This window comes from Botryllus schlosseri, chromosome 10 (genome assembly GCF_051294905.1).
Source record: "Botryllus schlosseri isolate E-star chromosome 10, Bs_hap1, whole genome shotgun sequence".
NCBI classification, from domain to species: Eukaryota; Metazoa; Chordata; class Ascidiacea; order Stolidobranchia; family Styelidae; genus Botryllus; species Botryllus schlosseri.
In genome coordinates this window covers 350,299-422,387 of record NC_137245.1, presented here as the reverse complement: position 1 = coordinate 422,387, position 72,089 = coordinate 350,299, and the positions used below count along the sequence as shown (strand labels likewise).

Here is a 72,089-nt window from a genome sequence, read left to right as displayed (position 1 = left end):
TATAGTAAACAATTTATAAAGACGACAACTAGTTCAACCTACGATATATAATATCTTGTATAAACTCAGTGCACACAGAGCTTTCGTCCCAGTTCTGCCCAACTTTATCAGTTGCCACTATATTGGGAAACTCAGCGCTAATCAATTAAAAATATCAGATACTCACCATTTCCAGTAGGAAATTCCCAGCAGAATGAACCTAGACGACTCTCTGTAGGAAGGGCTGCTTGCTGAGACAACGTATCTGAACAGATAAATAACAGTCAGTGGCACCTCAAACACGCAACAACGGGCATGGGTTGATTAAACGCAGTCAAATAATGGTAATCTTATAGCTGGCGAACAGAGCGCAAAATTTAATAAAACAGGTCTCAATATAAAGCTACTTTCGCACTGATTCAGAAAATATAAATTAAAATCTGGTCCGGGCACTAAAACCCCCCGAAAATTGCCTTTGAAATCCGAAATCGGCATTGTTTCTAACAAAGGTAGCGGCAGTAGACAATGACAAATCAAATGTCTAGAACTGATTGTGACATCATTGAGCGCCTTGGCGAAGTCGTGCTGAATATATATTACAATGAAATTCATGAACCGCTGTGCCCAATGGAACAAACTGTTTTGTAGATCGGCCTGTTGCGTACCAAGAAATACGCGTTGATAGTAAATTCTACGATATGGTATATGTTCAGGCTTTTGTGCTATAATTTATATTTATCCAAATTTTTGAATGCGCGACGACGCATAAAATACACAAACTATTCACATTACGACTTATTCGCGCTACAGCGATTGATACGACGCGTTATACTCTGAGTCTGAGAATCACGGGGAACACGGCAAGCGACTTTGCCAAGGCGCCCAATGATGTCACAATCAGTACGAGACATTGAACGGTCATTGCCTACCGACGTTACCATTGATAGAAACAATACCGACTTTGACCCTTCGAGGGCGATTTCCGGGTCGTTCCAGTGCCCGGACCAGATTTTAATTTCATTTTTCGGAGTCAGTGCGAAAGTAGCTTTCGATTGAGACCCGTGTAATTAAATTGTTCGTTCTGGTCGCCTGCTCTAACATTAATGTTGAGTTATCAAATTGGAAGTTTCTACAGTCATCATTGCATGAGCTGAGCATAAAAAATTTCAAATAATTCATAACTTACATACGGTACCCAGCTCAGCTTTCTAGACTATATATAAGAGTTAAATAATTTTTTACAAATCAAACGGTCATAACTGCAGATTTCTTGCTGTTTTGATACCACATGGAGGAATTAAGCTCTAACCTGCATTTCGTAAATTGGTGATGCACTGTCCGTAAAATCACGACATTACTGGCAGATTTCTTCCTTCATTTTTCTTCAAGATGCTGAGATTTCTTTTCGAACTGTTTCGCCTGAGCTTCAGCAAGATCAGTATCACTGGTATCAGTGGAACATGCGCGTTTTCTTTAAATCTTCTCGTGACCACCTGAATCAGACCTTGAATCGGAATCATATTTGGTAGATCTTCGTATCCGTCGTCTTTTCCCCGCATCCGATGCCGAGCTATCCAAGTTAGTATTGCAATATAGTACTCAAACCATATATATATATAGGGCTGGGTAGAATTGAATATCGGTACTTCAATAATACAATTTGGAAGCCAAGCATTAATATCATGATTGAAATACCAGCAACCACGACTCTTGAGTAGGGATGTCTATCATTCAATTTGGGTTACGGGTCTAATTCAAAAATTCTGATAGCTTGCGCCTTGCGGTCAGTCAAATGTTTCCGTACCTTCCAATCCATTTCCAGTCATAAATCACAAAACAGTAACTCTTACCTTATGTTGATCAAGAAATCAGGTTTGGTTACAATAAAAGGACGTACTTTAACAGTATCAACTCTAAACCTACCTGTACCGAACATCCGTCATAATATAGCTCTTTAATACTATATAGGGATTCAATAACCAAGCGCATTTTCGTTGTGCACATACGCCACTTCTGACTATAACCGTATCATTATCATTGACTGACTACACTGCTACAACCAGTGGTTATGGTTAAGTAATCACCGAGCTAAGTGGCACACAGCAAATGTCGAAAATGCTTCTCGCCGCAGACAGCAATTCATTTCAAAGAATCACGGTTCAAACTTCCCAGACGAAAATTTGAATCACGTGAACTGGGCTCGAGGTAATTATACAACGACCCTTGTAGTGACTCTACAAAGTGACACGGAATATCTAAACAATGACAAGGAATTGAGTCTAATTTTTGATTAAACCAATTCATAATGTCAGAACGTAGTTTTCTACAGCTTTTCTAATGTACAAAGTTAGCCTAACGAAAACACAACACAATTTTTTTTTTTTTTTTTTTAGCCACCAAACATACTAGGCAATTGAAGTCTAGCAAAACACGAGACTAACCCAATATCGAAACAATAGTAAAGGCATCACGCCTAAAAATCTTTTTGTTTACTTAAGTGGCGTTGCACTAGTAAGGTTTTTATTACTGACTTTCAATTATACAAGTCAACCTAAATGAATACACAGCACCATCTAACACTAACAATACTAAATAATTCTAGCCTAACAAAAAATGCTAGAATACCACAATACAATACATCCCAGTAGGCTCAATATCAAGTGTGTTACATCTGCCAAGTCTGGGAGGCTATCCAACTTCAAAAACAAGTCCGTGGCCACCAAAGATACAATGTGGCCGTTACATAAAACTGATTATACTTCGATCAGTATAATTAAGACTGGGTATAATCGACGTATACCTCAGTCCATCTCGCGCGCGGTGCACATCTGCTACTCATAGCTGAGGGATATATCTGCCTGCTGTAGCACAAAGCAGGTTTCAAATGGGGTCTGGCTCTTCTTTTCGGTGTGGAAACAGCGTAATATATGTTTGAATTCCCGACTGGTCTGTCTTGAACAGACTTCAGGGGATCGGCTCTCGCAGTACCATAACTGCATATTTCGTACGTGGCGACAAAATCGGTCGATTGATGTAGAGAGCGGTATTACGTCGGTAATCTGCTGTGGCCATGTGGTCAACCGTCAGCATCATTTTGGCGCAGTTGGTAGTGTACTGCCGGCGTCTACCGTTTTCCCGATTTCTCGTTTCGTTGCGAATCGGTACCTTTGATTTCGTAACACGAAATAATGCCAGAATTGTTCCCCCAAGTCGATCGAAAACGTTCGATGTCCCTTCCACTATGAGAGCTTGATGCACCGGAAGCGATTGCGCGGTATCGTGCGGTATTGTGCGAGCAATCTGAAACAGCACACGACAGCCAGCATCACTTTGAAAAGGACTTAACAACTAGGCTTAGCACGAATACGACACAAGATAAACAACTAACAATAAAATAAAATGAAATAAATGTCTCCAAAGCCCTGTACCTACAAGCCATATGGAGGGTAACTACTTGACGTGCTGAGGTGTAAAAAGTAGTCGAGAAAGCTACTCAAGTAGAATTAGAAGTAGAGACGCAACATCATCATAAGTACTAGTAGTTTTGAAAACAGTCTCAATTCGTTTGCATGGACTGTCAATCTTTGCGCGAGTATTTAGGCCAGCGTTAATCGAAATATGTTGGATCGTAAATTTTACCATATAGTGTATCCTTATTCCGGAAAATGGGGAATTACTATACCGGTACTTGCATGTATACTTCAACATGTGTGTTCTGTAGACAAAAGAACTGAAGTATTTAAAACCAAAGTATGATTCTCGGAATTGAAAGAGAAACATAATACCACGTTTTAAAGCGGAAAATATATTCCATGTAATTTATCCAGAAAGTTTCCAAGGTGGTCTGCTAAAACAGGTGCAGCTTAAAAATAACAACACTGGAGTTCACTTATCTTATTAGCACATGTCCAGGGCTGCTAGATTACGATACAAAGGGTAATTGCCCGATTGCAAAACGGTAGTTTCTAGCGTTTTATGGCCGTAGTTAATGTGATGGAATTTGATATGGCGACAGTGCCGTATGAGTGGAACAACACAATACGGAACCTAATTTATATTCACCGACATTTCGTGGAAAACGTATTTGTCAATTTACAACGACTGTGCGCGAAGCGAAAAAAATCCTGGCTTCACTTGACTTTGATGAAATTTTAATGTCGGCACTCCGTGAAACAGCTCTGAAATTCCTCAGGCTATCTTCCTTATTGGAGGATCACACTACTTTTACTTGACAAACTGAATAGTGAAAAGTAATTAAGTAGATCACAAAATATTACGAAGTAGAAGTAAAAGTAGAGAAAATCATATCTAGAAGTACTTCGTGACGGGTCACCTATGTTGACGTGACGTAAGGCAGGTAATTCGGTAATTACAATTGAAATAACAAAGGCTGCACCTAACAGCATTTAAGGCCGTGACGGTGTAATAACGATTGGCGATATGAGAAGCATACAACTCACGCAATTACTGAATTAAAAACAAGCGGAGAGACAAGTGTGATAAAATGCTATCATAAACCTTCCAGGCTAAGGATCCACCTTACTGGACAATCTAAGAACGTCTAAGTAAGCAACGTGGCGCGTCGATTCAACTATATACTTTACAATCATGTAATGGGATTGGAATTTGAGTTACAGACGCGTTCTGCGAAATGAGAATGCCATATTATTGAACATTTTCCGTGGGATACGGATATTTAGAAAATTTGGACCGAATGAGCTGTCCCGTTATCTAATAGGGTAGCTGTTCGTGATAAGTTTTGCCCGAAACGCACTATTGTTTAGCAGATAATCTCCCGTCCGGCAAGAACAACTTTCCTGTACTACAACAGTCTGTCTAAAACATTGTTCAGCCTGAATTACATCGCTAGCTTGACGAAACCGTGGTCGACCTTTGGTTGGTGTCAAGTATAATGCGGCGTTCGTATTTTAGTGGGAGCAGTGATTTTTGAATAGCATGTTCAGCGTTACATTCAAATGCGTTCAATTGGGACACAAGACTACGGTACCTAAAATCAGATTGATCTTGTATCGTTGCTAGTAGAAAACGTATGCTCGGAGTGGTACGATTGAAACTTGCTGCAGGCTGTTCAATCGACAACCGTCGCTTCTCTCCTACTTTACAACGCTGCCAGTGACGGCATCTCAATTCAAGTAGCATATGGATACGCTGTCCATAATGGATTACAACTTGGCTATTTTTATCATCACAGTTAGGTAACGGTATCTAGATAATGCACCATAGTCCCAATTTACCATAGCTAATTTGTTTCGGCAATGTCCTTTGAATGGAGACATATTTTGACATATCACTCTGGTCGGATCGTAAAGCTAAGGTCAGGGTGTCATAACGATATCTAAGTCATGATCAATCAATTACGCAGAAACCCTATATGTCCACTGGGCGCTCAAGGCCAATCCAGTGTCGTATGAAATCGAATATGGCGCGTTACTGAGCCAACTTCTCTATAACTACCCAAGCGAACGCACTGCACGCTCTAGGGTACCTCAAAAATAAACGAAGTTTAGCAAAAAATTCATAATTCGCATTAACGCGAGAACACGCTAACATGAGAGGTGAAAGCAAATTCAAAACCACATCCTGTATCGAGGCGCGTGAACATGTACGCCTGTAGAAGCAGTTAAAAATGGACGGCGTGCAATTCTAATTACAACGTCCTGAGTCTGCGATAAGCGCTGTATCGCTGAGAAATGTGAAAGGCAAAACCAATTTAATAAGTTTGCCTGAATGTCAAAATTTAGCTCGAACAATTTACTATGTCACGCCTGTAAGAGGATCTGAGACAATTCAGTATATTAAAAAAATGAGCACGTTTAAATTTGAATTCATTGCGAGAGCTGAATCTCGCGAAGTATATCCTGTTTGCGACACTAATACGTCCTGTTCTATATCGCGGGAAACAGGAACAGGTTTCATGTAACTCGAATTTGAGTGGGAGCAATCATGTTCTGAAACGAAAATTGCGGTCGTTTGGCTGAAAAAAATAAGAATTTTCCCGCGGTCTGTAAATTGCGACATGTATGGAAAACGTGTCTCTGACGTATAACGTCCACGTGGTATCGACTGCACCACGCCCATGGCTGAATCGGTGAAATAAAACATGGCGCTTTTAAGGCCAAAAGGAAATCATGTTCACGAAACAGTCTCATGTAAAATGGACCCTGTAAATCCAAAGATAGAAAAAATATAACACGGTCAATTCCGAAGCGGGCAGAGCCAGATGCTGCAACAGATTCTACCACAACTAAAAATCCTGAACCTGCACTGATTCTGTCAATTTTTTTACAAAAATCAATCCAGTGCCAAGAGCGAACATCATTACATTGGCGTGCCTTTTTATCGTAATTCGTGTGACGCCAGCACATAATGTGCCTTCTCGCTGCAAATTTAAGCGAGTTTTTGATTGAATGAAAAAGCTGTAATTCTTTCCGAATTCTACTGAGAGCCAATTTGAAAGGCATGAATCGCACGGTTTGCGCACAAGCGTCCAAGCCCGCCACATTACTCTGCTGAGCACTATCTAACATTTGAGCAGAAATAAATTGGGCCATAGTTAGCAGCGCGTAAACTAGACGCAAGCGTAATCTAGTCGATACATCAAGTTGTGCGGCGCGCGCGTTTGTATTCAACTGCGATTTCTCGTCAAAAAGAAAACTGTCCTTGACGACGTTGGTGGCAATTTGTGAATTAACATTTAAAATTAAACTATCCAACCAACGTTCAACGTTAGCGTGAGTATCAACTACTTCGTCACGCAAAGCGGAAATAACTAATTTATGATCCTCAATATCACTTATATTAGACACGCTCTGTGAAGCTGAATCAAATATAACCACAGGAAAGATCAAATCTGAGAAGTTATCGCTGTTAGACACATCGTCATTCATTCCGTTAATCTTACCTGGTAAAGCTCTTACGCTTAACAATGTTAGGGATATCAACGTTAGAATCAACGACTGTAGGTAGGTGTAGTTACTAGCCAAGGAGACATAATAACATGCGCACAATATATAATAATATATAACATGTAAGACACGAATTGGCTAGGGAATTATAGGCTGTCGCGATACTTATTTCAGAATGCAATAGAAGCACGTACCGTATATTGAATAATGTCCGGAAAATTGATAGTTCGATAGTTCGATGGCAACGTCGAAAGTCCTCGTACTCAACGTAGTAGCGTTTAAGATTTCACTTGGGGCGCCATGCAACAATACTTGAGTAGATGTCCTGGTGAGTAGAAGTATAGCTAACCAAAGTATTATAGGTTTAGCTGGCTGACTACTTAACCTGGAGTCCTGTACTGTTTCCTGGTGAGATCTTCTTAAGACGCCGATATACGCAAGACATACGAATATATTTCAGACGTTGTTACAAGTAGGTTTAGCAAATGAGTCTCCTGATCCGAGAGAATCAGTAGTTTTATACTAGAGGCAAATTACTCTAGAACAGGATGTCTCTCGGTTACGAGATATATACATTTCATGGTTGAACGACAACAGGGCTCTGTTACAGCACATACGCCACTTCTGACTATAACCGTATCATTATCATTGACTGACTACACTGCTACAACCAGTGGTTATGGTTAAGTAATCACCGAGCTAAGTGGCACACAGCAAATGTCGAAAATGCTTCTCGCCGCAGACAGCAATTCATTTCAAAGAATCACGGTTCAAACTTCCCAGACGAAAATTTGAATCACGTGAACTGGGCTCGCTGCGCAATGCGCCACTGCGCATATGGATGAAAAAGGCTAATGATCTCATTCACTTCACGCATGGCGCGACGCACGAGGAAAGCTCGTCAATCGTTGAGTGGTATTCAGTGGGGTAACATCACTTAGCTATATAACATCGGTAAAACATTATGAGGTACAAAAATTGTAATTGTCAAATTGTAAAGTTTATTACATGCTCGAAATAAAAGTACGAAAGAGAATGTACCATTATCGAAGTCGATAATAGAGTATACCATTAACTATTCAATATACCAGAATATAATCCCTGTAAATTATATGGCGATCAAGTCAGAATCACTGTGCGCAGTCGCCATTTCTGCCGACCCATTGAACTCATTCAAGTGAGAAACGCTAAACATCTCACGGCATGACGCACCACAGACATGATGTCCAAACACGCCCCAGATACGATGCCCGGGTATCAACACAGGCCGAACACGCCCCAGACACGATGTCCGAGTGTCAACTCAGATCCGAAAACAACCCAGACACCATGCTTGAATGGCCGAACATGCCCCAGACACGATGTCCGATTGGCAGCACATGCCGAACACACCACAGACATGATGTCCGATTGGCAGCACAGGCCGAACACGCCCCAGACATGATGTCCGATTGGCAGCACAGGCCGAACACGCCCGAGACATGATGTCCGAACTCGTCGCAGACACGATGTTCGGGTATCAACACAGGCCGAACATGCCCAAGACACCATGTCCGAATTGCAACACCGGCCGAACGCACCCCAGACATGATGTCCAAACACGCGCCAGACACGATATACGGGTGTCAATACAGGCCTAACACGCCCAAGACACCATGTATGAATGGCAACACAGACCGAACACGCCGCAGACACGATGTCCGATTGAGAGCACAGGCCGAACACGCCCCAGACATGATGTCCGAACTCGCCGCAGACACGATGTCTGAGTGTCAACTCAGGCCGACACGCCCCAGATGTAATGTCTGAATGGCATCATAGGCCGAACACGCCCCAATAACTTCGCTATCTCGTGTCGCAAATTTATAAGGTTGAACTTACTTAATACAGCCATAATGCACATTTTACCTCATTTTGACGTGTCGCAAGCAATAAAGCACAAGTATGTTTTGGAATGTAATCAAATGTATTGCAAACAAGAATATTCATGAATGCTAGCTAGGCGAAATCTCAAGATCATGCGTTGTCATGCAAATATTTCTGTAGTCTGTAGGAGTCGACACCATGCGAGTGCGTTCAACGCTTCCATTTGAAGTATTTCATCAAATTCAGCTCCATCTTCCTCGTCTGAATTGATAGATTGTGAAGGCAGAGGCAGGCTATTGTCACAATTATATTCTGAGGTTCTTCCTTGAATATAGGCAATGCGCGAGATATTTTTTCAACACCCAAAGCACTGTGCTCTATGCCAGAAAGGGTAACATTATGTATGAAAACAATAGTGACATTTTTCGGTCAATGTTCTTGGCCATAATAGTGGCGTGAATAAGTAAGTCCTCAGTGGATGGTCAGCATCTCCAAAAGCATAATCTTCATCATTTAATATTAATATGCCAAAATGCTGGACAGTTGTGTCTTCAAAAATCGGAATCACAGTCGCACTCTTTCTTCTAATACTTTGCGATAACGTACTGAACATCTGCCAGATACTTCCTCGGGGTTCTATTCTGATCACCCGTACGTAGCCTAAATTTCAACAACTATAGCAATTTCATATTCCTTCACTGCATCGCTTTACTATACAGCATCAGCAAGCAACTAAAAACAATAACTATCTGGCCACAAATATCCTGCGTTGTAAACCAGGGCTGTCAAACTCAAAATTACGTCGCGGGCCGGATTCAAACATTCGAAATGCTCGCGGGCCACCGGCTTTGCTTTTCACTTGAACATATTGTTACCAAGCTAGCAAGAATAAGTAGAGCAACACTTTGATCGCGAACAATGAAATTGACGATGATGATTGGTTGGTTGAATGCACTTATGAGCCGCTGCTAAAACAGTCGCGGTAACGACGATACAAGTTCACTTATTTCTATGCTCCATTTACTTGAGTCGTAATATATCGTTAACCGTATGTATGCGTTGTGAGGATTGATGAATTCCAGAGATTCAACTGTAAACGCGGACTTTTGAATTTGTTGTATTTTATTTGTATTATTAAATCACGATTCAGGTTTCTCTACATTACGGGGACCTTTTGAGTCAGAAATGATACAGCACCGCGACCATGCACTGATATTTGTGTAAGAGTCGTATGTATTGATTTTATCATTGGATTGAAGCTGAAATCGCAGATACTTTGCTGTATAGTACCCCATTCACCAATGTATTGTTCGAAGCTGGTCCAGAATGATCATTATTCCACACAACAGTGGAACTAAAGTCCCAATTACACAGTGGATGCCGGGATCTGATCATCGTGTTTCGCGATGCGAATGGAGCAGCGGGCGATCAGAATAATATTCAGGACTTCTAGCCTATGATCTACGAGGGCGGTAACTGCCACACCGAAACCCCCAATTGGGAGCTCGAAGGGGTCCAATATTATTTTGTTGGTCGTTTGTTAGTGGATATTTATTCAACTTGGAAAATTCTGTCACGCTTCGCGCGATTTCATGCCCCATTATGCCTAGATTTTAATATCATCACTCATCAGTAAAGAAATATGCGCATATTTTAGAGAAATATGCATATCGGCGCTGTCGATTACCACGCAATCAACAGGATTATGACTCTAAGATAAGAGGTGGGCCACAACACATTTTCAAACCGGAAAAGGCCTACGACCAAGAATAGGCTGAGAGCACCTGGGCTTTACCTGTCGGGTAGAACCTAAGCTATATCCTAGCCGCTATAGACTATACATTGGGTTCGATCTGATAGGTATGGCCCCTACCCTGCGCTCGGAATATCAACCTTGATTTTATCCCGAAAATAGTACATACAATTATTAGTTCGATAAATAGTTGAGTGGTCATTGGGCGCGATTCATGAGCGAAATAATTCCAATTAGGTCAAGTCAAAACCCGGCATGAGCGACCATACTTCGACCTTTACCGCATCGTCTTTAGTACAATGCTTAAATATGGAAGCGGCAACCATGAATGTCTGAGAGGAGACGGCGGTGGAAAAAAGGTTGAGAATCACTGGAATATACCGAAGAAGCTAGAGAACATTGATGCCATCGGGTATATAGAACTATAGCACTAAAACAGTGCCATTCAACACACATGTATTTGTATTATATTTTATAAGAGCCAGGGCACCAGAACCCTCAAAATCGCCAAGGAACTAGAAATCGGATTCCCCACATACTAGGGATGGGATGAATCTCTAAAAGGTTCAGGTTCGTGTGAACTTGAACCTTTTTGAAATAAAATCAATTTTATGGGATGATCATGACTTCGGAAATGTGTTATTTCCAGTAACGTTCGTAGCTTTGTACGATGCCTCTTATGCTGCGACACGGCCAATCAAGGTTTCCTCAATGGAAAATAGTATCAAAACTTTAATTCTCGTTAGTAAATTAATTTTCAGTTGCGAGGAGCGTATAATTTCAGTACTCGAAAAAATATTCTTTTACTACTCGACTCGAATCATTAAAATTAATACTCGATTCAGATTCGAGTACTCGAATCATTGTGCCCAGCCCTAATTATAAGGCCCGTAGTTTAGTCGAAGAGTAATACGGAGAAGTTATATGGAATACGGTGTAAACACTTTGCGCAATTAGTAAACGTTAATAAAAAATATGGTGGATCGTAAAAATCCCATATTGTGTAGCTTTATTTCCGGAAATTAAAGGCATTACTACACTTGCTTTTATACTTCAACATGTAATATGTTATCCGGACAAAAGAACTGATATTAATTATAATTCAAAGTATATGATACTGGGAATTAAAAATGAAATATAAATACTACTTCTAGAAGTTGAACATGTATTTCATGCCTTTAGTCCAGAAGGTTTCAAAGGTGGTATGATACCCGGACAACGTATCTGGGGCGTGTTCGGACATCATGTCTGGGGGGGTTCGGCCTGTACTGCCATTCACACATGATGTCTAGGGCGTGTTCGGCCTGTGTTCACACTCGGACACTGTGTCTGAGGCGTGTTCGGACATCATTTCAGGGGTGTGTTCGGCCTGTGTTGATACTCGGACATCGCGTCTGGGGCGTGTTCGGACATCATGTCTGGGTTGTGTTCGGACTGGGTTGGCACTGTGAACCCGTACCTGGTACTACAACTGACCTCATTATGACATCGTGTCTGGGGCGTGTTTGGTCCGCGCTGCCATTCGGACATGGTGTCTTTGGCGTGTTTGAACATCATGTCTGGGGTGTGTTCGGCCTGTGCTGCCATTCGGACATGGTGTCTTGGGTGTGTTCGGCCGTGTTGATACCCGGACAACGTATCTGGGGCGTGTTCGGACATCATGTCTGGGGGGGGGGGGGTGTTCGGCCTGTACTGCCATTCACACATGATGTCTAGGGCGTGTTCGGCCTGTGTTGATACCCGGACATCGTATCTGGGGCGTGTTTGGACATCATGTCTGTGGTGTGTTCGGCCTATGCTGCCAATCGGACATCGTGTCTGGGGCATGTTCGGCCATTCAAGCATGGTGTCTGGGTTGTTTTCGGATCTGAGTTGACACTCGGACATCGTGTCTGGGGCGTGTTCGGTCCGTGTTGCCATTCGGACATGGTGTCTTTTGGGCGTGTTCGACCCGTGTTGCCATTCGGACATGGTGTCTTTTGGGCGTGTTCGGCCCGTGTTGATACCCGGACATCGTATCTGGGGCGTGTTCAGACATCATGTCTGGGGTGTTTTCGGCCTGTGTTGCCATTCGGACATGGTGTCTTGGGCGTGTTCGGCCTGTGTTGATACCCGGACATCGTGTCTGGGGCGTGTTTGGACATCATGTCTGGGGTGTGTTCGGACTGGGTTAGCAGCACTAGAAAGTCGTGCCTGGTACTGTAACTGACTTTATAGTGAATATAGCGACTATCCTTATTTCTGACATGACTATCCTCATTTCTGACATGACTATCCTCATTCCAAACATGAGACTATCCTTATTTCAAACATGACTATCCCTATATCAAACATGGCTATCCTTATTTCTAACATGGATATCCTTATTTCAAACACTAGACTGACCTTATTTCAAACACGACCAACCTTATTAACATCGTGTCTGGGGGGTGTTGGGACTGTGTTGCCAATAGCACATCGTGTCTGGGGCGTTCCGACACCATGTATGGGTTGTGTTCGGCCTGTGCTGCCAATCGGACATCGTGTCTGGGGCGTGTTCGGTCCGTGTTGCCATTCGAACATGGTGTCTTGGGCGTGTTCGGCCTGTGTTGATACTTGGACATCGTGTCTGGGGTGTGTTCGGCCTGTGTTGCCATTCGGACATGGTGTCTTGGGCGTGTTCGGCCCGTGTTGATACCCGGACTTCGTATCTGGGGCGTATTCGGACATCATGTCTGGGGTGTTATCGGCCTGTGTTGCCATTCGGACATGGTGTCTTGGGCGTGTTCGGCCTGTGTTGATACCCGGGCATCGTATCCGGGGCGTGTTTGGACATCATGTCTGGGGTGTGTTCGGCCTGTGCTGCCAATCGGACATCGTGTCTGGGGCATGTTCGGCCATTCAAACATGGTGTCTCGGCTGTGTTCGGACATTGTGTCTGCGGCGACTTCGGACATCATGTCTGGGATGTGGTCGGCCTATGATGCCATTCACACAATATGTCTGGGGTGTGTTCGGCCTGTGCTGCCATTCGGACATGGTGTCTTGGGTGTGTTCGGCCGTGTTGATACCCGGACAACGTATCTGGGGCGTGTTCGGACATCATGTCTGGGGGGGGGGTGCTCGGCCTGTACTGCCATTCACACATGATGTCTAGGGCGTGTTCGGCCTGTGTTGATACCCGGACATCGTATCTGGGGCGTGTTTGGACATCATGTCTGTGGTGTGTTCGGCCTGTGCTGCCAATCGGACATCGGGTCTGGGGCATGTTCGGCCATTCAAGCATGGTGTCTGGGTTGTTTTCGGATCTGAGTTGACACTCGGACATCGTGTCTGGGGCGTGTTCGGTCCGTGTTGCCATTCGGACATGGTGTCTTTTGGGCGTGTTCGGCCCGTGTTGATACCCGGACATCGTATCTGGGGCGTGTTCAGACATCATGTCTGGGGTGTTTTCGGCCTGTGTTGCCATTCGGACATGGTGTCTTTTGGGCGTGTTCGGCCTGTGTTGATACCCGGACATCGTGTCTGGGGCGTGTTTGGACATCATGTCTGGGGTGTGTTCGGACTGGGTTAGCAGCACTAGAATGTCGTGCCTGGTACTGTAACTGACTTTATAGTGAATATAGCGACTATCCTTATTTCTGACATGACTATCCTCATTTCTGACATGACTATCCTCATTTCTAACATGAGACTCACCTCATTTCAAACATATTTGTCCTTATTTCAAACCAATCGAACCAACCTTCCTCTTCAGTTTCGCGCTCGTTGCCTGCTTTGTATCAGTTGCTAATATTTCGACTATCAATCTTATTCAATCGTATTTACCTCGCAATTTTTATAGATCCTAAAATAATTATTATGAATGGTCTGATTCGAAATTTGTAACTGTCCTCAAGGAAACACCGTCAAGTAAGTATATATTGATTTATTCGGTACTAAACAATTTGTGTTAATTTGCTGTGTATTAATGCTTTTAGAAAACCGTTTTTCGTTTGTGTAAAATAAAATCCAACGAAGCAGGCAGAAACGCGTCATCTTGGGGTGTTGGATAGGACAGTTATATATCCATTGTGTATACGTGGAAGATTCCACCCCTCTTTCGCGGTTACATAAAGTTTTTTGACGAATCCATTCAACAAGTGCACCAATCAACAAAGAAAAACTCAACTGTCATTGTCATGGATATCAACAACCAAACCAAAGATCCTGATCTGGATGTTACACAGAGATGCGAAGAAGACAACAAAGTCACCAAAACAAAAGACAAACCAAAGTCTTCAAGGTCTCATGGTGCCAGATCAAAATCATCAGTTCAAACGAGATCCATGTCAAAGGCTTTAGAGCACAAATACTTAAAAGCAAAAAGTTCAAGCAAATCAAGTTCAAGTCATCGGTCATCAACAGGTACCGGTACTTCTACATCAAAACATTCAACTAAATCTCGCTATAGTGGAATGAATGTTGAAAATGTCGTAAATTATCATCGGAAACTGCAAGAAATAAGCTCTGCACGAGCAAAACAGGATATTGAAGATATTCAGGCTTCATTGAACACTGAAATAAAATCAATTCAAAATCAAACTGCTTTGGCCCGAGCCAATCTGCAAGAACAAAAAAGGAAGTTGCAAGAAGATCTACGAAAGAAATTGGAGGAAGAAAGGAGGAAGTTGGAGGAAGAGCAGAGGAAGTTGGAGGAAGAAGAACAAGAACTACAAAGACGGCAAAATCAACAATGTGAAATGATTAAACAAAGGATGCAACAAAATGCTGACGAAGCAGCTCGCCGTGTAAGACGAGAGCATTTGCAAAATACATGTGAACTAGAACTAGAACTCACTAGACGGGGTGTATCAACGCAAAGTTCACCTCAACTGACAGCGACAGAACTGCAGCCATCTGAGAACAGGAGCCTGGCTCCTCAAATAACCATTTGTTCCAGAACAACTGCAGCAAGCAAGTGCAACTATTCAACCTACGAACAATGTAATAACTTCAATTGCTGAAGCGTCTGCAAGTGTTGCTCCAAATGCAACTCCATCGATATCTTCGAATACTTCATACGCAGGTGTGGCTATTCCTTTTAATAGCATGTCTCACAGTTCTCGCCAAATGTCTAATGTTGTAGGCCTATGTGAGAATGTATGTGTGCGTGAAAGATCTGATAGTAATTGTGTGACTGCTCGTTCGGACGCATGCATTGCACCCAAAAATCAATCGCATGTAATTGATGCCGAAAATAGTCGCCTTGTTGTGGCACCTCCCATGATTGATACACAAATAACTACTAATTTGCCTAGTTCTTTTGCATCTGGTAGCGTACAACCATTTGTGCCAGCTAATTCAAATCAAGCAGACACAGCAGGCTGCACAGTTCTGACAACTGCAAACTCTGATCTCGATGTAAAGCCTAACCAACCGCCTAATTTGATTCATTGTGAGAATCCGTATGTCATTCACCAGGTTAAACCCAGTGATCAAATTGTTCCATTAAAGTTGGAACCAAAATGTTTTAGTGGTGACCCGATTGAATTTGATACATTCAAGGAAATGATAAATGCTACTTTGAATCGTCAACCATGGACGCAAAAGCAGAAGTTGATGCATCTTTTGCAATACACCCGAGGTATTGCCAATACTTTTGTTAAAGCTTGTGAAGATATGGAAAACTAGTGTATCCAACTTCAGATGTTGTATCTGTAGCTTCCTCGGGAGTAAACTGCAATATCAGGAACTGGCTCATTCGTTTTTGTAGCAAAATTGTGCAAACATATTGTTGCATTGATTGCCAGGAGGATGGTGTTTTCGATTTGCATTTGCATAGGATTTAGCAACATCTGGAAACGCTGGTTCATTCAATCGCTAGACGTCGTCGAGTACGGTCGTCTCTTGATTAGCTCTTGTCAGCTCTATCAAAGCACCGAGTCGTTCAGACAGAGGCGCTTTGTCATTTCATTATCTAACCGTATCAGTTAATCACCAATAGATACACTAGTCAGAGTAGTCTAGTCAGTAGTTCTCCAATTCCTCTTGTAGGAAATGGAGAACATGGACGCAGAAAGGTCTAGTCGTATGAAGCGCAAGAAGTGTAGCGTTAAGGAAGCTGAGAGTGACTCCGATGAAAATGGAAATGGCGCTAAGGTTATAGCTAGAGACTATGCAACTACGCCTAACAATCCAGATCCTTGTCCTAAAGTAACATCTCCTTCGCAAGTATCTTCTGCCGTACCGTCTTCCATCCCTGTCTCGGGAAATCTCAAGGTTTTGCTCAGTGGAGAGGGTAGACTAATGAAATCGTATCATCCAGACTTGGTTAATAAGGCACTTTATGCGTCAATAGGCAGCTATGCTGATATCAAGGTTCTTCGCTCGGGTGACATCCTTATCACTTGTAACAACGAAAAGCAAGCAAAGCAGCTCCTTGATTGCACCATTTTGAAGTCCGCATCGACAACCATTAAAATTAAGACATCAATCTTTCAACCCAGACCATACGCAAGTCGCGCAGTTATCCCTGGAGTACCTGTCGAAATATCGGAACAGGAGCTCTTAGAGAGTTTTCGCAGCATGAATGTAATTCATGTTAAAAGGCTCACCAAAAAAACGAAAGATGGCACTGTTAGTACAACTGCAGTTCTGCTGTCTTTCAGCACGGTCACGATTCCACCGCACGTGATGTTCCACTATCTTCGTTTTAAAACGAGACAATATAATCCACCGCCAACGAGATGCTTCCAATGCAATCGCTTTGGGCATGTAGCCAAGCACTGCCGCGGAAAACGTTGCTGCTCCAAATGCGGTGGCCGTGATCACACGTATGAGGACTGTTCAAACAACAAAAAATGTGTAAATTGCAACGAGGAACACAGCGCTGCATATGGTGGTTGCATCATATACAAGGAAGAAGCCAAATTTAATGCTCTTAGAGAGGGATATCATATGTCCCTCACACAACCACAACCACAACCCAAGGAAACTCCCGAGACCATGTCTGAGTACCACGAGTCGGTAATCGTAGACGATCCTGCCCCCAACAGACTTGACGTACACAGGATATCAAAGCCATACCCGCAGCGGCTTAGTTATAAGAATGTACTAACCCGTGGTCGGAGTTACCACCCCACAGCCAAACGACGGTGACCTGCGCCACTGGCGACAACCACCACCTGCTCGAACTGCTGCCAACCCCACAGTCGAAACCGCATCAAGCGGGCTTGCTTCTATTGACCCCGTAGTCCTCCTCGCGCTCATTGCTGAAATCGTTAAGATAACTGTAAATGCTTGCAAATCTAGCGACAGTGGTACCGTTCTACATACTATTGTAGCCAAAGCTGCCAGCAAATATTTGGGATTTTCTGTTGACCCAGTCTCTCTGAAAAATGTCACAAAAAGCTTTGGTGAGACCGAAGACACTCCCTCCCAGACGTCAAATGGCACTTTAAATGGATAATCACAACTCTTTAGTCATTTTACAGTGGAACTGCAGGGGCATCTATCGCAAGCTACACGAATTTAAGCACTACTTGTCAACCTTAACCATTCAACCAGACGTTATTCTTATTCAAGAATCCCATCTTGTCCAAAAGTACACACCAAAACTAGGGGGTTACCAACTATTCCGCCGTGATAAGACGGTGCACTCTGGTGGCATTGCCACTTTTGTTCGAGCATCGCTCAATGCGTCTCTTTCGAACAATGTCTCGTCAGCCGTTTTTGAGGTACTATGTGTGCGAGTAGGGAACTTGAACATATGCAACGTTTACATACCCCCGGACTGTGAAACTACAGCTAGTGATTTTAGGATATTCGGCTCTTTGTCATCACGCTCCATTATATGCGGCGACTTCAATGCGCACCATTCTTCATGGAGCCACTCGACAAATGCACGTGGCAACCAACTCTGCGAAATAATGGATAGAAACGACCTTGTCCTGTTGAATTCATCGTCACCCACTCGTATGAATATTGCGTGTGATGCCGTCCATCGCTGGTCACTTCTTGATCTGTCGATGTCGTCTCGGGACATTGCGGCGAGATGTGCCACAACAGTAACCGACCAGCTCATCGGTAGTGATCACGTTGTAGTCCAGACCACATACAATAATAGGGCGTCGTGCAATTCATCAAAACGTAGATGGGATTACAGTAAGGCGAACTGGTCAGCCTTCTCGGCTGCTGCGGATTTCCACCTCCAATCCAACTTCGTTCCTATGGGGGAAACTGAAGACCTTCACCGCCATTTCACAAATAGCCTACTTTTAGCGGCGGGAGAGTCGATCCCACGACCGAAAATATCAACGAAAATAGCCGTACCTTGGTGGAACGTGGGATGTACCCGTGCTGTGCGCAGGAAAAGGGCTGCTTACTTGAAAATGAAACGTACGTTTCACATTCGAGACGTGATCGCCTTCAAACGCATGAGAGCCGAATGTCGAAAGACCATCCTTTCTGCTAAACGCAAATGTTGGGAGGATTTTTGTGGTACATTGGACTCCCGTACGCAGATGGCGAAAGTCTGGCACGTTATGAAATCTATGTCGGGAGTGCATACGTTCAATTCCATACCAACGCTGAAGTCGAACGGGTCTATTTCTCAAAATAACAGAACCAAAGCTAATACACTGGCTTCACACTTCGCAAAAACGAGCAGCTCCGACAACTACCCAGCAGGATTTCGTATAACGAAGGCTAACTTTGAAAACACGGTTCATCTTACCGCTGACAACGAACCAGATCGGCACAGGAATTCGATCATAAACATCGAATTCACTCTTGCCGAACTGAATCAAGCTTTGCGTAGCCGAAAATCAACTTCACCCGGGGAGGACTCCATAGGGTATTCGATGTTAAAAAATCTATCATCCTCCGGTCGCACCGATCTTTTGAAACTATACAATGCATCCTGGGAGACGGGGAAATTGCCAGTCTCGTGGAAACATGCCATAGTCTGCCCAATTGCCAAAAAGGGCAAAGATCCTACCTCTGTGGAATCGTACCGTCCTATATCTCTCACGAGTCACATTTGTAAAGTCATGGAAGTAATGGTCACCAATCGATTAAGATGGGATTTGGAGTCAAAAAATCTGATACATCCCTCACAGTCCGGCTTCCGGCGTGGTCGAAGCACCCTGGACCACATACTGCGTCTCCACGACACGATTTACAAGAATATCCATCACCAGCGATCGGTGGTAGCGGTCTTCTTAGACATAAGTCGAGCCTACGATATGGTGTGGCGCCACGCACTTCTGTACAAACTATACCAGCTCGGTATACGCGGACACATGCACAGATGGATTACAAATTTCCTTTCTGACAGAACTTTCCAGGTGACCGTAGGAAACACTCTTTCCGACAGTTATGTACTGCAGAACGGTATACCACAGGGAAGCGTTCTCAGCCCCTTGCTGTTTGCGGTAATGATCAATGATTTACCGAGCTCGTTAGGTCATCGGTCTGAACATGCGGTGTTCGCAGATGACTGCGCTGTTTGGGATAGCGGTCTTCTTATCCAGCCCCTCTTGTCTTCCATTCAATCATCACTCGATGTAATAAGCGACTGGTGTTCCAGATGGGGGTTTACCATCAGCAAGGCAAAGACCGTAGGCATGCTGTTCACGAAGAAAAGGAAAATTCCTCCACTTATCTTGAAAACTGGTGACCATGAACTTGAATTTGTCGACACCTACAAATATTTGGGTATCACGTTTGACAAATTGCTTAACTATAAGCAACATATCGATACGATTTCCAAAAAGTGCTCCAACAGACTGAATCTAATCAGAGTCGTGACTGGTACCACATGGGGAGCGAGTAAAAGACCATTGCTGCAACTTTTCAGGGCGCTGATACGATCACTGATTGACTATGGGTTACCAGCATATTACTTCGCCCCAAAAAAGTATCTGGACAAGTTACGCACCATACGAAATCAAGCTCTCCGCCTCTGCTGTGGAGCAATGCGCAGCACCCCCATTTGTGCACTTGAAGCATCATGTGACGAGCTTCCTCTCCATCTGCGCCACAAACAGCTTAGCCTTAACTATCGCTGTCACCTTAGAGGTTACCAGGCTCACGAACATCCAACATTAGGAGTGCTTGAAGACTCTTGGCAGGAGATATATAGCCTCATGAACCCAAAATTCATTACCTTCAACATCGCCACCAATGTCGAGTCTCTGAATAACCTTGTCTTGGAAAGAAAAAGTCTTCCAAATCTGCCTCCATGGCTGATTCAATCACCTAATATTGATTTAGACCTTGCAAAAATCATTAAAAAAGATATCGCACCTCTGTCGCATAAACCCATAGTCCTGGACTTCATATTCGAACGATATAGGGATGCCACTGAAATATACACTGACGGCTCCAAATTAGCAGAGGGAGCCGGTTTTGCCTTTACCATCCCGTCGCTGATGATAAACTTTTCCCAGTCGTGTTCCACTCTTAAGTCAATCTTCTCCATAGAAGCACAAGCCATTCTCCACGCTCTAAAATGGATCTGCCAGAATGGCTCATACCAACAAACATATCTGATTTTATCGGACAGTCTGAGCGTGCTATCCGCTATGACCAACCTGCAGGCACCGCAAACGCAGAATGTTATATTTGAATGTGGTCGCTTGCTGAATCAAGTGGTTCAGAAAGGCGCCATTGTTGTCCTGGCCTGGGTACCGGGGCATGCTGATATCGGTGGTAATGAATTAGCTGATAAATTGGCTTGGCAAGCTGCCAGGACCAATATCGAAAATACCCCTTCTCAGACGCTTCCAGAAAAAATTAGCCACGCTGAGGCGAAAGCCGAAGTACGTCAATACTGTAGAGCGACCTGGAACGCCGAATATCAACGAAATGAGCGTGGAGGTCACTATCGAAATTTCCATAGATCATTGACTGATGGCCACTTTCCATCGATGCATCGACATAGGCTTTACGAACGAATAATATTTCGGCTTCGTTCAGGCCATTGCCGCCTGAAAGCGCATTTATACAAAATTGGATGTAGCGACACCGACCTATGCGACCATTGTACAGTACCTGATACAGTCGAGCATTTTTTGCTGCACTGCAATCGATATGATTTTCATCGGAACTTTTTAATCGACAGGGCGCGCGAGCTCAAAATCACTGCAACACTCGAAAATCTACTGATCATCCCCGAAATGTTATCCCATGTTGCAGAATTTGTTATATCTTGTGGTACTTACTTGTAAATCGGTTATTGACCATATTTTGGTAAATCGCTCATTCTAGTCCGTGACGCACCTGGCCTTACAGGCGAAAAGCGTCACTCATCTTTTCATCAATAATAATAATAGGAAACGCTGGTTGAGAACCCAAAGCATTGCTAGATCAGCATGCGTGTCTTTGAGTGCATATAGCTGTATTTTTTTTCTTGTGCAGCCTGTGGATTTGTTAATGGAGGCATCAGGTACATTTTTATTGTTAACCGTTTGGCGCCGGCGTGGGTATTTTTACCCATTGCCGGTACGAGGGAAGCGTGCTGCAATAGAACCGCTATATATCCCGTTCTGATCGTACTAGGTCGTTGCTGTTTATTTCTGCGGATATATATTGTTTGTGCAACTTCATTGATACCATAATAATTGATATATATTATATCTAAGACATCGAAATCGGATACCAAAGATCGTAGATAAATATGTTGCAAAATACACTGTTTCGGCAACGCGCGCGTCATTGACCACTCTCACATAACTTGCTGTATGTTTCGTTCTGGCCGTCTTAGAGCATAGTTGTTTCTTTCTATGAAAAGCTAGTGTCGATACAAGTCCACACATATCTTCATATCTGATATTAGTTACATATAACGTGTTCAAAATCTATGTGATAGGCCGCGTGACAAAAATATCCGCCGACCGCATCATTTCGCGCTCACGCGCGTTCCCGATATACCCGTCATATAAACTGTCGTATATTTGGTTTTATTCACCATAGCCTGTTGTAGTTTGTTTCTATGAATAGCGCTTGTCAGCTTCTATTTTTCTTGCTAAAACAAACATAGTATACTAGTTATGTCTGCACCGCTCAAGGTTGCATATGAAAATCGGGAACAAATTCTCGCAGCCTACCGTACCAGCTTCAAGCAGATGGATGATTACTGGTCACATAACGGGATATATATCGAGTTCTAATAGTGATATACCTTCACGTCCTTCATAGATTGTGTCTGTGAATAGTTGTTTCTTATACGTTTCTAAATAATGGCTAATAGTCAAGTATAATTCGTAATAAATACAATATTACTCAGCGCAAAAGTGTGCATCTGGATATACAAAGAGCTGTCGTATAACGATATATATATCTTACGTTGTAGTAATGATAGGCATTCACGGATTGTCTCTTTCAATAGAACTAGCCAATATCCACCTTCAAGGCCAAAATAAACAACATTAGTTTGCCTAGGCCACCCCAAGGTCGCTTCTGAAAATCGCGAAGAGAATTCCTGCAGCCTACCACGGTAGTGTAAAACGCAGGGACGAATATCCATAACATAAAGTGATATGTCCTGAATTCTATTGGTAATAGACATTCATAGATTGTTTTTGTGAAGAGTACATGCCCATAGGATTATATCTACATCAGACAACAGTTATTAGTCATGTATATATGGTAATAACTGCAATATTACTCCGTGTGCATTACGTGCAAGAGGTGTGTATATATATGAAGGAAGTGCTACCAAATAACGTCATAAACTTTACGTTGCAGTAATGATAAGCATTTGCAGTATATCATTGTGGTAAGGACTGTATAATATACGTCTAGGAATACTAAAATTACTGCTTTAGGTTCTACAACAGTTTCAGTTATAAGCCTTCGAAGTTACCATACGCGCGTATCAACGCCATGACTCACTCTCTCGGCGGCCTGCCGCGAGTTGACTAAAACGGTCGGTATTGTTTTGATTAGAAATTATCGCCTGTTAGGCGTGGAGGGTCGACTCAGGGCTCTCTAGAACGATGAATACTGTGTCTATACAATACATAGGACTCTATCGTCACCGGATACCTATACTAAGGTTCATAAGACCCGCAATTTAGCATTTCTGTTTCCAACCAACGTTTTCTCGGCTTGCTCTCGATATACGTATCCAGACACAGAGCTCGAAATGATTTGAGTGGCGCAATCGGATCCGCGTTGAAGTTCTGATTCGAACGCTACCTTGTTTGCCGTACTCGAATCCCATTAAGGTACAGTTTTTCGATTTTGAAAATTGAAGTAAAATTTTTCGAAATCTGCAGCCGGTGCCAATCGGTTTGGAGGCATCAGGTACATTTTTAGAGCATAGAGCCTCTGTCTCCCAGCAAAATCACATTGTATTTTTTCTGGCCGAGCTCGTATTTTAATCTGGAGTTTGAAAAAGTTCTTGAGTCATGAGTACTTCCTGGCCATCTCACGACAGCATTAGTCACTACCGGTATTCTCTTGGCATTGCAGTCCATTTGACAGTTCGAAGAAAAATATCATTCCTGCAACCATAAAATTTTCTGGTGGAGAGCCACCTGGGGACTTTATTGGGATATGGGTACCATCAATGGAACCCCACCTATGTCAAAGAAATCACTCTTTGTTTGTAACGAATCATCCAATCGTGGGATAAATTTTCTCTATTCTCTGATAATGCCGGAGAAATGCAGTGGATGATTCGGCGTGCAGTGGTCCGGCTTACACCAATTAAGTCAGCATCTGCTTGTTGAAAATGACCGTAGCAAAAAATCGGAGAGCACAGAGTAATTGCACATGGGGTGCAAAGCTTGGCACCGTAAATCCAACCATGGGCTGTCTTTTATCATGTCCAATAGAATTACCGTAGCTCCCTTGTAAAATCTGTAGCGGTCAACGAATTCATTTTCTGGGCATTTTGCAAATGAGTCCGATATGTCTGCCAAGTAATGCCTGGGATAACAATTATATTCTCGTCGTCCGAACTGTCATCTACGATGTCCAAAATATCCATACTACAGACAGTAATACCAACAGTACCAGTTTGCAATGCCGTCTTTAGAACATATAACTGTGAATATAACTACAGAGTAATATGCATTAAAGCTGCAAAGTGGCTTCAAATCAATTTCATAAGTCTACCTAGGAAACGACGGCATTCATAGCACATGAGTCGACATGACTAAAATCGAGGACTCGACCTAAAAAAAAGCGTTTGACTGCGTAGATCATAAAATTCTCATCTCGAAATTGGCGCGTTACGGACTTCGGGGCCCACAACTTGAGCTCATGAAAAGTTACCTCACTGGACGCCAACAAATGGTTGCGATCTCAGACACCTTGTCCTCTCCTCACCCGGTGACCTGTGGTGTGCCCCAGGGCTCAGTACTTGGACCGGTCCTTTTCACCTTATATGTCAACGACATTTTTGAAACCTCCTCATTGAACACCAACCTGTTCGCTGATGATACTCACCTCCTCTCTTCCGCATCTTCGACGGCAGAGCTGGATGCCCTGACTGGTGACCAAATGCCCAAAGTCCATGAGTGGACGGCCCAGAACAACCTTTGCATAAACGCCTCGAAATCGCAATTGCTGACAGTCAATTAAAAAAATAACCTAACCGTTAATATCGCTGGCCAGCCCGTTTCCAACACAGATAATGCCAAATATCTCGGAGTTTTACTGGACTCGAACATGTCCTGGAAGAGTCATATTCAGTCCCTAGTAACTAATTTATCACCGAAGTGCGGCCTGTTCTACAGCCTTGGGCGCTTCATGCCAGTATGGGTTCTCCTGATACTCTTTAAATCCTTAATCCAATCGAAGTTACATTATGGCATCCTTTGTTGGGGGGCTGCCAGTAAAACTGCACTCAAGCCACTGCAGAAACTACAGCATAAAGTGCTCCGAATCATAGCTAGGGCCCCAAAGGGGCCTGGCTGCCCATCCAATAAGTCGCTGCTGAAGAGATTCGGCGTCCTAAACATAGAAGATATGCGGAAACTAGAAATCGCCAAGTTTATGTATCAGTTTCACTGCGGTCGTTGCCCCGAATATTTCAATGACTTCTTTACCTCTGAATCAAAAGCGCACAAGTACAACACACGCGCGTCCACATCGTCCAAATATCATATGATCGACCGAAAAGATCATCGCTCCATCAAATATGCCGGACCTGATGTGTGGAACAGTATCCCGCCGGCCATCCGACAGTCGACGAGCATGTCCACATTCAAGTCGAAATACAAGCAGAGGTGGTCAAAGTAGTAAAGAAAACTACTCAAGTAGAAGTAGAAGTAGCGACGAAAAAATCTACTCAAGTACGAGTAGAAGTACTTCTTCAATAAGCTACCTAAAACTACTTGAAGTAGAAGTAAAATTGACCGACTTCAAATCTACTTTTAAGTAAGTAAGTAGTTTTGAACAATCTTAATTCGTTCGCATGGACTGTCAAAAGCTGCGAATTGAGGTATGTGGCAGATGCAAAGAGCTTGATTCGTAGTGATGCATTCCAGGAGGTATCAATTTTCGACAGCATAAGCATTGTTTCGCGCCATGGAATGAAAATTGTAGTATTGGTATGAGAATGCAATACTAACCCTTTGTTTACTAGAAGACCCCGTTAGATATGGCACCCTACCCCATATTATAAGTCCCCAAGTTCAGGCGAAGAGCAATACGTAGAAGTTGTATCGGATACGGTTTCATCACTTTTCGCGATTAGTATACGTAAATAACAAATATTGTGGATCGTAAAAGTTATATTTAGTGTACCTTTATTTTCGCAAAATAGAGGCATTACTACACTTGCTTCAACATGTATGTTCTGCAGACAAAATAACTGAAAATAATTAGAACTCAGAATATGATACTCGCAATTAAAAGTGAAATACAAATTCCACTTCTAAAAAGCAGAAAATATATTTCATGTATTTTGTCCATAAAGCTTCAGAGGTGATCTGCTGAAACAGGTGTAACGTTAAAAAAGCAGGATTTTCCAGATTAGCAAGACACGTAATGTGCTGTCAGATTACGATGTGATTGGTAACTGCTAGATTGCGAATCGGCAGTTCCAAACGTCATGATGGGCCATATTTACTGTGATGAAATATTTGATATGGCGACAATAAGGTGTGAGAGGAACCAAGCAATCCGGTACCTGAATTATATTCACTGATACTTTCATGAAAACATATTTGTCACTCCACCACTACTATGCGCGAAGCACAACAAAATTTCTGGGATTTACTTGACTTTTATGAAAATTGAATGTTGATACTCCGTGAAAACAGCCCTGAAATTCCTCAGGCTATCTTTTATTTTGGGGGATCAAACTACTTCTACTTGACAAACTGAAAATAGCGAAAAGTAAGTAAGTAGATCACAAAATTTTATGAAGTAGAAGTAGAGAAAATCAAATCCACTTGAGTAAGTACCAGAAGTAGAGGAAAAATACTTGAGTACTTCCAAAAAGTAGAAGTACTTCGTTACTGACCACCTCTGAATACAAGCAATTACTACTAAATAAATACAGTCCATCCTTAATATTACCGGACCACGACTGACCTATCGATCTCGCTTCCCATGACATGCCGCCCTATTTCTTGTCGCTTTCTTTTTCTATACTGTATTCTTTACTTTCATTCAGTGTGCATGCCTCCTTTTTACTACGCCTAGGCCAAGGTGGGTGTCCGATTCCATTGACAAATCCAAGTCGCTTCGACATCTTCCTGTCTATTCATTGTATCGCATTTTTTGTGGTGTATAGAACTGATAAAATTGCTAATAAACCAATGATGATGATGACATTTCCAATCAGCATTGCCAAAGCAATATTTACTACGAAGTCAGTGGGTTGACATGGCAACCTTCCACGGATCACTACATTTGACGCAATTGCGTCGTACATCCTGGATTTGTAGATCTACTAACTTCGCACGAACATCCAATGTTTTGGCGTGCAGATCATCTACTTCTAAATCGGGAGATCTTGGAACTCGCAGATTAAGCGAATATCGGGGATGTTTTTACTCAGCTTTTTGGCCCCCACCCTTAGTTACTTGGACACCTCAAGCAAGTTAATCAGAGGTATAGGTTATCAGCACATTCAAACCCTAACCCTTAATTTCATGATTGGGCAGTTACGGTATTTATTTTCACTATATATTGCTCTGTGATTATTCCAAATAAAAGTGATTGTCACGAATAATCAATCGAAAGCTACTTTCAATCTGTCCAGGTCGCTGAAAATACATGAAATCATCCTTAGAAATAGGAATGGATGGCATTGCGTTGAACTTTCGCAGAGCGATGATATAATTAGTGCCGGTACACTGTTAAAGGTCAACTATATCGACGAAAACAACTTTGGCTAATTCTATAGAGTTTATTCTGCTGATTCCAATAATGTGCATCTTACCTTCTAAAATTAAGTATTTTCTGAGATATCGTAGTTAAAACAGCCAACTGCTGAGAAACGGTTGTAAAATCATCAACCATGACGAGTGACGTAGCTAGCATGATGTTTTGCAGAAGTGGAAGCCAGAGGTAAGTGGCTCAACACATATCGGATGATTTATTATGCGTTTAATTACTTCGTTAGGTTCGACTTGGCTATTAAATCGTCATTTTATGTTACTTTAGCTTTATTTAATTTACCATGGATAATGTAGAGGGAGTTATAGTGAAAAAACGGAAATTTAATCTTGGTGGACGGAGGTGCGTTGCATATGGCTGCTCAAATAGCCAATACAGTCTACCGAAAGTGTCTTTCCACACGTTCCCCGATGTTAACAAAGATAAAGAACGCCATGAGACGTGGGTGAGGATGGTCAGAAGGACACGCGATAATTGGAAAGGGCCGCCGCCGAAATCTTCTGCATATCACGGTTGTGTTTTATGTTCTGACCACTTTGACGAGGACCAATACCTTCCCGTAAATAAGGTGAAAGAATCATTAGGGTTTCGCTGTCGAGTGGGATTATTGAAGCCAGATGCCGTTCCAATGAAATTCTATAACAGAAGTCATGACAGGGAACCAAAAAAGCCTAAAGTAGCATCTGCAGTTCAAAAACTAGACAGAGCAAGAAAACGAGCAGCAACGACAATGGACACAGACACTGATGACAAGGTAATAACTTGCTGTACTAGATGTTCATTGTTCGATCTGCAATATTTAGCTAGAGAAGCCGTCTTTGATATGACTTGACACTGGACATTCATTATCTATTTGAAGCACCTTGAACAGACAGAAAACTCATTGCGCTCAATGCAGGTCTCCAAGTTTCTAGAAAGTGTTGGACAAACAGATGAGGATGCACCTGGATGCTCTACAGCATTCCCTATGTTATGCGAGTCCAGTCAAATATGCTCAGCTCCTGTGATGCTAGATAGAAGTTGTCAAACACATGCTGTCCAGTCCATCCATTTTAGGAGCAAGGGTATGAATAATTGCTTGTTGAAGTTTTCGCAGAACCTCACGTATTAGTTTTCCAGGAGTTACAGCAACCCCACCTATGTCGGATTTCTCCAGTCAGTTCGGTGAAAGTTTCTTGCCTTCCAGTCAGTACATCAGCAGCGGTAGCAATTCTGATAGTGAATCGGAAGTCGATGATTACCTGCCTGAAAGTGATGAATCTTCTGAGTAAGTCATTTAAAATGTTGAAGTAGCGTTTCGAATTACAAGATGAATTTCTGTTATAGGCTTTCTGAGGATGAAGATGTTCACCTCACATGTTCACCTGACGTTTGTCATGGTAGAAAAAAAGAAGCTGGTTAATCTATTTTCACAGTGCCCAGTCTGTAGCTCAGAAGCTTCGCTCCGGGAGAACTGTTCTGGCAGCTTATTGACTATTCATCAGCTATGTGACAATGATTCTTGCCAATTTAAACGAGTTTGGAAAAGTCAGGAGCAACTGAGCAGAGGAACCAGTGAAGGAAATATTGCAATAAGTAATGCGATATTCATGAGTGGATCTTCCCCTGCAAAGGCTTTGAAGATGTTCAAGTTCATGGGAATGCATGTTATCTCCTATGCTGCATACATGCAACACCAAAAAACGTTCATAATTCCATCAGTTGATTATATTTATGACGAAGAGAAGGCAGCATGTATGGCACGGGTGGCAGGACACTCATTAATCCTGTCGGGTGACGGAAGGTTAGATGCTTTTTATCATACCTAACCTTGTTTATTAGGAATGAATACCTGTCCAAATCATGGTGTGTTTTAAGAGCTGATAGTCCGGGGCACGCTGCCAAATATATGGTTTACTCTTTGATGGACACAACCACAAAGAATATTTTATGTTGCGAGTTGGTTCAGGTGTGTATGTTTAGCAATTATTGCACTCTTAAAAATTTATAGAAGCACAGTTGTATTTTTCAAGTCCAACGAAACTGGAGGAAGTTCGTACATGGAGAAGGAAGGTCTGCGGCGTTGTCTAGCTTCAGTAATGCAATCCGCCACAGTAAAAGAGCTTGTGACTGATAGACATCCACAGATCCGAAAGTACCTCCGTGATGAATGTCCAGAAGTCAAGCATTCCTTTGACACTTGGCACATTGCAAAGGGTATCATACTCATTTATCTCTCCTTGTTTCCGTGGTTAATGTGCCGACACCAGCTATAGTGACTCAGTTGCACGCTATTTCAGGATTGAGAAAGAAATTATCCGCCTTGTCAAAGAGGAAGGACTGTAAGCTTATTGCACTGTGGCAAAAGGCCCTGACAGCACAACTTTACTTCTGTGCAAGGCGAGGGGATGGAAATGGAGAGGTTAACACCGAAGTTTGGAAGGCTGTTGGTAACCACATCACCAACCAACATGTTCACCCAGAGAACACACATTTTCCTGCTTGTGAACATGCGGAGTTGACTATTCCACGGCAATGGTTCAGTGAAGGTATGCAAAAATAATTCAATGATGACACCACTTATTATTCGAATACAAGCAGAATGCTGCTAATATGTGAATGATCAAATCTATTGTTTCAGAATCAATTCAATACCAGAAACTGCATGACGTGATTTATTCTAGACGTATGATGAATGACATCAAGCAGTTGTCTGGCTCAAGCAACACTTCGGGAAATGAAACCTTCAACGCCCTTCTGAATCACTTTGCTCCCAAGCTATATCATTACAGATACAGAAGTCAGCGTGCAAGGCAAGTAGGCCTATGCAGTTCTGTTTCAATCGAATATCTGTCCAATGTAACCACCACCTGTTTAGGATGCGACTAGCTGTTCTGCATTTTAATGAGAATAGCTGCAGGGAACACAAAAGAAGCAGGTCAGGAGAACCGCGTTTTGCGGTTAAGTATGTCAAATACAAGGAAGGGTGTCAGATAAAAAAAAGTGCTGACGGATGCTACATACAGTAAGCCGCTGCAGTCTTTGATTACTCGAAAGCACATTGTCATAACACTTTTCTGTACCACAAAGGATACTGTACAAATGTGCAGAAGGAGGTTTGGAGGCGTGTCCGACATTCAATCAATGATCAGGAGGTAAGACCAGACCCCCCTCCACTCGCTGCTGCACGAGTAAGATTGCCTAGGGAGCAAGCCATCAGGGAGCAGAGAAGCCGGTACAGCAGATAAAGATACAGCATCGCAATAGGTAATTATTATTTTGAGTTTTGCTGCCTAGATATCTAACTTGTGTTACAAAATGTTCTTGATTGTACATGGGGATTGAATTTGCTGATATTAAATTGTTATTTCTAGTCACGTTGACAGTCATGGAAGAGGAGATCATACTGGCGCATAGAACCAATGAAGATATTGTCCAATCTTCAGAACATCGGGATCTGCATTATTTGCCAGGATTTTTCGCAAATTTCTTACTAATACGAGATGATCATTGATATTCTTTCTATCTGCATTTGTAGAAGTAAAATCTTGTGAATAGGATCATTTTGTTGTGTACAATAATGATAGACAAATGCAGCTGTCAGAATGCAGACCAAATGATCGGCGGTGTAGAAACTATGAATCTAGTTTATGCAGTGAAGATGGATTCTGGTATGATCGTATGTCGCTATAAGTTCAGTCCATAGCCTCCACATCTACAACTTCAGACATTGACATTATACCAGTACAGTCACGGCGCCAGGAATCATCATGCTACTGACGTCATCGATACGGCTCACTGATTTTACCAGCGTTTTGCTGGTGGTGGGACTTTGCCATCTTTGCGGCTTCATATCTCAGAAACTAATTAGTTTTGAGAGGTAAGATATATCTTGTTGGAATCGGCAGGAAAAACTCTATAGAATTAGCCAAAGTTGTTTTCGTCTATATAGTTGACCTTTAAGTATTAACGCTGCGCCCCAATTGTTTCATTGCGATGTGACGAGAGGAAAACAACATATTTTTGTGCGATTCGCAGTATTAACCAAGCAAAATGTGTATTATGAACTGTTGTAAATTCAATATCAAAGGCTTCAAGGACTGTATGAGTGTATTCGACGACTATCAGGCTCCACTTTCGCAGCTATCTCGTGTCTCTTGAGTGAAATATAGGATCTGGGTTTTTCTGGGTTTATTTCGCCTCCACATCTGGGTTTTTCCGAAATATCCCAGTGGCATCTCTGTCTGTGACGGCCCTTGAGATCTGAGATTCACCTCAGTGCCTAACGTATCTCTGCTGCAATACATCCGTACCAAGTGAAACTGTGAGTTAAGAAGTCGCCAACCTAAAGACAGCCAGCTATCTACTGCTCCAGGCACGACACAGCCTCGCCGTCACACAGTAGAGAAGTGAAGAGCGGCAATTCAATATTAATAGCGACAGTAATGAAGTTTGAACTATCAAGTAGGATAGCTGAAACGAACCATATCCATTCGATGGTCTTACAGCGGAGGAAACACGAGACAATACATAGTCTGGATACATTAGTAGGCTATGGAAGGAAAGAGAGTATCAGTGTGAAATATTCCAGTGTTCAATCCGTGGTAGTTGCTGGCGACCAGTCTAGTTCAGATTGTGAAGTGCAGTCTAGTTCATATTGTGAAGTGATAAATGCGTTTATGTGCGTACATAGTATGCTTGTATTATGTCATTGTGGACGTAATATTAGCGTGTTTTGCATGCTCGGTAATTATGGCTCATGTATTTCGAAATGTAAAATGTTATCTTCCTAATTTCCTATGGGTTAGGATTAAGGATATGGTGCAGTATGTTGTTGAAAAAAATATAATATATGCACGTTTTGGATTTTGGTATATAGTATATAATTAAAAAATAATCCTATTTTTATCGAGGGACGTAGTAGGAATTAGGATGGGGAGTAAAAACAAAACCGCGCTTTTTCAGATAAGACGTTATATAATATCCAGTGGTCTGGTTAGTTGACCAGACGAAGTAACGATGCAGCATCGTGATCTGAAATCGTATTGTAGATTGCCTACCCACGGATAGATGTGCAAGATGTGAGTCACGGATGAATGCACCGAATAACGTACTGCATGCAGAGCCGGCTAAAGTAGCAAACTTTGTAGTCCTGGAGCTTGCGATCAGTGGTGCCACTCCTAGTGTTTTAACACTAGATCTAGTGTTTTTTCGGTCGCCCTAGTGTTCTAGTGTTTTTTTTCGCTAAATTTTGCTAATCTAGTGTTTTTCTGCAATTATGCGAATAATGAATATTCTGACGTTACACGACCTAATTATACGCTAAATTTATTGCTAATGAGGCGATTGGGTGTCTCTGGCTGTGTTTGATTTCAACAATTCTGTGTGGTGGTGCAGTAACACGCAATTATTACGTAACAGGGTGCGCTGTGAATCCGAACTTATGAGCGAAAGTCTCTGAAAAAATGAAGAGCGAATTCGCTCTGATGCTCTGTCGTTTCTTGTTGAACTCAGTCTGCAGATTCGGGCAAGATTTTCATTTGCCGAGACAGACAGACGGACAGACAGTTTTATTGAACAAAATTGCAATAAAAATACAATTCATGCTGCAGCGATACGATCCTTTGGGATTCCTGCGGATCATCCCGCCAGCTGCATTGATGGAGTGCTAATCAAGCATTGTTCAATTCGCGTCTCGCGTCATCAATAAATACTGAAAAATGTAAGCAGGCCGAAGAATAGTAAGAAGAAGAATAGTCAAATCAATCATTCCTCTAGCTGTGCAATTTCCCTCTGTGATATTATTTGATGAAGTTGAACTTTGGCAAGATCGCAAAATGAGCTGCAGTTTATCAGTCAATGCCCTCCAACAGAATTTTTGCAGAAAGTGGACGAATCGCGTATTCAACGCGCGCTCCAAACCTTGAAAAAGGCTGGAAAGATTTCATCGGCGACGTATGACGAAGTCAGACCGACTGGTTCACTCCGTCCACGAATGTACGGTCTCCCGAAAATCCACAAACCAAACGTGCCCCTTCGCCCAATCTTATCGATGGTTGGATCGGCGTACCACAAACTCGCGAAGTGGATGGTGGAATTCCTTAAGCCGGTGAGTGCGCTCTATGATGACAAGTGCATTCGGGACTCGTTCACGTTTGCTAATATTATCAATAATATCGATCACGATGCCTCCAAGGTATACCTTAGCTCCTTTGATATATCTAGCCTCTTTACCAATGAGAGAGATCTGCGCCAATGCACTTTATGGTGGTGAGCTTCCACCTCCGCCATTTTCCAAATCAATGTTCGTAAAACTTATGCGAATGGCGACTTGTGGTGTGGAATTTAGTTTTAATAACACGATGTACAAACAGATAGATGGTTTGGCTATGGGTTCTCCGCTCGGCTCCATTTTGGCTAACATCTTTGTGGGGTTTCATGAAAAGAGATTGTTGGATAGTGCCGATCGGCCATTGATGTACTATCGCTATGTTGATGACACTTTTGTCATGTTTAATAATGAAGCTCAATGTGATTTGTTTCCAGCCAAATTAAATAACCTTCACCCTTCTTTGAAGTTTACGGCTGAAAAAGAGAATAACAATTAGATACCGTTTTTGGATGTCTTTGATGAGAAGATGAACAATAATTTTGTTACATCTGTCTACCGTAAGACTACATTCAGTGGTCAGTATCTTTCATGGGATTCGTTTTGCCCTGCGAAACGTAAAATCAATTTGATAAGAACCCTGGTACACAGGGCCCTGATGATTTGCAGTAATGACAAACTGGATTGTGAAATAAATACTATCAAATCCATTTTCCTTGCCAATGGCTATCCTGAGCATATTGTCAAAGTAACTATTCACCGTAAAATACAAGATTTCCACAAAGATAAGCCGTTTGGGCCGAGAAGGTGCCCAGTTTATTTGCATCTCCCGTGGATAGCCAAAGCTTGCAACAGGTTTGAAAAACAGATTAAGTCCTCCGTGAGTCATTGTTTCCCACAAGTGGAACCCCGTGTCATATTTACTACGAAATCTTTACTACCAGCAACGCGTAGGCTAAGGATGTGCTTCCCGCGATTGATCAGAGTAACATAATTTACCAATATACGTGCCGATGTGACAGTCGGTATGTGGGTCGCACATCTCAGCGCCTGCAACAAAGAATTCGTCAACACGTCCCACGTCAAATTAGGAATTCGCAGGGCGATGACATGTCTTCTTCATCATCACAGTCTCTAGTTACCATGCATGATTATGACCAAGTAACAGCATGTAATTCTGCCATCGGACAGCACCTATTGAAACACCCAGAGTGTGCAAAACACCCAGAGTGTGCAAAACATTACAAGATCAATCAGTTTTCCATAGTTGCTCGTTGTCGTTCTCTTTTTCATTTAAATGTCCTTGAATCAACCATTATAAAGCTGCAAAAGCCGATCCTCTGCCGCCAGAAGGAACATCTCTACACGCTGGGAATCTTCTATTAGTGTTGTTTTGTCATTCGGCTGTTTTACAGCTGATTTTGTGTGTGCTGTACCGTAACCGTGCGCTGTTTACTGCCGTTCGCTACTTGTGTGCTTGTCATTGTTACGTCACAACGACAGAATTCTTTCTATATTTCGAACTTGGTTAACCTCATTTACTGGCGTTCACTGCTGAAGAGAGCCAGTCGAAAAGCTTCCAGTGGAATAAATTTAACAATATGAACGTATTGTTTGCTGAAACATATTGTTGCAGTGATTGCCGGCATGGTGTTTTCGATTTGCATTCACACAGGATTTAGCAACATCTGGAAACGCTGTTTGAGAACGCCAAAGCAATGCTCGATCAGCACGCGTGTCTTTGAGTGCATATAGCTGTATTTTTTCATATGTGCAGCCTGTGGTTTTGTTGATGGAGTCATCAGGTACATTTCTAGAGCATAGAGCCCTCTGTCTCCCAGCAAAATCCCATTGTATTTTTTCTGACCAAGCTCGTATTTTAATCTGGAGTTTGAAAAAGTTCTTGAGTCATGAGTACACCCTGGCCATCTCACAACAGCATTAGTCACAACCAGTATTCTCTTGGCATTGCAGTCCATTTGACAGTTCAAAGAAAAATATCCTTTCCTGCAAAAATAAACTTTTCTGGTACAGAGCCACCTGGGGACTTATTGGGATATGGGTACCATCAATGCAACCAATGACACTTGGAACTCCACCTATGTCAAAGAAATCACTCTTTGTTTGTAACGAATCATCCAATCGTGGGATAAATCTTCTCTATTCTCTGTTAATGCCCGAGAAATGCAGTGTATGATTCGGCGTGCAGTTGTCTGACTTACACCAATCGAGTCAGCATCTGTTTGTTGAAAATGACTGTAGCAAAAAATCGGAGAGCACAGAGTAATTGCATCATGGGGTGCAAAGCTTGGCACCGTACATTCAACCATGGGCTGTCTTTGATCATGTCCAATAGAATTACCGTAGCTCCCTTGGAAAATCTGTAGCGGTCAATGGATTCATTTTGGGGGTATTTTGCAAATGAGTCCGATATGTCTGCCAAGTAATGCCTGGGCATAACAATTGTATTCTCGTCGTCCGAACTGCCATACGATGTCCAAAATATCCATACTACAGACAGTAATAACAACAGTACCAGTTTGCAATGCCGTCTTTAGAACTTATAACTGTGAATAAACTACAGATTAAGTGGCTTCAAATCATTTTCATAATTCTACTTAAGAAACGACGGCATTCATAGCACATGACCAAAATCGACAACATTTCCAATCAGCATTGCCAAAGCAATATTTACTACGAAGTCGAACGGTTGACATGGCAATCTTCCACGGATCACTACATTTTGCGTCATTTTGACGCAATAGCGTCCTACATCCTGGATTTGTAGATCTAGTAACTTCGCACGAACATCCAACGTTTTGACGTGCGGATCATCTACTTCTAAATCGGGAGATCTTGGAACTCGCTGATTAAGCGAAAATCCAGGATGTTTTTACTCAGCTTTTTGGCCTCCACCCTTGAAGGCATATTTTTTTCTATGCATCAGTAAGTCGTGAAATCAATTTTAACCCAAAAACCGCATCCAAATGGGGTAGATTAAGAAAGTTATTAAGTCATATTTTCCTGGTTAGGTCATATTTGAGTTATGAAGTCATATTGTGGTATACTTTGAATAAAAAGTGCCAATTGACGCAATAGGCCTTTTGCAGGACTTCGATCACGTGACTAGATACGCATAGCAACAACAAATTGGTTAGCAAGCTACTTTCTCGCGCACCTGCATCAGTGCTAAATATCGCATAGTGTACTGTTGATTTCTGGTTGTAAACGTTGCGGAAATTTGTTGTAGAAGTCATCAGAGATTCACCTATGCTAGATGTCAATCCTGTGCAAAGCATTTAGAATGATATCGTCAGAATTACGCAGAAATCCATCGGTAACGTAGTCGTATTACGGTACTCAACTCTGATCATTTGTACTAAAATTTATGCATTTGAAGTAAAGCAATTGGCTTATATTCTGGTATGATTATTTCTTAGTTCAAGCAGTACTATTTTGTCTGTTGTGGAGCCTGATTTTGGATGGAAGATATGGCTGAAGCAGCCGAGACCCGCAAGGATCAGGATATACTGTCTGCTGGTTTGGGTGCTGTCGTGCTGCTATGAAACAAATGTCGCTGAACACATCGGAAGTATCTTTTGGGAGAACCTGCCGTCAAGACTAAGCAAATCAGTGCACTTTATTGTTGCCTTATACAATGCCAATTTTATTACCACTACTTCGCAACTGCGATTGAAGTGGATTTGTCAAATCACACTCGATTTTGATAAATAGTTGATGTCACATATGTGAGATATTTAGCGAACTAAGGGAAGTAACTATCATATAACTCTTAGAGCAGCTCAAACGCAGTGACAAGATCGGTCATCCTATACCCAGACGTGGTCAACGTGTTCATTGTTGGGAACCGAGTAGAAGTAATGCCTTAATTTATACCCCAGTACAAGTAGCACTAATTACTTCCAGGACATGTCCAAAGTACTTCAAGTGGAAGTAGAAATGAATTTCTAAAAAGCGGTCAAGAAATTCGTTACATGAAGTAGATTTGGTTGAGGGTCACTTAGTTGTAGAAATTGATGCCATGTGACAACTGTAAACATTGCATGTTGCATCTTCTTGATCAACGCAAAAGGGTGATGACACCACAAATAAGTGCAATTTTCAAAAATTAATTTAGTTACCGTGGTACTGGGGCTATTTTGCCCAGTTGTTCCCAGCAAACATTTGATGGTCCACACATAGCCCATGGATGTAACATCAAAATTCCCAGACCTATCCTTAGACTGTTCACTCGGACTGGAGGTGTGGACTCCCCTTGACGTTCAGTGACTGGTCAGTGACTGTCCGTGAAATCGCTCCCAGGCCAGAGGCGGGAGAAAGTCGGGACTAACCAAACGATCTAATATGTGATTTAATCTGACACTCGCAACACATAATTAGACAGTGTGTCTTATCCACAGTTACCCCTACCATCACCAGGATGAGACACACTACACGATCGATTATCCAGTTTCCGGAAATTATATTACAATCAACGAAATACCACAAAATGTGTGCAACATTGGAAGAAAAGGCAGGTCAAACAGCTGGAACTTGATACACTTTAAAACAACAGTGTACGCCTTTATTACCACGTATCTTCACCATCGTGAGGGCAAGGTTGCGACAAGATACTGTCTTTCTTTGTATTCTCCATTTAAAATATTAATAGAGAAATGAATTTCAGCGAATATGAAATAATACTTTAAAATGCTATCATATTCCGAACACTTTGATACCAGTGTTGGGATGACTCGAGACACCTTTTTCGTATGACTCGACTCGAGTGACTTTGCTAAAAATGACTTGACTTGGCGTATCAGAAATGTGGATTGACTTGTGACTCACAGTAAAATTTACGGGTCAATTTCAAGTCATCAAGTAATCGGTGTCAATAAAAATCACTGTATCTTGATGTTTGGATTGTTTGCGAAACGCTGGTGTAACCCGTGAGAGCGACCAATCATCAAATGATCATGCGCGGTAAAGCACCTTCTTGCGTACCTCTATATTCGTTCATTGATTCAAAATCAATGACCACTCAATCTGTATTTCAAGCAGCTGGCAAAATGCAATGATTCATGCTCATACTTCGAAAACCAACTGGACTCGAATTTTGACTTGATTCAAGTCACCTCCAAAAATCAAGTGAATCGACTTGACTCCAGTCACCTTAGGAAATTAATTGACTTGACTGAAGTCAAAATGTGCAATGACTCGCGACTCGAATGCAGCGACTTGACCCCAACACTGCTTGATACACACATTACAAATTACTGAATAAGACATTATGGTAAATATAACAGAATTAGTGACTGTAAGACTATAGAATGTAAACGTGGAATGGCAGCGACCGATTTTGCAGCTTCGTTCCGCTTCACTGCAGCTTTACTCAGACATATTTTATGGCAGCTACTGTAGGATTTATGGCAATCCAAAAGTCGTCTTCCAGAGCGTAGAATTACCTGAATCTGGTATTGATCGAAAGCTACTGTCACACTGACTCCGAAAATGTAAATGAAAATATGATCAGGCACTGGGCCGCTTAGAATTCGCCCTTCAAGTCTGAATTATCGGCATTGTCCGAACAATCGAAGAGCCGCAATGGGCCATTGTTGTGGTCATTGTTTTGCGTTCATCCGATTGTTCTGAACAATGCAGATTTTAGATGTTGAGGATGGTTTATCATCTAAGTACGGAGCCTGACCGTATTTTGATTGATATTTTCGGAATCAGTGCGACAGTAGCTTTCGATCAAGACCAGATTCAGTAAATTATGAGCTCTGGAAGACAACTTTTGGATTGCCATAAATCCTACAGTAGCTGCCGTAAAATAAGTCTGAGTAAAGCTTCAGTGAAGCGGAACGAAGCTGCGAAATCGGTCGCTGCCATTCCACGTTTACATTCTATAGTAAGACCGAGAGTCTTTTGCAAATCAAATTCATAAAACATTGTGTAGCTATAATTCTAATGCAAATTAGGAATCATCGTCCGCATCAGCGGCATTGACAAAATAGATATGGTACACTCGGAAGCCTAAGCAGCATAGTATGGTTCAACACTAACTATGATCTCCGTCCACATCCCATATTTTCACACAATCATATGTTAATTACCTTAGATTGCTGCGTTTGGAATTGTGCAGGTGCATGACGCAGCACAGATCTCACCGCGTCTTCATAATCTTTTTCCAGAACATTCTGGTGAATATTGCAGCAAGCCCCTAAATTTGAGATAGTGTCAAACAATTCAGAGCAGTGATTCCCAACCGCGGCCCTGAGGGCCTCATGCGGCCCCAGCTAGCGTTCTTGTGGCCCCCACAAAAATATTGAGAAATCGATCTATGAAAAAGATATATGTCTATAAAATACTCTTGCTTGGCTTGGAGTCGGGAGTTCTGAGTAGACTGCTAAGATTACGTCACTGCAGTTTCAATGCAATGTGCCCTAACTTTCCAGTTGAACGGGCAGTACCTATAGATATAGGTAGAGATATTGACAGGACCGTAACAGCAGCATCCCAAGCCCCCACCCCCAATTGGGGGGAGCGAGCACGAAGGGGGTCCAAAATTATCAAGTGAATTAGCATTAATTATATGGAGTATTTTATGAAATTTTATGCAAATCTTCAAATGATTTTTCGCGCAGCACACGATTTCAACTTTTCAAGTACCTCAATTATTAGGTACTTTTCGACCAAAATATAATACGCAAGATTTATAGAAGTGGCCATATTTGCGTTAGCCATTACCGCGCCGCACGAAGACATATAAAGTTTTTGGCCATGTAACATGCGACTCCAATAAGTGTGCTAGAACAATCGGCAGCGAAAAAACCGTGGCCGAAAAGGACTGCCCTAATGCTGACCGAAAACTTCGTTATGTATATTCAAAATACATATGGGTATATTCCATAGGCGCCAAAATGACTGGCGCCGAATGTTCCGGTCTTGGCAATCTGAACGTCGCGAAACAAATAGGCTACTATCCCGCAGGGAAGAATTATGTGCCAGTGAAGAACTATTTATTCGAAATCGTGTGCATCTTTTAGTTTAGTGCGTTTGGGCAATTCTATATTTTTTCGATACAGCAGACTGAAGGTCACGAAATAAAAAAATAACATCATGTAACAAAGTCGTACCAACGGCTCCGCCCGTCCGAATATGTTCAATTATTATTTACGGGCCCTACAATTTCCAAGACAACTCACTCAGCTCTACCGGTAAATCTGATTACGTGAGCAGAGAGGACAAGTAATTTACGTGAGCAGAGAGGACAAGTAATTAAGGGCAATATATATGCAATTCCCGATCTTATCGACATATTTTATTTTGAATTATCGAATTCTCCCCAGGGCAATAAAACTACTCCGAAATAGCCAGCAATGGTGGATTGTTCTGAACAATGTGAGCGCGGCAACACAATGGCCAATGGCGTCAAGCGAATGATCGGAACAATGCCAATTTTCATATTTTGGTGACTATATTTTGGGTTCCTTTCATTGCCCTGGTATTCGTGCGGCCTCGGCCGTACTCTGAAATTCTTAATTTGGCCCTGCCATCGAAAAAGGTTGCGAACCACTGATTTAGAGACAGCAAATATGTTCAGCTTACGATATATGATTTGGTATAAACTGAGTTTACACAAAGCCTTTTTCTTTTCATTTCTGCCCTTCACACAGAACTTGCTCCAAACTTCAGCAGTTGCAACTCTTCTATATAATTTTCTGACAGAGTCATTTAGAGAGTGCCCCCCGACGGGAGTCATTGCTTTTACCTGAAAAATTAAGACAAGTTAACACATCATTGCAGTGTCATAAGACAGATGTGGGGAAGTTTGAAGGGCAAAACCAACAAAAATTTTTGGCCATTTCCTTCAGAACGCCACCGTAATGGAGCTGCAATTAATTGAAATTTTCACAAGACCTTCACGGCTCAGCTGCCGCGGCTGCTTAACTCGTCACATGGCACGATGTCTTCACCGTCGCACTTGCTCGACGCAGAGGCAGTCACGTAGAATACGAATTTTATATAGTTGTAAGCAGATCTTTATGAAGGCATGATGTCGAAAGTTCATTCTCTGCGTGACTGCCTTATTGCGTCGAGCAAGCACGACGATGAAGACAGCATGCCATGTAGCGAGCTAAGCAGCAGCGGGAGCTAGAGCGTGAAGGTCCTGGGGAAATTTCAATAAATTGCAGCTCCATTACGGTGGCGTTCTTAAGGAAATGGCTGCGGATAAAAAATTTGTTCATTCTTCTCTTCAATTTGAGACCACATCATCTTTGAGCGCAGTGCCCCTTCAATTGTATCAGAATACTAAATGTATTTAGAGCGCAGCAACAAGGTACCATATTTCTTGTGTATTACAAGACAATTCTCTATTATATACTATTCATTTACCATTCTCCACTTCTGCTTAGCAGTATTGATCTCATTTTCAAGAAAGCTCTCCAGTTTCACAACATCCTGAAATGGTTCCGGAACGATATCTTCGATGAGTGTTACACCTGTGCTGTGGTCCTCATTAGCAACTGGTCGGCCATTGGAGTGTAGTAATTGCAGTATCTGCTCCAGTAACCTTTCGTTTTTTTTACAATCTTGTTTCAAGTCTTTTTGGTTCTCGTTGATTTTTGCGATTTCTTTACACAAGAAGTCCATACGAGATCGCTTCGGCTTTGTTTTTGACAAGCTGGTGCCTTCAAGAAACGTTGAGCTCAGTGGAGTATCTGAACAATTGAATATTTTTCTTCACAATACACAACTTCACTCTACTACAATTATTCTACTCCCGCGTTTCATAACCTTTTGCCGTCATTATGCAATGAGAGTAGAACCGCGACGTATGCAACATTTGTCAGATGTCTTGGCAGACCTCAATTTGGTTGCCGCTGTCATAATAGATCAAGCAACTGAACTCACCATTTGGAGTTGGCCATCCCCAGTCTTGAATTGAAAGATCATCTTCAGAAATGGATGCTTGTCGCAAATGATCATCTGAACAGATTGATAACAGCCAGTAGCATCTCAAACACATACACTAGCAGGCATGGGGTGATTAAACGTGCAGAGAGTATCTAAGATCATCATACTGCTCCATTTAGCTAGACTTTACAAATATTCAGCTTAATATTTTTGAACAGTTAAGAAAGTTATAAAGCCATTACGTTAAAATTGTTAAATCATGTTTGCAGAAAGCCGACTGATAAGATACTACAAGAAGATCTAACCTGCATTTGGTGGTGCACTTCCAGCAATAATGACTTTACTGGTAGATTTATTTCGCAACTGTCCTTTGTGATGATTTGCTGGAGCTTCAGCAAGATCAGCTTTAGCAGGACATCTGCCCTTTTTTCGAACTTTGTCATCGTCACCGGAATCAGAGCTTGAATCACCACCTATATCGCTCAGGATTTCGTATACGCCGCTTTTTCCCAGCATCTGATGGCGAGCTATCCAAGTTACTAGTTACAAGTACCTTGCTCAATTTTCTCATGGCAATTTCCCATTGATCTGAAAACATCAAAGTATAAAAAGAATTAGCTGTGATATTTTGTTAACTACGTAATCTTGTACTCGCCTGTGTCATGCATCATTCGTATTTCATGTTGAGGCCAAGAAGGGTCAGGCAGACATTCCTTCTTGGCTTTTGCCCGAGCAGTACCTCTTGGGGGCCAATGACAAAGTAGTTTGTCCTGAAATATTAGGTTATGAACAAGATGGGAGAAGGGATGAAATTAATGCGATGCAGCTTACTTCACATTCTTTGATCCAACTTCTATGTACAATAGCAGCATCATCAGGATATTGAGGAAAAACTACAACACAATATTTATGATAAGTGTCAGACTCAGACATGACGAAAGCTCTGAAACAAGAAAAATAGAGATTTACAGTATAATAATCAACCATATTCAAAGTCATGCATGAGGGCCATAAACACTATTGCATTACTGGAAAATTCCAACAGCATCGCTCTGCATGATAACTCACTAGATGAGATACGATGTACCTCTCCCAATGAAGGTTTGGTGACAAATGCACCGATGAGATTAGATGAACACGGTGACCTGAACAATGGATTTATGGATTGATACACGCGACACATAAGGTTTGAATTGGAATCATCGCCAGGCATGATCTCCAAAATTTCACAACACGACCCATTTTTCAATATATAAGAATTGTTTGGTTTTTTGCAGGAACATTCTCGTAAACAGCTGGAACAGACTCTTTATGACGCTTTATTACTTGGGAGAGAGGATTTTTACCAGATCTGACTTTTTTCAACATATTTTGCATGTAATTTTCAAATCTAAATGCTGAGCAATTGTCCAGTCCTTTAAATTTAACAGCATCTTCGGGTAAGTGCAACAGAATGTGAACATTATAAACAGAAAATATCTCGCCAAAAAGATCCACACTTATTCCAACGAAGGACTTTAGAAGTCCATGCGAAAATTTTGCTAGCTGCTCACTAACATTAGGAGAAACTAGAATACAAATAGCTGCATTTAAAGTTAAAAAACGGCTGTATGCATCTTCACGTAAAACGTCCTTAAGAACAATTTTACCAGTATACAGAAGAAATTGACGGAATTCAGTTGCCTTCCAGCGATCAACTTCCAGCAGGGTTCTGGGTTTTTGGACAAAGACGTCAGGAATGCTCTTTTTCAAAGCTAACAATCGCTCGTTAATAATGCGGATATGGTTCCCCGAGAGGATGGCATTCCTTGAGGCTCCCTTCCTATCAGGGTTTTTTTCACCTCTCATCCAGCGCAATAACAAACGTTTCATTACTCCCAGTCAGACACAGTGCATATAGTCGATATTAAAAACAGTTACCATATCCACAGGTAGATCACAAAATGGAGAGTACCCATTGTGATGATGCGGATCAGTCTGCTCACGAAAAGTTTGGTCTGTTCTAGGTGGAATTGACTCAGTAGCAGTGAAAGTCATTCGGCGATGCACAGATTTCCCCCGAATTACACATCTATCACAACTGGAATAACCGCTATGAAGCTTTATGGCTTTTACAAGAGCCTTGGCTGGGGCATCCATTGTGACGCAAGCTAAATTTACAGAAAACAGTTTGTCATCAATAGTGATGCCTTCGTTCAAAATAACTTTCAATTCATCAACAGGGTTGCCAGATTGGACCTTTTGGGGCCAAATTTGTGAAATTTGGCCCTTTTTAGAGGCAGTTGGCCCCCCAAAAAATCTTTGGCCCTTCGGCCCCCTTTTTTTCGATATTTGGCCCTTTTTGGAAGTAGTTGGCACATACTATCAAACTATAGATAACTCCGCAGGTTAGTTATCTATAATCAAACTAGCTATTTAAATGAATATGAATTCCAGAAACCAAACGTGAAAAGCGGTATCGTTTTAGGCATTGTTTGCGCAGAATGCTTCCTCATGATGACACTTGAATGCTTGTATTGGGTCTTACCAGTTATCACTGTACTGCACGTGCTTTGCTTGATTGATTAGGAACCGAGCGCTGTGCTAAAGGGAATGTTTAGTTTTCCGCTGTATAGGGTTGAATATAGTTTAGTAAGGCACTTAGGCTACTTAGGTATCATATTTCATTTCAATGTGTAATTAATCTGTCATAATTTCATAAAGATTTGGCATTATATTAATTTGCTCTGTTTGTTGATGGTAATTTGTGTTATCTAAAGTGTTATTTCAATCAAGAAGACGCATCTGATTTACAACATGCATAGTCAAAATTAGTCAGCCGACAGCGCAACGAGGTTGTATACTGAGAATAGAACGTTACTGCGGCTACAGACAGTGCTTGATGTATTTTATCAAAAGTTATCGAGCAACCCTATTCAGTTTTGTAGTTTTTTTTTACCATAAGCTAGCTAGCTAAGTCATTTTGAGTATGGCATCATCAGCAAAGGGCCAGTGGAAGAGCAGTTATGATAAAGGGCGGAAGTATAATAGTAAATGGGAAAAGAAATTTGTTTGGTTAAAGAAGGCGAGTGATGGTTCAGAAGATGCATATTGCAGGTTATGCCATACTACCATGATACCCAAGCAAAACAACTTGATGAGGCATGAGAAGTCCGAAAAACATATGAGGAGAGTTCCGTCGAAAGGGCAAACTTCGCTAAAAGTTGTTAAGAGTTCAAGCAGCCAAAATGATGAACTCAAAATGGCTGAACTTCAGATTGCCGTAAGCGTAACCTGTCACAGTGCTATTCGTTCGATTGACCACTTCGGAGAAATCATGGTAACTCATGGAAAAGGTAGCACTTTGGAAGAAATCAAGATGCATAGAACTAAGTGTACATGCTTAATAAAGAACATCATTTCACCTTCCATGAAGTCGGATTTAATAGATGATTTAAAAGACAAGAAATATGCCATTATTGTCGATGAATCAACTGACATCTCTATCCAAAAGCATTTGTGTATCCTGGTTTGCTACTTTAGTGAAAAAAGGAATGAAATAATCACTGCATTTCTGGGTTTAATTCCTGTACTTGAAGCAACAGGAGAAAATCTTTTCAATTTGATTGATGCAGAAATTACAAGCATCAATCAAAGTCTAGCAAACTGCATTGGTTTTGCCTCAGATGGAGCTTCAGCGATGCTTGGTTGCAACAATTCTGTGTGGTCTAGGTTGGAGAAAGTGTCCCCGCAATGTGTGCAACTTAAATGTACCTGTCACTCACTTGCATTATGCATTCAGTATGCATTTTCAAAACTGCCATCAAGCATTGGATTTATGCTTTCAGAAATACCACGATGGTTTTGTAACAGTGAGTTAAGGAGGGAGGCATATAAGGAGCTATTTCTTGTCATGAATGCCACAACAGCTGTTGAGCCGATGTCAAGTATTCCACTGCCATTTGGAAAACTATCATCGACCAGATGGTTAGTAAGGGGGAAGGTGATGTTTAACATTTTAATGAATTGGCAGGAGCTCAAGGCCTACTTTACCAGTGCAGAATTAGCTACAAAGAAGATGGATGGAAAGTACAAGGCTCGACTTCTAAAGGAAATGCTATCTGATGACAGCAATTACTTATATTTTGTGTTTGCAACACCAATTGTGCAAGAATTTGAAAGGGTGAACAGTCTTTTTCAGCAAACAAAAGCGGATACACACACCTTGTACCAGGAACTGAATTTACACCAGCAGAGCCTTCACAATAGGCTTTATGACACCAATGGAAGGAAAAGAAACATACATGATGTTGATTTCGGAGTCAAATTTATAACAGAATGTAACCATGTCCAAAAAAAGAATGTCAAAGCACTCCAAGAAGTAAACAATGTTAAGACAAGGTGTCTATCTATGCTTGAGGAAGCAGATTGTCAAGTTTCCAAGAGACTTCCCCCTGTCAAAGATACTTTCAAGAATTTGTCATTATTGAATCCTGTGGTTCTTCTCAACCAAGCATCAAGACCAGCTTTTGCAAAACTGCCACTTTTGCATTTAGCAGGGGATAATATCGGTATGATTGAGGAACAATACAGAAAGGTTATCTTCATTGACTGGAAAGAAGCGGCACCATTCGACTGGAAAGAAGCGGCACCATTCAAGTCACATGGAATTCCACATGACAGTGAAGAATTTTGGGTCGGAGTGCTTTGTCATGATTCCTTCAAGGAGCTAGCAATGTATGCATTAACATGCCTTGTAACTCCAGTGAGCAATGCTGTTGTTGAGAGAATATTCTCCCTTGTTACATCGGTCAAAACAAAAGCAAGAAACCGCATGCAGCTAAAACTTCTGGATGCTATTGTAAGAATAAGAGCAAATCTTATGCTTTCAGACAAGTGCTGCAAGAACTTTCAAGCAACACCAAAAATGCTGCAAAATTTCACGGCAGATATTGTTTATGCCAAAGATTCGAGTGGAAACACTGTTGAAGACGAAGATTTGGCATTGTTCTTATAGAATGTGGACTGTGTTTGAATGGTTAAGACAGACCAATATTGAAACACAAGAAGTTTTATTTGACAATATTCAGTTGGAAAAGGCTTGACATAATAGCAGTTATTATAGTTACGATTCGGTGTCCTACAATGCTATTAACAGGTGTAGTGGATTCAGTGTCCTGCAACAGTATTAGCAATATAAATCAGGAAATTCCTGTAATTGGCAAAAGGTCTATAGGTGATATTGCAACGTTAATGTCGTTGTTAACGTTATTATGCATCGTTTAACAACGTTATTGGCCAATTTGGGTGTTTTAAACCAGTTTGGCCCTTTTTGGCCTTTTTTGGCCCCGTTTTTGAAGTGGTTTGGCCCTTTTTCTCAAAAGCTGTCTGGCAACCCTTTTCATCAATGGTTTCTTGTAAGAATTCAAGGTTCTGAGGCTTACATGTGCCACTTGTTACGGCAATGGGAAAAACTATTTCTGGTTTAAAGTTCAATACACAACCAAGTATGGGCCATGGGTAGGCTTACCATATTTTGGAAATGCAAAAAGAGGACACTTTTTCAGAAATTTCAGACATGCAAAACTGGAGATGAATTCTCAAAAACTGGTAAATTTCACCCGCTTCATGATCGGTTGACTAAAAAATAAATAAAAAAAAAGGTCATCATAGCTCAAAAACACGTTTTTCACTCCACATTGCTAGGTGGATGACTAAAAAAAAAAAAAAGAAAAAGGTCATCACTTCCGCCCAGTGCTCAGAAACACGTTTTTCACTCCACATAGCTAGATAGATGACTAAAAAAAAAAAAAAAAGTCTTCATTTTGCTCAGAGCTGAAATCGCCGCTTTTTCCTCCGAAATACCCGCCGGAGCTTTACTTCTGCGCCAATTTGCGGCATATCACTCGCAATTTCCTCTATATCTGACCTAAATTTTCAAAAAACAGGACAAAATCTCAAAGAGGACAAATCCTCTTAAAAGAGGACGTATGGTAAGCCTAGCCATAGGTTGATTTTGGAACTTTTGAAAAGAGGCAAGCCATCAATATTCAAAGCTAAGGAGATCTGATTCGTTTTTTCCAACATATCTCTAGAATATTGTTTGAATACTCTTTTTATCTTGGATGATATACCAAGATAGTGATAGAGCATTGATGATACATGCTTCAATGGTATCTGTTTCTCAGTTTGCTGCAGCGATCTTGCTGTTTTAGGTAAGTATTCATGACCAAACTCCCGTAATAAACGCAACAGTGAATCTATTGCTGATTGTGGAATATTTCGTGTTGATGCCCATTCTGCTAAACGAGACTTGAATAGTAGCTTCGTTTCGGCATCATTCGGAAAAGAGCTGGCCGAATCAATTTTATCCATGGGCGGTGGTGACAATTGGGTTGAAGAACTACACAAGTCAAAATCGTCAAATTGACCACTCTTGTCCCCTTCAACTTCAAGGCATTCTTCCACACTAAAACCAGCTTCAGAGGACTCGTCACTCGATGTCGATGATTCACTCGATTCAGTCAACTTTACCAGCAATCTAGACGAGGAGCTCTCTGGCAGAACGATATTCCGCGAACCTTTTGTGCCGCCAGCCAATCTAGCTCGAGATCGTCTTCTCCTCATCCATTCTCGTTTATATATTCTCTTATCAATAAATCTCATAGCCATAACGATATAGTAGGGCTGGGCAGAATCGAATAGAGGTATCTCAATATTGAAATCTCAAGTAGAGTTTTAATGGCAAATAGCACAGTTGATTGCCAACCAGACAGACAAAATATTACTCCAACATATATAACGTTATTGCTCAATGGAATGTTATAACCCCGAGAAACAGTATATCTTACCTTTTTGCCGTTCCTAAATTCAAGTTTCGTCAAGAAAGACGTAATAACAGATTACCACTGCTGTTATAGTATCAACATGCCATCACTTATATATGCTTTGTCTGGATTAAAATTGTTATGCCTGGCGATAATCAAACTAACTGACATACTGACCGTATGCATTATTGCATATGATTGTCTACTGACTATATACGTAGCAAGTTGATCACCAATCTATGTGCATGGCGCCAAGCGGTTGAGAATGCTTCCCGGCGATGAGAGCTGCTTAGTCAACCATACCAGACGGTCGCCTGAATCACGTGGAGTCATGGAGTGTGTGTACTGCGCAGTGAGCAATTGCGCATGCGGGTGAAAAACGCTAATCATCTGTAATATTCCCGCTCGACCACATGGCGTCGGAGAAAAAAGCTCTGCGCGTCTTTAAATGATCGCGAATGTTATCCACCGCAGGAACAAATAGTAACACCTTAGACCAGGGGTGGGCAAACTACGGCCCGCGGGCCGCATGCGGCCCGCAACACCGTTCTGTGCGGCCCGCGAGAGTCTAAAGAAACGCTTTAAAAATATTGATAAAATGGGTACTAAAAATCGAAATAATGCACAGACTTGATTAAACTATTTCTTAGTATATTTCACCATGATAATTCTAAGACAGTGGTTCTCAAACTGAGGGGCGTGAAAGCATCAGAAGTGGGGCGCGAAGCTGAGCTGCACTGAAAAAATTCGCTGCTCACAGATTTAAATTTCACCTGTTCTAAGAATCGGGACAACCGACTTTCATCTGTATAGTTTTGACAAATTGGTTATTGAGGTCGACCAGCATATGAAATCTCGCCACTACATTTCTGACGCGGGTACGATATCATCAAAACAATGTTTGGTTTGTTTTAAATATTATCTCCATGTCCTCACTATATATTCAAATACCTATATTGCGTTTTGGTTTATCATCCCATTTTATATAGTGCGGCCCGCGAATGGATTCAGATGTTGAATGCGGCCCGCGAGCTCAAAAGTTTGCCCACCCCTGCCTTAGACCATGCATAGCTCTACTTCAATAGCGAAGTGCTGAGTGCATAAATAAGACACTTCAGAAGATAACACTTGCTTCTCGCTGCTGGCAGTCATTCAAAGTTCGAACTTCCCAGATGAAAATTTGAATGACGTGACTGTGTGCACTGAGGCATTGCGCATATAGGAGAAAAGCATTTATGATCTCATCCACGAAGCCCGCGCCGCGACAATTGTTAACAATGTTCACCGTTCAGTGTTCACTGTTCATTGATGTTCAGCACAGGAACTTCGGTTTAACACCATACTGCAGTAAAAAAATTGCAAAGTTTATTACATGCTCGAAATAAAAGACCGAAAGAGAATATACCATGCATCAACTCCTCATTACCAGCATATAATTCCCGTCAAGACAAGCATGATCCTGATCAATTCATAACGAAATACAGATTCAATGTGCGCAGACGCCATCTCTGCCGACCGATCGAGCGCATGCGACTGAAAAACGCAATCTGACGACATGGCGCATATGCGAAAAATCGTGTGAATGTGTGATTTTCTTTCGAACCACCTCAAAATGTCTCGAAAGGATGGAATATGGGCACCTATCAGCATAGGAACATGAGATGCTGACTTTTTAGCTGAGACAACGGGAAAATATCCGCACACTGTCAGATTGTGATATCCATAGGATATTTGATTTGGAATTTCAGTGGACTATCCTGAACGTTTGTCTGTAGGTATGTCCTTGGATATTCAAACCGGACAACTCTTAACCTGGATAGCCTAGTATATGCCCCCGCATGTCCAAGCGGACACTCAGACACTCGGACACGGCTCGGACCCAACTCGGATAGCCCACGACAATTGGGTGTTTGCTGGGTTATGACAACCTCACGCTTGAAGGGGATGCAATCATTCGCCAAAGCTACTTTCTAGTTGACAAAATCCCAAAACTGACAAAAAAGTACCACCTAAAAAGTGTCAAGTAGAAGTGGAAGTAGCCTAAACTCATAATGACGCTAGTACTCAGGTAAAATAGTATTTCGTTGCTGACCCCCTCTGTGTATTGGCTCAACCTACTCAGAAACATCCTCTCAAGACGACTAACATTGTTTCTTTCGCATTGACTCCGTAATATTCTGAACTTATGATATTCTTTGATTCATTGAATTTACAAATAAACTTGCAAAGAAGATCGATTTATTAATTTTTGTGCATTCGATACCCAGAGCATAAGAAATAGTTGAAGAAAAATGGATGTTAACCTTATCAAGTTCAATACCTGCCGAGACTGTTATGCCTATGTATTTTCCTCTACCTCCATAGCCACTTGTCTAGACAAATTCATAGCATCCACGGAAGAGCGCTTGTCTTGCTGTAAACAAGTGAAATATCATTTTCAAAGCAGACATCAACATCGGGAAAGAAGTTCAGGACAGTAAGTCAGTGGTCAGATCATCTGCTGACATTTTCTGTTGGCATGAAACCACACTGCCTTCCACCGCATGACCAAATTTTATGTGGTGATAATAATTGGATCCAGGCTGAATGCTTGACGAAGGCATCATCAATTTCTTAGTTGCCTATGTTCGGCTCTCTTGAGATAATCCATCAGATCATTAATCCGTATGCATTTGGTATAGCCACATGTCTTGAAACTCAAGATATTTGCACTGTGCCATAGAGTGAAGTAATCCAATCCAGGCAATCAATCAAGTAATCCAGGCCCTGGGACAGTTTGTTTCACCCTCAATTGGAGCTGATGATCATTTTCCTTCGGGTAGTGGCACTTGGCAGCATGACAGAATGATCAATAACTTGTAATATAGGTGCAGAGGTCTAAATATTTTGAATTGTTCACCTGAGAAGTCATACAATAGCTTAGGATATTTAATATATATGTGGTATGTAGCACGTTGCATGAATTCATAACACATCAAGGTACTGGCACTGGCAGTCATTGTCTCTTAGGCTTAAAAATAGCAGTATCCTATATATATTGCAATCGATATCAATCATCAAAATGCTGCAATGATTACCAACTACCGCTACAGTACAACTATAGTATACTATCCACACCTAACTTAATGCTGCAATAAATATCACGCAGTCAATATCCTGCAATGTCGAATTTTATGTCATAAAATCATAGTTGACTACCAAATAACGGCTACAATGTCGATCATTTTGACGCAAGGAGTTTACATAGTTCATGAATCAAAGACATCCAACATATTTGAATCCTTGCGCATCTCCATGACACTTGCTAACGTTTACAGCCCGAAAACGATAATATACTGTATCCGAAATATGGCTACGTTAACGACGGATTTCTGCGTAATTCTGACGATATCATTCTATGTGCTTTGTACAGGATTGAAATCTAGCATAGGTGAATCTCTGATGACTTCTACAAAAAATTTCCGAAACGTTTACAACCAGAAATCAACAGTACACTAAGCTATATTTAGCATTGTAGCAGGTGCGCGAGAAAGTAGCTTGCTAACCAATTTGTTGTTGCTATGCGTATCTAGTCACGTGATCGAAGTCCTGCAAAAGGCCTATTACGCACTAAGAAAGTAAGGCAATTTCCGATTGAACGAAGGCAAACTGTAAGGTTAGCCTACATAACATTACAGTCGCAGACCTACGAGGTCACACATTGCATTATGAGGTCACACATTATGTTGCTACACAATCTGTTTTATTTCTGTGCACTGAAGTGGGACGTCATTTCAAGTTCCGAGACTTCCACAAGTGAAAGAAATAGTCAACACATGGGAAGCTGAAGGAGTTAGTGTGAAGAGCGTCTAAGATTCAGTGAACGATCCAAAGTTGAAGAGTTAACAGAAATATGCCTCCACTACCACAATATTTCGAACTTGATACTGAAAATGTAACGTACACTATCAGAGAGGCCCATGCTGATCTATATGCCCCGGAATTCGGAAAAGATCCGCTTCAGCTCAAAAATTACATGAAGAACCGATTGGACGAAAACGATGTGGAACAAATTATGGAGCTACAAAGACAAGACATTTCACCAGCGCTGTATGCTAAACTGCAAAAGTGTCAATCAACCCACATCAGCGTCCGTGGAGCGCTCATTTCTCTTACTTAAGTCATTTTTACCTCCAAATCGTAACTTTAAAGACTCCAACATTCCACACTACATGAAACTACTACAAAAGTGGTTTAAAACAAAAATGGTTGAGTATTACTGTTATGTTGTTCATGTTTTACTCGTCAGTTCCATGAGTGATTTTTTAAGGTCATATAAAAATGGCCCTAGTAATCACACACATATACGTAGAGTCAACATTCGGAAAGGATAACATTAGAACAAGCATTGCATAAAAGAAAAAAATCAACAGTGCGTTTGGAGTAGATAATTCTTATTATATATTTTTTCAACTGCCATGGCGGTATTGGTATCAGCTATGCAGGGAGATCATTCCACGTTTTCGCACCGACAAAATGTGAACTATTGCGGGATGAAGATCTGGACAGGAGAGGCAGCTAAATAGAATTTCTCGATACCTGTCTAGTTTCATACCCATGAGTTTTCGCAAAAGTTGTAAATTGCGAATTGAAGTGTAACCCGTTTGTGTGTAAGATGGTGTGCATCATCTTTGCCGTCTCGTACTGAATTAGGTCGGCAACTCTGAGTATACCATGACTCCGGTAATTACCAGACTCGTAATCATCTATCAACTCAGAAATACAATTGCATACGTATTGTATATTGGAGTTCCGTACCTCCAAGAAGCTTTACATCTGCAATAGCGCACTGCCTGCCGCTTTGAGAAAAGTCAAATCCTATTCTACAAGATCAATCCCTGGAAGACGAAAGGTACTGCAACGTCAAATTCATTTATTGTGTATGATGGCCTCGGCAGATCTTTTCAATGCCCGCTTCTGCGTCATGTGGTGGATGTTGTACTCGACTTGCGATACGTCTCGATTTTGACACCGCCTTCCAAGCTGTCTCTGAGTGACGAAAAAATTAATTATCGCAAACGTACATGTGGTGTTGGAGGTGTTGGACTATACATCAACGAAGGTGTGAGATATGACATGATGCCCGACGTAAAATTTGAAACCGAAGGCGTAGAATATATATTTGTCAGAGTGCATGTTGTAGCGAACCGCTGGTCCTTTTAACCCAATGTCCCTAGCTAACGCCAGGCATCCGTTATGAAGGAAATATACTTTGCGTGTATTAGGATTTCACTATATCATGTCAACCATTAGAACGCTACTATCTCTTCTAGATTGCGCAAGCTCCGTAGGCATTGTTACGCCAAACATAGTCCTAGCTAGAGTACTGCCTTTTTCCTGTCACTAGAACTTTACCAACCCGTTCTCATTGGCTAACGCATTACAATCGCATTCATTGTTACGCATTTTCGGGTATATAAACCCACGTTTTCTCTCAAGTCTCCCCTTGAGACTTGAGATTCATCTACGCAACATCGACGTACGCTTCACCGAAATACATCTGTAACGAGTGCATCTGCCCGGCTAAGAATACTCACAACGACAGGATAGCAAGTCGCCATCAGCTACGCATTAGCTTCAGGCACCACGAGCCTTCTGTTACCTGGAGCCCCTGAGTTCGGCAACGAGCCTTCTGTTACAATGTACAAAAAGCTCTCACAGTGGCAGTCATCTACAAACACCCAGGAACAAAGCAAGAGACTTTTCTTGACGAATTCTCAAATATACTGGAAACGTTAACGGCAGCTAACGAACAAATATTTATTATGGGAGACATAAATATTGATTTGCTGAAGACCACCAACTTCAACACAAGGTACCGTGAAATGCTTGATTCTTATGGAATAGCTCAGATAATTACTGAACCCACAAGAATAGCTGACCAATCCAAAACTCTACTAGATCACTTCTACTGCAACACTCATCAATATCACCTGTCCCCTTTTGTGCTCCAACACAGTATGACTGATCACTATCCCATCATCTGCCACATGAAATTGGTCCTGCCACAATGTGCTAAAGAATTTGAATCTCGAACGCCCTTGAACCCACGCGGTATTGAGGAGTATATTGAAATTGTCAGCAATACCTTCAACAACTACAAAACTCCTCCACTCACAATTGACAACTACAATCGCCACTTTGAAAAATTTATTGAGGAACTGCGGGCAGCCCGCGACACATCTTTCCCAATTAGGAAAGTCAACCGCAATGCAAGGCGCTTGAAATCGAAACCCTGGATTGGTCATGACATACTAGTTGCGATCAAAACAAGGGATTGGATGCATAAACACTACTATCTGCAAGGCACAAGTGAAGGCAAAAAAGTGTACAAAAAATATGCAAACCAAGTGACGCATATGAAAGAAAATGCCAAAAAGGCATACTTCCAAAAAAGATTCGAAGAGTGCTCCAAGGATCCCAAGAACACATGGAAAACCATTGGAGAAATTATCAACCTAACTAAAGGTAATGCTCCCAAGAGTGCTGCTGACATCGAGCTACTCGAGAATGGCAACATGATCAAAGACCAGCTTGCAGTAGCAGAAAAGTTCAATCAGTATTTTTGCAACATTGGTCCGGATCTTGCAGCTTCAATACCAAACTCCTCCGATGACTTTCTCTCGTACTTAAGTCCTGGCCCTCAGAAATCCATTTTTCTTGAGCCGACAAGTGAAGGAGAAGTTGCCATCATACTATCTGAAATGAAAAGTAGCAAAGCAGTAGGACCCGATCTCATCCCAACGCACTTTCTGAAGCTAGTCTTTAATATTATTGGTGATGTTATATGCATTTTCTTTAATGAGTCGATACGTCTGGGCATTTTCCCAGATGCACTGAAAACTGCCAGAGTAATGCCAGTGTTTAAGAAAGGCTGTAAAAAGCTAATTTCTAACTACCGACCAATATCTGTTCTGCCAAATCTTGCCACGGTTTTTGAAAAACTGATTGACTGCCGACTCAAAAAATTTTTTGAATTGAATGCAGTACTGTCTCCAACCCAGCATGGATTCAGATCAAACCACAACACCAACCATGCAATACTATCAATTGTAACGGACTATTACAAAACCATCAAGCAAAAAAAAGTGGCTGCAGCATTTTTATCGACCTCCGCAAAGCTTCCGACACAGTTAACCACAGAATCTTAAGATACAAGCTAGAACACTATGGAATCAGGGGTATTGCAGCAACTCTACTTGAAAGCTACCTGGCAAATCGCAAACAATTTGTTAAACTGGGGACATTAAGATCGACTACCAGAGATATAACTTGTGGAGTCCCACAAGGCTCAGTCCTTGGACCGACTTTTTTCCTCACTTATATTAACGACATTGTCAATGCATCTTTATTCCGCACAACCCTATTTGCTGATGATACTCACCTCTTCATAACCTCCAACACTGGCAATGACTTGCATGCATCCGTGAATAGGGAACTCCCAAAAGTGTCGAGATGGCTCCAAGCAAACAAACTAAGCTTGAATGCAGATAAGACTGAGATGCTCCTTTTAAATAATGTCAATCATAGTTTCACTGTGAACATCAATCATAAACAAATCTCCATATGTGACTCAGCAAAATATCTCGGTGTCACTATTGATGCTAAAATGTCTTGGAAGCAGCATATTGAATGCACAATATCAAAACTAGCTCGGTGTGTGGGAATAATGACCCGTATGCAATCTTTGGTTTCCAGGTCAATACTACGAACCATATATTTTTCTCTTTTCCACTCTCACCTGCAATATGGAATCGTAGTATGGGGAAGTGCATGCAAAACATTTCTGTGCAGAATTCGAACCCTGCAAAACCGTGCGATACGGCTGATCTCATCTGTACCTTTACGTACCAATTTATCGCCTTACTACCGTAAGCATCGAATTTTGCGAGTTGATGAGCTATATCGCTTCGAAGTATCAAAAGTTGTTCACAAATATTTTTCCAATAGTCTGCCTCCTGTGTTTGATGACTTTTTCATACCTGCTAAAAATGTCCATTCCCATTACACGAGATCCTCGTCAAAGGGGAATATCTACTTACCCCAACCCAATAGCAACCTAACTAAGAGATCTATCGACTACTCGGGACCTATCATTTGGAATGCATTACCGCCACATATCCGTGAATTGCCTTATGATAGATTCAAAAAAGCCCTACTTGATAGCCTCTTATCGCTACACTAACACTGTTGCCCTACCTCGCCCAGACATTGCTTCATTGATCATTTGCTACCATCGTTTAATTGTTCTTCTATTTTATTTTTTTAACTACTGTAACTTTTTTTACAGCCAGACTGTTTAGAGTCAAGTGTACCTGTTTGATGCTGGTGTGATCAGACTAGATGACCCTCACGGTCTTATCGATCATTCCTATCTAATACCGAATACTGTGCATGCATATTTTCTGTACCACCACCACTGCCGTGTGTTATGTATTTTGGTTTGATGAAAAATAAAGACTCTCTCTCTCTCTCTCTCTGTGGATGCCAAATCACGTCTTACAAGATTTCCGAAAAATGCCTCCAAGAACATCTTGAGTAAAGGTGCCTAGAGCAATTCTTGGCATTTCCTTTAGTAGGTGATCCGATAGGCCAATCAGGCTATAATTTCAGATTTTGCACAAGTATACCGAGGGGAATTTGCCTACCTCTCCATTATCAGCACAAAATCCGCTGTACCGCCATAGCCCATTTTTTGAGACAATTTCCAACCTTGTTATTCAATATGCCTGCTGCTAATCGTACATTTATCTGGTATTATATGGAAAGGTGCTTGTCTACTACTCTGATGGTTACATGTAATTGCACCAGATTACTTTGGTTCTCGGGTTCAACTTCACACGGGCCTGGGTAATTCCTGACTGGTAAAGCGCGATACTCGATCGTTCCAACTCGTAAAGTTTCACTACATCCCCCACAAAATGTCATTTCCCCGCAGATTCATATATCTGGAGCTACCAGGCTTGGAAGAGAATAGCGAGTTCCTGGTCGTCTGAATGAAATTGAATCATACAATTAACTGTTCAAATCCATGATCTACGCATTACTGACCTTGATGAGATGTGGAGGACCAGAGCATAGGAATTTTGGACGATCTGCTGCATACGGATTTGGTGCGGTAAAGTAGCCTCCGAGAGGAATCTTTTGAACCGAAGCTATCAGTTTGAAGACAGTTCGGTTTACCGACAACGCATCAGCTACCACTGTATGTATATTTAACAGAGATGAGCATGGATTAGGATTAGGATTCGAAAAAACAGGATTTGTGAAATTTTGTCGGACTTGGATTAGACATTTTTTTCAGATCGGATTAGGATTTGGATTGGATTTACCTATTTTCTGGGAGATTGAAATGTCGTGTTGCGAATGGCGCCAAACTTTATTCAGATCAGTTATTAATGTACTTATGGTTACTAAGTTATCTTGAATCAAGTGAATCGCTGGTTGTGAAAGAAAATTTTCGAATCCATCCATTGCATGAATTAGTATTTTTCTGAATTTCTAGTTGGAGTTGGATTAGGATTGGACATGGACTTGAATATGAAAAATTTATTGATTAGGATTTGGATTTGAAGGTTCGAATTTGGATTGGATTAGGACATCGAAATTTCAAATCCGCTCATCTCTGATATTTAAGCCTCTTGCTTCGCATTCCTAGAGGACGTCCCAGAAGTAAATGCCAAATCCCCAGGCGTCAGGGCATGAGACAAGTACCATGCAACATGTTATTAAATTTCTTTTCTAACTGTACGGACATAGATAACTATGATGTTGGAGCTTGATTTAATTGTTGACGCATGATATATAGCATCAATTACCCAGTATGGGACTTTCAATTTCACATTTCTCACTGAATCCACAAACCCAATTAGTCTTCCTTCTTTCACCACCGAATTCTCGCGTACTAAATTTGAACATTCAGTTATTTATTTTCATGGGTATGTGTACCGGTTTCAGTGTATACTTTTCATTTCATCCAAAGTGAAGTACGCTGGTAGACTTGTACGAGTGAGTGTGCATTACCTGCTCAATGTCCGTGGCATCTGCAAGGTTCAATCCTGATGTTGGTTTTATTGTAATTTCTATCACACACAAAATGACGTTCGCTGTGTAGGCTATTTAATTAGAAAACATTTGTTCTTTATTAAACTGAATTGTAGCCCTGCTACTTATACATGAGATAGTTAGTCAGCTACGGGATACTGGTATACTCACCTATAATTTTGTATGGTTCTTTCAGATGGTAATGTCACTATTTTTGATTCTTGCACATATTTGTATGCTGATGTAGATCTGGAAAACAGCTCGATAGCCCACCGAATTACATCCGTCTGAAATCTGCGACCATATTTGCCTACAGAAGCATTAGGCAATTCGTTTTCGCTTAACAGCTGCTGCCAATCTACATGATCACTGGAATGCTGACTCGCGCCCTGTACAAAGCAGTATTAGGATCAAGTCATTGTGTATTTATTCAGTACTAGTTTACGACACCGATCGCTTGAAATTTATTTCAAAACTTTGTCAAGTCATACGAAAGACTGTCTCTCGACACCAGCTCATCTGATGATAATTCCTCAACTTCCAGAGCAGTAGGATCCTGCCAATCAATGGAATTGTTGGGTTCAAAACGACTAAGGCATTCTTCACATGTATATATCCCCTAGTACGTTGCCGTTCCTGGATTTCAAGCTCAATTATAAAAAGACCTTACAGCGAAGATTATTATTATAATTATTGATGAAAAGATGAGTGACGCTTTTCGCCTGTAAGGCCAGGTGCGTCACGGACTGAAATGAGCGATTTACCAAAATATGGGCAATAACCGATTTACAAGAACCAAAATATGGGCAATAACCGATTTACAAGAAAGTACCACAAGAAATAGCAAATTCTGCAACATGGGATAACATTACGGGGATGATCAGTAGATTTTCTAGTGTTGCAGTGATTTTGAGCTCGCAGCGCAGATGGTACTTGCCCAACATTTTGCAGGCTGGGGATCGATAAATGCTGCTGGCCGCAACTTTAGTTCTATCCCATGTCAAAATTAGATCCTGTTGGGTTCCATGACATTGATTTTGACAACCAGAACATGGTGCAAGACTATTCAATCCTATATACATTTGTAGTTTAGCGTGTGCGTTTGGCACTACCACTTGCTCAAACTTACTCAACCATGAGTCCAATTTGCAATACGCCAATTCTCCTGTCACAAGCAACTTGCCATCCATAAATTTCAACTAATTTTATGTTGATTAACTCATCGATTGTAATTCTGTGCTAAATTTTCTTGTTGTTAGGGTGGTGCAGTACACAAATCTGATCAATTTGCTGAAACTTTTGCTGAGCCTAGAACTGATCCACAATATCGATTTATCTCGTACCTTAGCTCTGGAATAATGCTTCTGATTGAATTGTATCTTTTTCAACAGATGAATGATTGTTATCGATCGAGATTTGCCAATTTGCTACCATTTAGAAAAGATGATGTTGGTTATACCAAAATGAACTTGAAAGCACTACTATACCTCTGCAATCCAATGGTAGAGATGATGCTGCAGCCATAACCATTTTATGGACGAATAAATTTTTAGCTTTGGCCGGAATTTCGGGTGTTTTCGAGTACTTTCTTTTGTGGACTTTGATTGCTCGGGCAGGTTCAGGGTAAGCCATACGCCCTGGCATAATCTGGCCTTTTCCCAGTAACAATTATAGTGTAAGGCGACACAACATTTAAAAAATCATCCTCATTGCCGAAATCGTCAAGAGTCTTCTTCTTCAGACGTCAAGTGGCGTGATTTGTCAATAGTTCTGTGTTATTGTAGACGTCGACAGCACGATACCACATCTGGAGTATTCTGCCTCGACAGGAGGATATAGTGCATAAGTTGAGTATTATTAAGTCCAACTCGTCCATAGTAGTGGCCATAAACAATAAACTGATCCAGTGCGTATTAAGTCACATCCGTGACGGACGGAGCCTTCATGCAGTGACTCAACAATTTAAAACGAAACTGTGATCAAGATCGTGCTCCCGGGCATTGCCAGTCGCAATCCGGTACACACGTTCGTAATATTGTAACCTGGCTTCTCTGCAATACACCCCATCACAGTGCAAAACCCATCCATCAAAATAGTTTAGGATTCGCTTCTTGGGGAGCAGCATCATTGAAGCGCTGTTAAAATGTTACAACACTTGTGTGTGATGCTGTTACAAAAGTAGCAACAGGCAACATGATTTTTCACATGAAAAAAATGATTGTTTACGAAACGGAAAAAAGCAACCCCTGAACAAATCAAATCTGAGCAAAAAATATAAACCTTGAAATAATATCAATTGAAAATTCCTATTTCCTTCCTCTTTCTGCGGCTGCGGCCGGGTTTTGATCCGGCATTCTTATTGAGACCAGTGGCGCGTAGCTTTCCATCGGATGAAACATGCAAAGCGTTCACGCCCAATATTGGTCCCGCAAGAAACTTGGAAAAGGAAGGCTTTTCCGACTTATTGTCCCATTCGTATGAATTTGATTCATATTTCAGGTACTGATCCTTCAGTCGATACTTACATGATCGTAAAATGTCCTCTGAACGTCCAAATACATGGTCGTGGCCATTTTGTGGAGAAGATCAATCAATTTAGTTGATTTACATTTTTGCAATTGTGCCTGTACCTTGATCATAAATTCGCAGTTTCACAATTATTATTTGTACACAGTCCTTCGGAATTTGATTGTCGGTCCAATATTCTATTTGACGAATGGTTTTATTTGCCACGATCTTTATCAAATGATCAGCAATGTTTCTTTTGGTGTGGCTATAGCAGAGAATGTGGGAAGCACCAGGCAGGCCATCCAATAAGCCATTATACATTGCTCGCTCGTCGTTGGTTCCAATTGTTGAATTATCTGCAGCTAAAAACTCCCTTCGCAACTGGCTAACAAGTATAGAAAATGATGACCTGCACGATTTAGTGTGTAGGAATATTGGGCCCAAGAATGTAGGGGATTGGCCCGTATCTCTTTTCATGATGCTCAAATTTTTGAACCCCAATACTGTTGCGTATATTATCCCATGATTATATGTTTTATCGACTGGTGGCGGAGTATCCCCAGTAAAACAGAATTGTTCAACTTCCGCAATTTGTTCTGGTATCTACAGAGAAGCGCAGAACGGTTCTTCTTTATCTACAGCACAAGATTGTACGGGTGATTGGTAATCATGCTGAATACATACTTGCTGTGATAATCATCCGATACCTTATTTCCTGTTCCGCTGACACACTTAGATTGGAAATTCCTTTATATTCTGTATTTTTTCTGGTCTCGAATTTGCTGTTGATTAATTGACTGCTTGGTTTAAAATCTGGATATGCCATTAGCATATTGTGCACTTTTAGGCTGGAATATATTTGAAGCTGTGGTGAGGTCTTCAGATATAATCGTCCGATACCTTATTTCCTGTTCCGCTGACACACTTCGATTGGAAATTCTTTCACTTTCTGTATTTTTTCTGGTCTCGAATTTGCTGTTGATTAATTGGCTGCTTGGTTTAAAATCTGGATCTGTCATAAGCATTTTGTGCACTTTTTGGATGGAATATATTTGAAGCTGTGGTGAGGTCTTCAGATATATCCCGGCAGATGCAGCATTGCCATGAGGCGCGTACCCAGGAAAGACGCCCATGAATTCATACAATTCGATCTCCGATTCATGTCCGATCAACCAAGTAATTTTCATATGATATGAGCGATTGACTTTACTTTTACAATGATAAACACCGATCTCGAATAGGATGTACTTCGTTTTTTGCACCATTGAATTCAGGTACCTCCGGCCAAATGTAAGTCTTCCCTTTCCTAATTCGATCACATAACTTGCCATCACGTTTGAATACAAATTTTGAAAAGTCACTGTCAAACCATTTGATGTAATTTAGTGGACCGGACCCTATTATGCTCGCACGAAGCTCCGCAATCATCGATGAAGGCATATTTTAGGCTGTCGTCTTTCCTTTTTCTATTTTCTTTGTTTCTCACGACAAAATATACGTCTTCTTTTGGTCCTCACGGAACTGCTGTTTGTTGCTCCGTGACAGCTCATCCAAGAAGTGTGCCATGCGGAAGTGGACCGCCATATTCTATTATTTTCGTTTTTTCATTGCAATTGATATCCGAATCTGATTCGTCTTGCCACGAATCAATCATCAGGATATCCTTAGTAGCATGTGTTATGATTTCGCGGAAGAGATTACGCAAGTGCCGAGTAAGACTACACCAAAACAAACACATTTGCATGACACTTTGTGGTGTTTTAATCGTTCATTCCATGCTCAGCAATTCTGTAAAGTGCTGCAGCGCCTCCGACCCGATTTGTATATGGTAGGATTCTCGTCCTCAAAGCGAGTCAAATCGATTTGCGCTCGTTTTTCTATGCCCGTCCGTAAGTGTTTGGTACACGATCCTGATGCGATACGACCAGGTGATAGGCAACCAAAGCGGTGGCACCCATAAACGTAAAATACTATAAAAAGCCAGCTGTTATCCATGGAAGATTAATTACGAGTCTGCCTGCCATCATTCAAGCAGGAATCCAAGCATTGTGTTGAATTGAAATGCGAGCACATATCGCATTAAACAATTTCATGAATAGATTATTTCATCTTGATGAATTTTTCACTTTTATTTCCATAGCCATAACAAAATATAACGGTAAATTAACTGTCAGTGCCTCGAGTAATAAGGATGAAAACCACTCACTTTTCCTTAGCCATAGACATGGTTGAGTTACCTGGGCTCACTTGATTGAAATTATTCAGAAAGAACATGTGTATGTACAGCCGTCCGCCCACCAGCATTAATTTATGTCTTGTATAAGTATTGTGCGCGACGTGATTTCTTATTAGGAAAATGTTCAATAACGAGTTTATCGAAATTTGGAATTTCCAGAACCACGTCGTTGTGAATTCTAGAGAACAGCAAACGCATTAAGCCTATCCTGGCCCATCCTGTTTCTGAGAAAGGTCTTGATACGTTTCAATGTGCTGAAACTGCGCTCGGATTCGGCGGGTGAAATCGGGGTGGTCAAAATGATATTCAGAAAGCTAGTTACTGTAGCAAAGTTGATCGAAAGCGAATTTTCAACTAGGAATTTTGAAAGTTCACTAGTGGTTTTAACTTCCGAAAAGGATGTATTAGAATTTCGGATGTATTAGAATACAAACAAGTCAACTCGCTCTCCGACCGAGCAATATCGATCATCGGGTAATAACTAGGGCTGGGCACAATGATTCGAGTACTCGAATCTGAATCGAGTATTAATATTATTGATTCGAGTCGAGTAGTAAAAGACGATTTTTTCGAGTACTGAAATTATATGCTCCTCGCAACTGAAAAGTAATTTATCAACGTGAATTATAGTTTCGATACTAATTTTCACTGTCGAAGCCTTGAAACATGATTGGTCGTATCTGTACTATATGTACGAAACATATAGTACAAAGCTACGAACGTTACTGGAAATAAGACATTTTCGAAGTCATGATCATCCCACAACATTGTCACCAAGTGCAATGAAATCGGTATGGTCGAAAAAATACCAAAGTATCTTTAATGTAATGGATAACAGGCATTATATTCTTTGTGGTCGCATAAAAGGTACCTATTTGAACTTTGACATATTATGACGTCATAATGAGTGATACTCGATTACTCGACTCGACTCGAAGCATATTCCGTGATTCAGAATCGAATCACTCAGGTACTCGATTTTGCCCAGCCCTAGTAATAACGAGGCACGCTGCGCAGTAGTTTAGAAGGAAAATGAATTTTGTAGGCAGGGAAATTTCTCGGATTTAACAGGGCGAAAGTAACCAACTGCTCACTATTCAGACGATGTTGGATTTGAGACATCAGTATATCGCAACATTCGTAAGCCGCAACAAGCAGGTTTTGCACACTTATCCCACGACGTAAAAGCGCTGTGTCACCATCGAAGTGTACATTCTCACGGATATGCGTAATTGCCTCACAAAAATGTACAATACACAATTGCGCAGTAGTACTGTAGCGTACCGCTTCATTATTACCGCAATTAGCCTCGTTGATTACTGATTATGTTGGGTATTTCTTGATGTTACGAACCTATGTGTGGAGTCGCCTTTTAGTCACCGTCTGATCGAGACGCCTTTTAGTCACCGTCGGACGAGCATCGGTCATGTTTTAGTTGTTTTAATAAAAGAGTAATGCTAACGTGTGAACGTTACCTACTTCGACTTATCGAGTCGCGGACCAAGAAGAACGCGCGCCCACGACAGAGCACGCTATATTTTGGTGACCCCGACGTGATTTCGCCAATCTTACTAGCCGACGTGATTTCGCCAGCCGACTCGAAACCCGACGTGCACTTAGCCGACTGTATTTGAAATGTCTTCTCGACGACGATGACAACAACAATCGATGGAAGATATTGCCAGCTCGGCCAATTTCACTGGTGCCCCTAGGATGCCGCCACCGGTTGTCAATTTCTGGTCCCATTCGCCAGAGTCGTGGTTTGTCTCGGTGGAAGCCGCATTTTCCAGTTATGGTGTCACCGACTCCGCGGCGAAGTATTTTCACGTTCTGAGATGTCTGGACGGCAAGCAGCTCGAGTCGATTCGATCGAAGTTACCGGCCACAGAAGACTACGACTGCTACGAAGTATTGCGAGATCTTCTGATGCGTGAGTACGCTATTCCATTACGAGACCGTGTTAAGGAGCTTTATAGTGATCGCTGTAGAGCAGTGGTTCTTAACCTTTTTTACTCCAGCGCCCCCTTTCAAAAATCATCTTATTCCAGCGTCCCCCCAAACTTCATAATGTAAGGAATGTAATAAAGACAATGAGTAAGAGGGAGGGCACTTTGTCAACCCCCTAAAAATGATTGCCTTGCGCTCCCATAACGTGATAAATTGAACTTCTGAGGGCTTCGCACCCACGAACCCCATATCGTGATTTCGATGGTCAGTGAAGTTTGTGTGGCCTGGTCCTAGGTACCAAAATTTTCTATAATGCATGAATTAATAGGTGGTAATTACATATATAATTCGCTATAAACTTTTTATCCTCCCAGCCCCCATAATCAGATTTACCAGTAGCACTGAGTGAGCTGTTGTATAGGAAAATAAAGGGCACGTAATTAATAATTAAACATATTCGGGCGTGCCCGCAGGTACAATTATTCGTTACTAGGGCCGTAACAGCACTTCGTCAGCCCCCCATAAACAATAAAACGTTGGTCCTGGGCTCCCATCGGGTGATAAACCAAGCTTCCGGGGGACTTCACTCCCAGACCCCAATTAGGCTGTCCTCTATTTGCTGATAGCCTATTAGGTATCTACATTGGGTGTCCATTTACTGAGGCAGCTATTCTCGCCTAGTCGCGTGAAGCGCGAAAAATTTCACTAATTAATGATTGAATTGGTCAGGTCAATATCATCGGGAATTGCATGTAAATTGAAATTTATTTTTATCCTCTCTCTGCTCACGTAAATACATTTACCGGTAGAGCTGAGTGGGGTGCAATGTTCCCTCTAAGCTGCGCAGTGCTCACACGGTCTCTGCGCACAGAAAATCTACGTTGCGCACAACAAATCCGAAGTTATTACCTTTTTTTAGTCGTTACGCACTGTTGTCCAGGGGTCAGCGCAGTGAGTTATTGAGTGTGCGCTGACTCATCAAAACTTGAAGCGAACATTGTGAGGTTTCTTGGAAACTGTAGGGCCCGTTACTGATTAAACATATTCGGGTGGGCGAACCCGTTGGTATGACTTCGTTGCATGTTGTTATTTCGTGACCCCCTGTCTGCAATATCAGAAAATATAGAATCGCTCAACGGGGATATCTCCAAGATATGTCATATTTTAGCACTGCCTAACGCATATGTTGTTAGCGTCCGCTCGCGTAGGAACACACGGTCCTGTGATACTAACATGGTCTAACAATCTGTCACTGCCTAACATCTCATGACGCATATGTACAAGAAATCATTCTGTATTATAACCCAAACCACCACCAAAAACACCAAAACGTAACCAAATAACATCAAAATACCATCAACTATGAATGCTTGAGCGGGGTACGCTGAAAGACAGCGACCGACACTTGCCGAAAAATCCAAAACATTACACAAATACCAACTAACCACGAATTAAATATTAAAACCCATCACCAAATTACACAACACCACATAACACAACACCACATACTAAAACACACTAACACGAACTATTCGCAATGTCTGTATTTCTTTGACGCAGACGCCGAATAGTCCTTCTTTCGTTTTTTGGACTTTTTCGCCGGAGAGCTCGGTTCTTGTCCTTTTTCTCCCTTGTCCAGAGTGCGCGTGCTCGTTGCAGCAGTGGGTGCTTCATCAGACACAAACTCTGAAAGACCAATAATGGTTCTGCCGGCTGCTGCTTCCGCAATCTCTTCATATTCTTCATCCGACACCGACGGTTGTAGCTTGTCACTTTTGCTGGACTTCTTTGTGACTTTCGGCGGAGGAGTTACTACGCTTTTCTCGGTAACCACACTTGAATCAATTTCCATAATGATGTTGTCCAGAGCATCGTCGTCCAGTTCGGGAAGCGACGATGTACTTGCTTCGACTCGACTACTTGAACTTCCAATCTCCGAGTTGATTGAGACATTATCACCAATCGAGGAACTGCCGGCTTGCGCTGGTTCTGCTGCTGGTTCCGCAGAAGTGCCTTCGCCTTCTGTGGAACGCCGCTTGAGTTTTTCCAGCAGATTTTTCTTCGCGATGGATACGCCGCTTGTAGAATAAGTACTTTTTGTCAGGTAATCAGCATGAGCTGACTTAAGGCATATCTGTTCACAGATCACAAAATCGGTGGCATTGCCTCTTCGGCAATGTGGGCACTTCGAAATCGATTTCCTGCGAACTAAATTCTTCTTTTGGCGCGCCTCGGGTTCTGTCACACTCGATTTGGGGGGAGTGAAACAATCTTTTCCTCCTCTTCGGCTGCCGCATGTCAGTGGACGTTTTTTGGATCTCACCGAGCGTGTCCAAGGACGGATGCGATCTTAACTCTTTCGACGCCGCGTATCCCCATATGTTCGCTAGAGATTGTCTTCAAAACGCCGCGTATCCCCAATCCCCATATGTTCGCTAAATCGAGAGAGCTTATTTTTGTCTCGAAAATCTGACAAGCCATTTTCGCGTTCAACCAAGATGTGGCATTATGCGGTAATCAATGGAACAGTCGATGAATGGGCTAAGTATTTTTGCATGGGCCTAAAATTAGGCTATAGGCTAATTTAACCTAACCAGTAAGATAGACGTAATTTGATGTATCTTGGCTTGCAGAATACGGATTCTATAGATTTATTCGGTGTGCTGTACATTACCTAGTATACAGATATAAATTGTTAATTGAAATGACGTTTGAATATATCATAGCAAATGAGTTTTGATTAATATTGTGGCAATATATAAATTCGTTATGAATACCGGCGAATAGACAGCGAGGCGTTGCTGCCTTATACTATATGACAGGTAATGTCGTATGTTGTATATTCCTTTGTGGCCGCGAGCCGGATGGAAAATAAAATGCTTAGTTAAATCATTCTGACCCCTGCTGGAAGCACAGCCATTATCAGCGTTTTACCATTATACACATTCGCACTGTTTAGGCGTTGGATAATAAATAACCAATATGGACTCATTTTGCGACTATGATTACGGTGAGGAGAGCGACATTGTTAGCTCCGGCTCTGAGGACGAGGACACGAACTGCAGAGCGTATTTAGGACGCGCAGTATAAGGCCTGTTAATTTGTCAACTTTGGTACGGGATGGGTCCCCACCTACAAAGAGACGCATATTGTGCACCAACAGTCCGTCTGAGGGGGCTTCAACAAGTCAAGGCGGCGCTCACTCGCCCAACCCGACTGCCTCCGCACCTGTTGTTAGGACGTGGGATGGAGATACGTCGACAACGCCAAACCCTCCATTCCAATTCCTAGGCTTACCTGGACCTACACTCGATCCCGATATAGCTGCCACAGCAACGAACACATTTGACCAGGTTTTGAACGAAAATTTTTTCAAATTAATTACACATGAAAGCAACAGGTACGCGACTCAAATGAAAGCAGAAATAGAAAGAAAGAAGTTTTGGAACAATTGGAAAGCAGTATCAACTAAAGAAATGAAAAAAATTATTGGCCTTATATTTGCTATGGGATTGGACAAAAAACCAAAATTGGATGACTATTGATGTAAATCCGAAGCAATTTTTCGCTCTGAATTTTGGTCAACCGCAATGTCAAGAAATCGCTTCCGGCAAATATTAGCGGCACTTCATTGTAACGACAATGACAATGCAGTCCCTTTTGGCGCCGAAGGAAACGATCCTGTGTTCAAGCTACGGCCCATCATCGATTACCTTAACACCAATTTCCATGATAACTACTCCCCTGAAAGAGATTTGAGTTTGGACGAAGGGACATGTCCTTTCAAGGGTCGTGTGGCATTCAAAGCCTATAATCCGATGAAGCCGAAAAAGGGGGAGATTAAATTATTTGAATTGTGCGAATCGAGATCAGGATATTGTGTGAATTTTCAAGTGGGGGTGGGGAAACTTGCTGGGGACTGTGGGCCTGGAAAAACAAAGGATTTGGTTCTATTTATGATGGAAGATTACAACAAGAAGGGGCATGTTCTGTATATGGACAGGTACTATACCAGCTTACCCCTTTTCGAAAGCTTGTTGGCAGTGCAGACACATGCTGTTGGAACGTGTCGCTCCGACCGCAGGGGCTTACCAGCCGAAATAAAGGAGCCAATCACTTTAATGGGGGAGACAAAGTCTATGCGTGCCGGGATGGTCCTCGCTCTCAAGTGGAAAGACAAGAAAGAAGTATTAATGTTATCCACCATTCATGATAATGGGATGACCACTGTCAGAGTGAGGACCAAAACTGGGACAAAAAACAAGCAAAAACCGCAGGTGATTGACTCCTATAATTCAAACATGGCAGGAGTTGATAAGTCTGATCAACTTCTGTCATACTATACAGCTTCGAGCGCAAAACTGTCAAGTGGTGGAAGAAACTTTTCTTCCACCTGATGACCTTGGCATTGGTCAACGCACAGAAGTTATATAATATAGCATCGCGAAAGCACGTGCCAATGCTGCTGTACGCGCGAATGATTGTACACCATCTTGTTGATGACCAGGTCAACCACCATGGCTCTGCGATGCCAGCTGTAATCAGGGATAGATTGGTTGGAAGACATTTTCTGGCGCTGAATCCACCAGTTGGAACGAGAGCGCATGGACAGCGTAACTGTGTAGTCTGCTATCAGATTGAAAAACGTAGGACCGAAATCCACGATGATGCAGAACAACAGAAGCCTGTCAAAAATAAAAAAATCGAAGTTTCACTGCCCCATATGTAAAGTCGGGCTACATGCAGCACCTTGTTTTGAAGCCTACCACACAGAGGCTTGCTGGGAATAAAGTTTCAAACAAAAACTTTCAATTAATTATCCTACTTATTTATTTTAGTCGAGGGTTTGTCATTTTATCATTTGATATCATTATTCATTCATCAGGGAATGCAGCTAGAAGAAAACTACAACTATCCCATTGCACACCAACTGCATCTATATGTTTAAATTTTTATGGTGCTCAAGCCTAACCCATTGTGAAATTGCTGGTGCTCAGCGTGCATTGGGAATGTTGTAATTCTTTTCTAGCTGCAGTTTTATGGCAGTGGCTTTTGCAAGAAAATGACTGCGATAAAATAATTTTCGCAGCTTCATCTCAAATTTGAGACTACATCGTATTTATAGTGCTAGTGGTTCTTCAGAGCAATTTTGCTCCTGTTACTGCGTTTGTTATTGTTTACCTGTTCCATGTTCATGTTTGCTGATTTGCGCCGTTCACAAATAAATGTTCTGTACCCTCACACAGGTTGAAAAGCACTGAACTAGTCCATTAACCTGTATAACAGATTTCGCTGACAAGAGTAGCGGTTAAAACGTAAACCGTGATGAGGGGTCTACTGTTTGGTTTATGACGCCATGGGGGCCCAAGACCAACGTTTTTTAAGAGGGGGGAGCTGACGAAGTGCTGTTTCGGCCCTGCATGCCATATACTTATGTTAAATTGGCTACTGGCAAATTCACACTGCGGAGAGCACTATTTATCGAACACGTGAATGATTAAGAGATGGAGCTGATGGACGGGGCGTAGGCATACACGCTTGCGAATCTGTCTGGTATTTCTTTATTTTACTTTACGGTTTACATTTGTTCGGTGGGACTCAGTTTACACCATATATAAAATACTTAAATCCTGGTCCCCTGAATCGCTCA

General features: G+C 41.7%; 2 protein-coding genes and 3 long non-coding RNA genes across 7 annotated transcripts in view; 2 read left to right on the top strand and 3 right to left on the bottom strand.

The window, feature by feature from the left end:
* LOC145448450 (uncharacterized) overlaps positions 1–7,671 on the bottom strand; it is an 11,096-nt gene extending 3,425 nt beyond the window's left edge. The window contains exons 1-2 of the long non-coding RNA XR_013917915.1: positions 1,289–7,671; positions 167–244 (exon numbers count right to left, since the gene is read on the bottom strand). This is a non-coding gene — a long non-coding RNA (uncharacterized LOC145448450). The remainder of the gene's footprint in view (positions 1–166; positions 245–1,288) is intronic.
* Positions 7,672–29,836: 22,165 nt separating this feature from the next.
* LOC145448452 (uncharacterized) lies at positions 29,837–31,386 on the top strand. Its single transcript, XR_013917917.1, has 3 exons — positions 29,837–30,377; positions 30,470–30,853; positions 30,919–31,386. It is a non-coding gene; the product is annotated as an uncharacterized LOC145448452 (long non-coding RNA).
* Positions 31,387–35,203: 3,817 nt separating this feature from the next.
* On the bottom strand, positions 35,204–43,431 carry LOC145448447 (uncharacterized). Of its 3 annotated transcripts, none has more exons than XM_080326832.1 (5): positions 43,165–43,431; positions 42,857–42,931; positions 42,338–42,663; positions 41,549–41,711; positions 35,204–40,160 (listed from the first exon to the last, which is right to left on the bottom strand). In XM_080326832.1, exons 1-5 carry the CDS (start codon positions 43,373–43,375, stop codon positions 40,039–40,041), a joined length of 897 nt encoding a protein of 298 aa, XP_080182958.1. In that variant the 5' UTR covers positions 43,376–43,431; the 3' UTR covers positions 35,204–40,038. The 3 variants fall into 3 exon arrangements, with proteins under 3 accessions (XP_080182958.1, XP_080182959.1, XP_080182960.1); XM_080326833.1 differs by having other exon boundaries at positions 43,333–43,390; XM_080326834.1 differs by having other exon boundaries at positions 42,857–43,011; positions 43,165–43,300.
* Positions 43,432–45,515: 2,084 nt separating this feature from the next.
* LOC145448446 (uncharacterized) lies at positions 45,516–49,652 on the top strand. Its single transcript, XM_080326831.1, has one exon. The coding sequence runs from the start codon at positions 45,828–45,830 to the stop codon at positions 47,853–47,855; it is 2,028 nt and encodes a 675-aa protein (XP_080182957.1). The 5' UTR covers positions 45,516–45,827; the 3' UTR covers positions 47,856–49,652.
* A 6,191-nt stretch (positions 49,653–55,843) lies between these two features.
* On the bottom strand, positions 55,844–60,107 carry LOC145448453 (uncharacterized). The gene is made up of 2 exons (XR_013917919.1): positions 57,089–60,107; positions 55,844–56,403 (listed from the first exon to the last, which is right to left on the bottom strand). It is a non-coding gene; the product is annotated as an uncharacterized LOC145448453 (long non-coding RNA).
* Between the last annotated feature and the right edge of the window lie 11,982 nt (positions 60,108–72,089).

What these genes read in the sequence shown, in the direction of transcription:
- LOC145448447 (XM_080326832.1), bottom strand. Translation starts at nt 43,375, where the DNA reads ATGCTGGGAAAAAGCGGCGTATACGAAATCCTGAGCGATATAGGTGGT. An exon ending in AAGTGCACCACCAAATGCAG is followed by an intron (nt 42,932 to 43,164) that starts GTTAGATCTTCT and finishes CAATCTGTTCAG; the next exon opens with ATGATCATTTGCGACAAGCA. An exon ending in TTTATACCAAATCATATATC is followed by an intron (nt 40,161 to 41,548) that starts GTAAGCTGAACA and finishes TCTCAAATTTAG; the next exon opens with GGGCTTGCTGCAATATTCAC.
- LOC145448446 (XM_080326831.1), top strand. Translation starts at nt 45,828, where the DNA reads ATGGCATCATCAGCAAAGGGCCAGTGGAAGAGCAGTTATGATAAAGGG.